General features: G+C 42.6%; 1 pseudogene across 1 annotated transcript; it reads right to left on the bottom strand.

Moving 5' to 3' along the window:
• Nucleotides 1-26,046: 26,046 nt before the first annotated feature.
• Nucleotides 26,047-43,164, bottom strand: LOC309665285 (V-type proton ATPase subunit B, brain isoform-like; annotated as a pseudogene). Its single transcript has 14 exons — nucleotides 43,155-43,164; nucleotides 42,342-42,397; nucleotides 37,946-38,044; nucleotides 36,752-36,845; nucleotides 36,543-36,620; nucleotides 35,933-36,072; nucleotides 35,499-35,598; nucleotides 35,017-35,129; nucleotides 34,244-34,367; nucleotides 32,496-32,646; nucleotides 30,622-30,704; nucleotides 29,241-29,345; nucleotides 28,267-28,396; nucleotides 26,047-26,327 (listed from the first exon to the last, which is right to left on the bottom strand). The product of its transcript is annotated as a V-type proton ATPase subunit B, brain isoform-like (transcript).
• Between the last annotated feature and the right edge of the window lie 28,925 nt (nucleotides 43,165-72,089).

The raw sequence follows: 72,089 nt of genomic DNA, 5'->3' as shown, positions 1-72,089 counted from the left end.
CTGCCTCTCACCCTCCTGTTGCTCAGTCATTCTGGGTTGAGTGATGTGTGGTCCGCATGGGCGGGTGGGGTCAGGCAGGTGGGGGCTGGGCTGGGCCGGGAGACTGACCCCGAGGGCTTACAGCCCAGTGCTTCGATCCGTGGCCCGCCTGAATCCCACCGTGCTGCTGGAGGAGGGACTGCGGAGGGCCGTGCAGGAATGGCGGCGCTTGAGCAACCTTGACCGGATGATCTACTACGACAGGGCGGAAAAGTGAGTCAGCGTCCTGGGCCCAGGGGCTGCGTGGAGGGTGAGGCGAGTGGGTGAGGGCAGGGTCTGGCCGTGGCGGTGCTCATCAGAGAGGACAGAGGAGAAGGGCTGTCACCCAGCACAGGGGCCCCGCAGCCCAGGGGCCCTACTGTCCTCCAGAAACCCCTCCCTCACCTTGAGAGTTTGAGACTTCTGTCCTTCCTCCACCAGGAGCTCTGCCCTCCCCTGATTTTGACCTACCCTTGCCTTGACATGAAGGTCTCAGGACGGGGCAGGGTGAAGCTGTGAGTCCAGTAGGGGTCCAACTCCGGCCATATGAACAGGGCCGGGGAAAGAGCTCCACCCGCCAGCCTGCTGCTTCCTTAGTGGTGGGTGGCTGGCGGCCACTAACATAGATTTGGGACCACCTCTCCTCATGAAAAGTGCCCTGAGTGGGTACCCTGGCATCCCTGAAGAGGCTGGGGAAGCCAGCTGTCGTCGGCCCAAGGGTCTCCGGCCCTTCCAGTGTTTGCTCCATGGTAATCCCCTTGGTTTAAGAAACAAAAGCAAACAAACGAGCGCCTCTCAGAGGAAGGGAAGGCCTCTCCTCTAAGCTCAGCATCCACATCGTCCAGCCTCTCCTGGGCCCTGTCTCCAGGTCTATGTTGCAGGACTCTCAGTCCTAGCTCAGTGTCCTGGATTCGGGCAAGGACCCCTGTGGGGAACACATGCCTGTTCCAGCCTCTGGCTGTCAGCCCTTCATGTGGTTCTGGATGGGGACGGGGGCATGAGGAGGGTGTCCCCTTGGTCAGCCATGTATCCCGTTGACCTGGTTCAATTCAGCGACCTGGGTCTATGCTGTTGAATGCCTTCCAGTGCTGGTGAGGCAGGAAGGGTCCCAGATCTTGTTATCACTTCCAGGAGCAGCTCTCTGCTGTGGACAGCACCTCACAGGGCCTTGACGGCCCCAAGGCACATCCTGTCCCAGTGCCTCATTCTTGGCTGCCTTTGTTGGGCTCCAGAACCGAGGCCTTTTTCTCAGGGTGGCCTGTGCCTCCGTCACCCCCCAGGTTCATGGAATTTGCGGCCGAGGAGGAGATGCACATTCAGCATTTGCAGTGCATGCAGTGCGCGCAGGACCTGCCTCCTCCGGCCCCACCGAAGCTGGATCCTCGGGAGCCCCCAATCCCGAAAGTGCACCTTCAGCCAGGCACCCAGGTTCCCACTGGAGCTGAAGGCACAGGTAACAGGGGCCTAGGGTTGGCCACCGTCCCCATGTGGATCCTTTTCTTTCAAGACAGGGGCATTGGTCTTTCAACCAAAACAGCCACCGAGGCGGGGTGTGGGGAGGTGGGGTCTCAGCTGCCCTTTGTCACTACGGGGTATTGACTTGGTCAGTTTTGTAACTCCTCTCACACCTCCCTGTCAAAGGACCCCACACGAAGTCTGCCTAAGAAGTGGGCTTGATGGGAGACCCCTAGAAAATTGGAGGTTCCCCACTTCCTTACTTGTGACTCTCTTAGATGACCCCCTAACCTCCCCTCTCCAACTGTGCATGAGGCTTCAGATGGTCCTGACCCCTCCCACACCCACATCAACGTCCCCCAAACAATGCCCTCACCAACGTGCGCTCGGTGGTCAGGAGGTGGACCGGGAGTCCCTCACCTTCCTTCCCTTCCTCCTGCTCTGCCTCAGCCTGTGCTCCCAGGATGTCCGGCCCCAGGGTCCAGGCCTCGCACCCGAAGCCACACAGATCCCAGCGGACCCCGGAGCCCAAGGCGCCCAAGGAGATTCCCCCTGAGACTGTGAGGGAGTATGTGGACAGGATGGAGGCGCTGGTGGTGACCGTCCACTCAGCCAGAGGCAAGTCACATGCAGAATGTGGAAAGGACGGAAATGAGCTGAAGCAGGAAGAGGACGACACCTACTTGGACCCGTGTCTCTTGAGCTACATTGACGAGCTGCGTTCCCGGGAAGACTCTGTCACCAAGGTAGGCTGGGCCTGGAGCCTGGGGTCTACAAGATGCCAGGGCATGGAACTCTCAGCACCCAAGATCTGGGTTCTGCTCAGGCCGATGGGACTTAAGCTCAGCTCCTTGTTCCTGAGCCCGGTGTTAGGGGAGGTTTACGCAGATGTATGTGTGTATATGTTTGTGTCTGTGTGTATGCCTTTGTGTGCCTGTGTATGTGCATCTGTATATGTGCTCTTTTGTGTGTGACTGTGTATGTGCATGTGTGAGTGTGTGTGTGTGTGCTGACCATCCCCGCCTTGTGGAGGAGAGTGGGGGTGGGTCTCTGCTTTTCACTTTCCCTCCTGGTCTTCTTGTGTCACAGGCCACTCCTGGCCAAGGATGCTCACAGCCTCTTCTTTCTGTCCGAGGTGGAGGCAGTCATTCACCCTCGATTCCTGGCAGAATTGTTTTCCCCAGACCCACAGCTGGATCTCTTGGCCCTTGCTGAGGAGCTGAAGCAGGAGGAAGGACTCAGCCCTGAAGAAGTGAGCCAGGGGAGGGAGAGGGACACTTAGGGAGCCAGGGGACTCCAGGGGAGGGGGGACCCCAGCTGATCCAGGGGACAGGGGAAACCAGGTGGCCCAGGGGAGCCAGAGGAGGGAGGGATCGCAGGTAGAACAGGGGAGACAAGGGACACCCAGGAAGACCAGGGCACGGAGGGACCCCAGTGAGCAGGGGAGAGGTAGGGCCCCAGAACAGGAGGCCCACATGGCTCTGTCCATCCCTTCCCTGCCTCGGAGGCCTGGCATGGGGAAGGGCCCTCTCTGGGGTGGGTGCAGCGCAGGGTGATAGGAAGGAGAGGATGGGGAGCCGGGAGCGGAGGGAAGGACACACAGCTGGGAATAAGGTGCAGGAGGATGGCAGGAATGCCACCGTGTCTGTATTTGGAGTCTAGTCCTGGGGTCACCCGTCCCCTCCTCCCCCCCAGGGCCATTGTCCCACTGCCCAGTGCTCCTCCTCTCACACGTGCGCGTGGAGCCGTCACGGTCCTCCTCCCTCCTACCAGCTGGTGCAGAAACAACTCCTGGACTTGAAAGAGGACGAAGGTGGGCCGGCAGCCCCGAGCCACAGTGCACCCGGAATGGGCTCAAGTCCATCTGAGTCCCACGCCGGCCAAGATGCCCAGAGGCACGACCAAGACCGCCATCGAGGGGTCAGTGATGAAGCCTGCCCACCAGAGATTGATGTTGAGGCTCTTCATAGGCCCATCCGAACAGACACTGGCCCGTTCGTGCTCAGAGTCTTTGTTCCCTGTCGAGGACGTCAGGCTGGCAAGGGAGGCTGGACCCCAGGCTTTCCTCCTCAAGCTCCACCACCAGCTGCCCAGCTGGCCCCTATCATTCGCCCAGTGAACTCTGGGCCATGGCCACATGGCACTTCCAGGGAGGGCCGCCTGGCCACCAACCAGTCCAACGCCTCGCAGGATGGCTCCTCTAACCCCCAGAGAGAGTACAGTAACTTCCGCCATTGGCAGCGCTTCAAGCCCCTGGCCCGGAGACACTTTCGCCTGAGTCCTGATGCAGAAGCTTTTTCCTGCTTTCTCATGTGAGTGAACGCTCAGGGGGTCCTGAGCTTATGGGAGCTTTTAGATAAAGAGGAACTGGGGATGGACTCGCACGTTAGGTTTCTAGGGATACTGGAAGGAAGGTGTGAGGGCGATGTCCATGCTATGAGAGGGCACATTGTCGGTCACATGGGTGGGCCTGCCAGTCCGTGATATCAGGACTGAAATGTTCCCTATCTCAACGGGCCCCACCACCCTGTGAGTCTGGCCAGCTTGCTCTTCCATGATTCTCATGGTAATATGGACTGAAGACTTGCAGTCAGAGAGGGTCGTGGTGTAAGGTGAGGAGCCAAGGAGTGGATGCCGCACTCTCCTGTGGTGCCGTGTCCTTCATACAGGACTTGAGTGTACATGGCCAGGGGAGGTCACTTCAGAGGAGGGGGAGGAGCACGGGGCCCAGGAGAGCGCTTTATGCATGCCTCCACTTCGTTGTGGAGAAGTCCACTAGGAACAGGGTGATGGTAGAGCTCTCCTAAGGGCGTGGGCTCTCTCCCACTAGAGTTGTGAGCCTGGCAGGCATTTCCATCCTAAACCTCCGGTCCCTGGTAAAAAGGGGACAATTACACTTCACTCAGAGGACTGTGCCGAAGAGTCCTTGGGCTAATCTATGAAGTGTTAGCAGATTGCATGGCACATGCCATGCCTCATTGATGATGGTGATTTTTATGATGAAAATGCAGCCTTGAGGAGGAAAAGAGCTCCCCAAGGCACAATGTCCCAGCTCTAGTCTGGGAGTGGATGGTCGTCCTTGAGTGAGTGTGAGGCGGTGACAGCAGTGGCCGGGAAGGCTTGTCTTTGCCCTCCCAGACGCCTGCCTCTCACCCTCCTGTTGCTCAGTCATTCTGGGTTGAGTGATGTGTGGTCCGCATGGGCGGGTGGGGTCAGGCAGGTGGGGGCTGGGCTGGGCCGGGAGACTGACCCCGAGGGCTTACAGCCCAGTGCTTCGATCCGTGGCCCGCCTGAATCCCACCGTGCTGCTGGAGGAGGGACTGCGGAGGGCCGTGCAGGAATGGCGGCGCTTGAGCAACCTTGACCGGATGATCTACTACGACAGGGCGGAAAAGTGAGTCAGCGTCCTGGGCCCAGGGGCTGCGTGGAGGGTGAGGCGAGTGGGTGAGGGCAGGGTCTGGCCGTGGCGGTGCTCATCAGAGAGGACAGAGGAGAAGGGCTGTCACCCAGCACAGGGGCCCCGCAGCCCAGGGGCCCTACTGTCCTCCAGAAACCCCTCCCTCACCTTGAGAGTTTGAGACTTCTGTCCTTCCTCCACCAGGAGCTCTGCCCTCCCCTGATTTTGACCTACCCTTGCCTTGACATGAAGGTCTCAGGACAGGGCAGGGTGAAGCTGTGAGTCCAGTAGGGGTCCAACTCCGGCCATATGAACAGGGCCGGGGAAAGAGCTCCACCCGCCAGCCTGCTGCTTCCTTAGTGGTGGGTGGCTGGCGGCCACTAACATAGATTTGGGACCACCTCTCCTCATGAAAAGTGCCCTGAGTGGGTACCCTGGCATCCCTGAAGAGGCTGGGGAAGCCAGCTGTCGTCGGCCCAAGGGTCTCCGGCCCTTCCAGTGTTTGCTCCATGGTAATCCCCTTGGTTTAAGAAACAAAAGCAAACAAACGAGCGCCTCTCAGAGGAAGGGAAGGCCTCTCCTCTAAGCTCAGCATCCACATCGTCCAGCCTCTCCTGGGCCCTGTCTCCAGGTCTATGTTGCAGGACTCTCAGTCCTAGCTCAGTGTCCTGGATTCGGGCAAGGACCCCTGTGGGGAACACATGCCTGTTCCAGCCTCTGGCTGTCAGCCCTTCATGTGGTTCTGGATGGGGACGGGGGCATGAGGAGGGTGTCCCCTTGGTCAGCCATGTATCCCGTTGACCTGGTTCAATTCAGCGACCTGGGTCTATGCTGTTGAATGCCTTCCAGTGCTGGTGAGGCAGGAAGGGTCCCAGATCTTGTTATCACTTCCAGGAGCAGCTCTCTGCTGTGGACAGCACCTCACAGGGCCTTGACGGCCCCAAGGCACATCCTGTCCCAGTGCCTCATTCTTGGCTGCCTTTGTTGGGCTCCAGAACCGAGGCCTTTTTCTCAGGGTGGCCTGTGCCTCCGTCACCCCCCAGGTTCATGGAATTTGCGGCCGAGGAGGAGATGCACATTCAGCATTTGCAGTGCATGCAGTGCGCGCAGGACCTGCCTCCTCCGGCCCCACCGAAGCTGGATCCTCGGGAGCCCCCAATCCCGAAAGTGCACCTTCAGCCAGGCACCCAGGTTCCCACTGGAGCTGAAGGCACAGGTAACAGGGGCCTAGGGTTGGCCACCGTCCCCATGTGGATCCTTTTCTTTCAAGACAGGGGCATTGGTCTTTCAACCAAAACAGCCACCGAGGCGGGGTGTGGGGAGGTGGGGTCTCAGCTGCCCTTTGTCACTACGGGGTATTGACTTGGTCAGTTTTGTAACTCCTCTCACACCTCCCTGTCAAAGGACCCCACACGAAGTCTGCCTAAGAAGTGGGCTTGATGGGAGACCCCTAGAAAATTGGAGGTTCCCCACTTCCTTACTTGTGACTCTCTTAGATGACCCCCTAACCTCCCCTCTCCAACTGTGCATGAGGCTTCAGATGGTCCTGACCCCTCCCACACCCACATCAACGTCCCCCAAACAATGCCCTCACCAACGTGCGCTCGGTGGTCAGGAGGTGGACCGGGAGTCCCTCACCTTCCTTCCCTTCCTCCTGCTCTGCCTCAGCCTGTGCTCCCAGGATGTCCGGCCCCAGGGTCCAGGCCTCGCACCCGAAGCCACACAGATCCCAGCGGACCCCGGAGCCCAAGGCGCCCAAGGAGATTCCCCCTGAGACTGTGAGGGAGTATGTGGACAGGATGGAGGCGCTGGTGGTGACCGTCCACTCAGCCAGAGGCAAGTCACATGCAGAATGTGGAAAGGACGGAAATGAGCTGAAGCAGGAAGAGGACGACACCTACTTGGACCCGTGTCTCTTGAGCTACATTGACGAGCTGCGTTCCCGGGAAGACTCTGTCACCAAGGTAGGCTGGGCCTGGAGCCTGGGGTCTACAAGATGCCAGGGCATGGAACTCTCAGCACCCAAGATCTGGGTTCTGCTCAGGCCGATGGGACTTAAGCTCAGCTCCTTGTTCCTGAGCCCGGTGTTAGGGGAGGTTTACGCAGATGTATGTGTGTATATGTTTGTGTCTGTGTGTATGCCTTTGTGTGCCTGTGTATGTGCATCTGTATATGTGCTCTTTTGTGTGTGACTGTGTATGTGCATGTGTGAGTGTGTGTGTGTGTGCTGACCATCCCCGCCTTGTGGAGGAGAGTGGGGGTGGGTCTCTGCTTTTCACTTTCCCTCCTGGTCTTCTTGTGTCACAGGCCACTCCTGGCCAAGGATGCTCACAGCCTCTTCTTTCTGTCCGAGGTGGAGGCAGTCATTCACCCTCGATTCCTGGCAGAATTGTTTTCCCCAGACCCACAGCTGGATCTCTTGGCCCTTGCTGAGGAGCTGAAGCAGGAGGAAGGACTCAGCCCTGAAGAAGTGAGCCAGGGGAGGGAGAGGGACACTTAGGGAGCCAGGGGACTCCAGGGGAGGGGGGACCCCAGCTGATCCAGGGGACAGGGGAAACCAGGTGGCCCAGGGGAGCCAGAGGAGGGAGGGATCGCAGGTAGAACAGGGGAGACAAGGGACACCCAGGAAGACCAGGGCACGGAGGGACCCCAGTGAGCAGGGGAGAGGTAGGGCCCCAGAACAGGAGGCCCACATGGCTCTGTCCATCCCTTCCCTGCCTCGGAGGCCTGGCATGGGGAAGGGCCCTCTCTGGGGTGGGTGCAGCGCAGGGTGATAGGAAGGAGAGGATGGGGAGCCGGGAGCGGAGGGAAGGACACACAGCTGGGAATAAGGTGCAGGAGGATGGCAGGAATGCCACCGTGTCTGTATTTGGAGTCTAGTCCTGGGGTCACCCGTCCCCTCCTCCCCCCCAGGGCCATTGTCCCACTGCCCAGTGCTCCTCCTCTCACACGTGCGCGTGGAGCCGTCACGGTCCTCCTCCCTCCTACCAGCTGGTGCAGAAACAACTCCTGGACTTGAAAGAGGACGAAGGTGGGCCGGCAGCCCCGAGCCACAGTGCACCCGGAATGGGCTCAAGTCCATCTGAGTCCCACGCCGGCCAAGATGCCCAGAGGCACGACCAAGACCGCCATCGAGGGGTCAGTGATGAAGCCTGCCCACCAGAGATTGATGTTGAGGCTCTTCATAGGCCCATCCGAACAGACACTGGCCCGTTCGTGCTCAGAGTCTTTGTTCCCTGTCGAGGACGTCAGGCTGGCAAGGGAGGCTGGACCCCAGGCTTTCCTCCTCAAGCTCCACCACCAGCTGCCCAGCTGGCCCCTATCATTCGCCCAGTGAACTCTGGGCCATGGCCACATGGCACTTCCAGGGAGGGCCGCCTGGCCACCAACCAGTCCAACGCCTCGCAGGATGGCTCCTCTAACCCCCAGAGAGAGTACAGTAACTTCCGCCATTGGCAGCGCTTCAAGCCCCTGGCCCGGAGACACTTTCGCCTGAGTCCTGATGCAGAAGCTTTTTCCTGCTTTCTCATGTGAGTGAACGCTCAGGGGGTCCTGAGCTTATGGGAGCTTTTAGATAAAGAGGAACTGGGGATGGACTCGCACGTTAGGTTTCTAGGGATACTGGAAGGAAGGTGTGAGGGCGATGTCCATGCTATGAGAGGGCACATTGTCGGTCACATGGGTGGGCCTGCCAGTCCGTGACATCAGGACTGAAATGTGCCACATCTCAACGGGCCCCACCACCCTGTGAGTCTGGCCAGCTTGCTCTTCCATGATTCTCATGGTAATATGGACTGAAGACTTGCAGTCAGAGAGGGTCGTGGTGTAAGGTGAGGAGCCAAGGAGTGGATGCCGCACTCTCCTGTGGTGCCGTGTCCTTCATACAGGACTTGAGTGTACATGGCCAGGGGAGGTCACTTCAGAGGAGGGGGAGGAGCGCGGGGCCCAGGAGAGCGCTTTATGCATGCCTCCACTTCGTTGTGGAGAAGTCCACTAGGAACAGGGTGATGGTAGAGCTCTCCTAAGGGCGTGGGCTCTCTCCCACTAGAGTTGTGAGCCTGGCAGGCATTTCCATCCTAAACCTCCGGTCCCTGGTAAAAAGGGGACAATTACACTTCACTCAGAGGACTGTGCCGAAGAGTCCTTGGGCTAATCTATGAAGTGTTAGCAGATTGCATGGCACATGCCATGCCTCATTGATGATGGTGATTTTTATGATGAAAATGCAGCCTTGAGGAGGAAAAGAGCTCCCCAAGGCACAATGTCCCAGCTCTAGTCTGGGAGTGGATGGTCGTCCTTGAGTGAGTGTGAGGCGGTGACAGCAGTGGCCGGGAAGGCTTGTCTTTGCCCTCCCAGACGCCTGCCTCTCACCCTCCTGTTGCTCAGTCATTCTGGGTTGAGTGATGTGTGGTCCGCATGGGCGGGTGGGGTCAGGCAGGTGGGGGCTGGGCTGGGCCGGGAGACTGACCCCGAGGGCTTACAGCCCAGTGCTTCGATCCGTGGCCCGCCTGAATCCCACCGTGCTGCTGGAGGAGGGACTGCGGAGGGCCGTGCAGGAATGGCGGCGCTTGAGCAACCTTGACCGGATGATCTACTACGACAGGGCGGAAAAGTGAGTCAGCGTCCTGGGCCCAGGGGCTGCGTGGAGGGTGAGGCGAGTGGGTGAGGGCAGGGTCTGGCCGTGGGGGTGCGCATCAGAGAGGACAGAGGAGAAGGGCTGTCACCCAGCACAGGGGCCCCGCAGCCCAGGGGCCCTACTGTCCTCCAGAAACCCCTCCCTCACCTTGAGAGTTTGAGACTTCTGTCCTTCCTCCACCAGGAGCTCTGCCCTCCCCTGATTTTGACCTACCCTTGCCTTGACATGAAGGTCTCAGGACGGGGCAGGGTGAAGCTGTGAGTCCAGTAGGGGTCCAACTCCGGCCATATGGGCTGGGCCGGGGAAAGAGCTCCACCCGCCAGCCTGCTGCTTCCTTAGTGGTGGGTGGCTGGCGGCCACTAACATAGATTTGGGACCACCTCTCCTCATGAAAAGTGCCCTGAGTGGGTACCCTGGCATCCCTGAAGAGGCTGGGGAAACCAGCTGTCGTCGGCCCAAGGGTCTCCGGCCCTTCCAGTGTTTGCTCCATGGTAATCCCCTTGGTTTAAGAAACAAAAGCAAACAAACGAGCGCCTCTCAGAGGAAGGGAAGGCCTCTCCTCTAAGCTCAGCATCCACATCGTCCAGCCTCTCCTGGGCCCTGTCTCCAGGTCTATGTTGCAGGACTCTCAGTCCTAGCTCAGTGTCCTGGATTCGGGCAAGGACCCCTGTGGGGAACACATGCCTGTTCCAGCCTCTGGCTGTCAGCCCTTCATGTGGTTCTGGATGGGGACGGGGGCATGAGGAGGGTGTCCCCTTGGTCAGCCATGTATCCCGTTGACCTGGTTCAATTCAGCGACCTGGGTCTATGCTGTTGAATGCCTTCCAGTGCTGGTGAGGCAGGAAGGGTCCCAGATCTTGTTATCACTTCCAGGAGCAGCTCTCTGCTGTGGACAGCACCTCACAGGGCCTTGACGGCCCCAAGGCACATCCTGTCCCAGTGCCTCATTCTTGGCTGCCTTTGTTGGGCTCCAGAACCGAGGCCTTTTTCTCAGGGTGGCCTGTGCCTCCGTCACCCCCCAGGTTCATGGAATTTGCGGCCGAGGAGGAGATGCACATTCAGCATTTGCAGTGCATGCAGTGCGCGAAGGACCTGCCTCCTCCGGCCCCACCGAAACTGGATCCTCGGGAGCCCCCAATCCCGAAAGTGCACCTTCAGCCAGGCACCCAGGTTCCCACTGGAGCTGAAGGCACAGGTAACAGGGGCCTAGGGTTGGCCACCGTCCCCATGTGGATCCTTTTCTTTCAAGACAGGGGCATTGGTCTTTCAACCAAAACAGCCACCGAGGCGGGGTGTGGGGAGGTGGGGTCTCAGCTGCCCTTTGTCACTACGGGGTATTGACTTGGTCAGTTTTGTAACTCCTCTCACACCTCCCTGTCCAAGGACCCCACACGAAGTCTGCCTAAGAAGTGGGCTTGATGGGAGACCCCTAGAAAATTGGAGGTTCCCCACTTCCTTACTTGTGACTCTCTTAGATGACCCCCTAACCTCCCCTCTCCAACTGTGCATGAGGCTTCAGATGGTCCTGACCCCTCCCACACCCACATCAACGTCCCCCAAACAATGCCCTCACCAACGTGCGCTCGGTGGTCAGGAGGTGGACCGGGAGTCCCTCACCTTCCTTCCCTTCCTCCTGCTCTGCCTCAGCCTGTGCTCCCAGGATGTCCGGCCCCAGGGTCCAGGCCTCGCACCCGAAGCCACACAGATCCCAGCGGACCCCGGAGCCCAAGGCGCCCAAGGAGATTCCCCCTGAGACTGTGAGGGAGTATGTGGACAGGATGGAGGCGCTGGTGGTGACCGTCCACTCAGCCAGAGGCAAGTCACATGCAGAATGTGGAAAGGACGGAAATGAGCTGAAGCAGGAAGAGGACGACACCTACTTGGACCCGTGTCTCTTGAGCTACATTGACGAGCTGCGTTCCCGGGAAGACTCTGTCACCAAGGTAGGCTGGGCCTGGAGCCTGGGGTCTACAAGATGCCAGGGCATGGAACTCTCAGCACCCAAGATCTGGGTTCTGCTCAGGCCGATGGGACTTAAGCTCAGCTCCTTGTTCCTGAGCCCGGTGTTAGGGGAGGTTTACGCAGATGTATGTGTGTATATGTTTGTGTCTGTGTGTATGCCTTTGTGTGCCTGTGTATGTGCATCTGTATATGTGCTCTTTTGTGTGTGACTGTGTATGTGCATGTGTGAGTGTGTGTGTGTGTGCTGACCATCCCCGCCTTGTGGAGGAGAGTGGGGGTGGGTCTCTGCTTTTCACTTTCCCTCCTGGTCTTCTTGTGTCACAGGCCACTCCTGGCCAAGGATGCTCACAGCCTCTTCTTTCTGTCCGAGGTGGAGGCAGTCATTCACCCTCGATTCCTGGCAGAATTGTTTTCCCCAGACCCACAGCTGGATCTCTTGGCCCTTGCTGAGGAGCTGAAGCAGGAGGAAGGACTCAGCCCTGAAGAAGTGAGCCAGGGGAGGGAGAGGGACACTTAGGGAGCCAGGGGACTCCAGGGGAGGGGGGACCCCAGCTGATCCAGGGGACAGGGGAAACCAGGTGGCCCAGGGGAGCCAGAGGAGGGAGGGATCGCAGGTAGAACAGGGGAGACAAGGGACACCCAGGAAGACCAGGGCACGGAGGGACCCCAGTGAGCAGGGGAGAGGTAGGGCCCCAGAACAGGAGGCCCACATGGCTCTGTCCATCCCTTCCCTGCCTCGGAGGCCTGGCATGGGGAAGGGCCCTCTCTGGGGTGGGTGCAGCGCAGGGTGATAGGAAGGAGAGGATGGGGAGCCGGGAGCGGAGGGAAGGACACACAGCTGGGAATAAGGTGCAGGAGGATGGCAGGAATGCCACCGTGTCTGTATTTGGAGTCTAGTCCTGGGGTCACCCGTCCCCTCCTCCCCCCCAGGGCCATTGTCCCACTGCCCAGTGCTCCTCCTCTCACACGTGCGCGTGGAGCCGTCACGGTCCTCCTCCCTCCTACCAGCTGGTGCAGAAACAACTCCTGGACTTGAAAGAGGACGAAGGTGGGCCGGCAGCCCCGAGCCACAGTGCACCCGGAATGGGCTCAAGTCCATCTGAGTCCCACGCCGGCCAAGATGCCCAGAGGCACGACCAAGACCGCCATCGAGGGGTCAGTGATGAAGCCTGCCCACCAGAGATTGATGTTGAGGCTCTTCATAGGCCCATCCGAACAGACACTGGCCCGTTCGGGCCCAAAGTCTTTGTTCCCTCTCGAGGACGTCAGGAGGTCTCTCCATTCCGGGCCGGACGGCCCTCCCCTCCCCAGGGTCAAAGGCGCACTGGCCCTCTACTGGGACCCAAGGATGCGTCTGTTCTCAGAGAGGCGTCTCCTGTTCGGGAGGCCCGAGGGCCCAGGGACGTGTCCAGTGAGGACGAGGAGGCGCTCCCCAGCCTGGCCTTCCTCATTGCCTCTCCGCAGAGCCTGCCGCCTTGCGGGCTGTCCCAGACACCTGCCCCTGCCTCAGGCCTGGCCTCCCCTGGAGGTTGGGGGGCCCAGAGTGCTCCCCAGGCCCCCTCCCCTCAGAGAAGAGGCCCCAGCCCAGCTCCACCAGCCCCTCCCAAGTCGAGGAAGCGGGCTCTGTGTGGGCGCCCAGCCGCTGCTGAGAAGCTGCCCATCCCCGGGGCTGGCCACAGGGTCTCTGCGAGGCCAGCCTTGGCTCTGGGGCTGGCTCGCCCCTCACAGCCGAGAAAGAGAAAGCGTGACCCGTTTGTCACAGGGAAGAGGAGGAAGAAGAAGAGGAAGCACTGCAGCCAGTAGGGAACAGCCGGGCCGGCCCTCCAGGGCGAGCCCCCCAGGGCGGCCCCCAGGGGAGCCTAGGGGCTCCTCCTCACCCCAGTGCTGATCCTGGAGGATGTGGGGGGTTAGGGAGGTGGGGGAGGTGGGTGTGGGCAGGACCTTCGGAGTGATGTATGAAAATTGTGAATAAAGATAGTTTTGGTGGGAAATGCTCTCAGGCCACTGTCATCTTCTTCGTGTGGAGCTGCTCCACAGAGAGCGATCCTGAGAGGAAGGAAGGGTGAGGGAGGTCACAGGAGCTATGGATCTACAGGTGGCCAAACCTTTCCTCCACATAGACAAGGACTCCTCAGGCTGCCCCTGGGAACGCACAGCTCTCACTTTCCCCAGGGACCCCCTCATCATCCCCTTCTCTAAAGCCTGCTTGGCTAGGGGCCTTCTGGGGCATCTGTAGCATCTTCTGCATCCCTGAACCGTCTGGGGAGGGAGGGCTGCTTTTGTGCCTCTCAGCCCTCTGGACACTAACCAGTTTCTAGGACGGAGCCTGGAGACGGCCCTTGTCTTTATGGAGCTGCTCTCTGCTTCCCTGAAGTGGCCAGGCGATGGCGCTTGGGTGACCCTCCGCTCCTCCAGGGTTTCCTGTGTGGGTGGCCTGACCAGACAGGAAAAGTCTTGGCCATGGGGACAGGACTGTCTGCCTCGTCATAGCGGGAGCGTTCTCTAGTCCCACTGGGATTATTGCAATGTGGAGAGTGGTTGAGGCAGCTACCTCTTAATCCCAGTGAGGATGCAACGAGGGGAATGGGCGTGGGGAAATTCATGGGGCACCTGTTACAGGTGTGTCTAAGGGAAACGACAGTTGGGCCCCTTTGTGGAACTTGTGGGATTTCCGTGCAGCAGCATCTCGTTCAGCTGAGGGAGGAGGACCCATCTGGCTGTGGCTGTGGGGACTGGCCTTAGGGGCCTAGGGGTGTGCAAAGACACCCCAGAACTACTGTCCCTTCCCTTTCCACCCATGGCTGGACATGTGTGTGTATTGGTATCAACACTGATTTGTATTCCCATAGAAAACAGTTCCTCCTGACAAACTATGACCGTGTTTCACAAGAACAGCTTGCTCACAGGGGCAGCAGGGGTGGGGGAGAGGTGTCTGTGGCCCCAGATCTGGGTGGGAGCTGGGATCCATGCTGAGGAGTGTGGAGGCCTCAGTCACCGTCCTGCGGTTGCCGGCAGAGACTTTGAATCATCAGAGCAGGGGAAATGACCCGCTCATAAGGGTGAGACGAGCAAACAATGAGGGGCAGGGAGCAGACCCCTGCTGTCTCCCTGAACTGCCCCCCCTCGCAGCCTGCTTAGCCCCCGTCATGGCCTGTGCTGGCCCACCTCTGAAGCCCCTTCCTCCTAATGCACTCAGATGCTCTGGTCCTTAGTGGACCCGCCCTGGGCCTCACCCCGCCCCCCCCCCCCGCCCTTCCCTGCTGGCCAAAGCCTCTTCTCCCGGTTCTGAGTTCTGATTCCTTCCCCAGGACCCAAGCGGGGGTTGGGACAGCAGAGACTCCCTAATTCTCCCTCCTCCTCCCTGAGATCTTGACAATCACCTTTGTATGTTTCTATGATTTTAACTACTGTAGATACTTCATGTGAGTGGCTATGATATGTCCTTTGATGAGTGGCTTATTTCACTTAGCATAATGTCTTAGAGGTTTATCCATGTTGTAGCATGAGATATGGTTTCCTTTTATTTCAAGGAAGGAAATATTTCCTTGTGTTTATAGACCCCATTATCCCTTCATCTGTTGATGGACATTTGGGTTTCTTCACGTCTTGGGTATTTTGGATAATGCTATGACGAATGCGGGTGTGCAAATATGTCTTTGAGATCCTGCTTTGAATTCTTTTGGATACATACCCAGAAGTGGGACTGCTGGATCACATGGTAGTTATATTTTTAATTTTTTGAGGAAACTTCATATTGTTTTCCGTAAGGGTTGTCCCATTTTACACCTCTCATCAACAATGAGAAAGATAGCCACCATCAAGAACTTGGTATATATCCATCTTATAAAAATGTTTATGCTTTTAGCAGAGCTGTAGATAATCAAAATTATGTATAATAACAATATTTTTGGTTATATATGGTGTCATGTAAATCATATTGCCTTTGGCTTCTTCTTTCAACATTCTTACTTTAAGAAAAATGGATATATTAGATGTTCTTTAATTTTTTAATTATTTATAATTTTGCATTGTATGCATACATTAAAAATAATTTATCAGTTCCCTTGTTGGTGAACTTTTATAAATTATAATGTGACAGGGTAATCAGTTCCAGAGGAAAAGTTTTTCCTTTCAGAACTTTGAGTATTTATTCCATCGAATATGGCTTTTGTTACTGTTTTTTTCAAATTATGCCATCAATACACCCTTTCATGGTGGGTGATCAGTTTCCTTGCTAATTGTTTTTTGGAAGACTGTCTGTTGTCTTTTGTGTTCTCCAGTTTCTTGACGTGTGATTAGTTTCAGGTTAAAAAAATGTATCCTCCATGTGATCTATTTTGCTTCATTCACTGATAATACACATTCTTCATCTCATCTAGAACATAATATTATCTTTTTCATATGTTACTTCTACTCATTCTCTCCTGTCTCTACTTCTAGAACCCTGGATACATGTATATTAGACCATCTTATAGATTCTCTGTGTCTTCATCAGCTTGGACGGCTATAACAAAATGCCATAGACCTGGTGGCTTGAAAAACAGACGGTAATTTCTTAACAGTTCTGAAGGTTGGAAGTCCAAGATCAAGGTGCCATATTCAGTTCCTGGCGAGAGCTCTCTTCCTACTTTTCAGATGGTTGTCTTCTTACTGCGTCCTCACGTGGCAGAGAGAAAGAGGGATCTCTCTTGTGTCTTTTCTTTTAAGGGCACTAAACCCATTATGAAAGCTCCATTCCCATGCCCTAATTACCTCCCAAAGGCCCTATCCCCAAATACATTGAAGGGTAGGGCTTCAACATAAGAATTGGTGGGGGGGATATACGTCCATAGCATTCTGCCCCTGGTACCCAAAATTCGTGTCCTTATTGTATGCAAAATACATTCATTCTATCCCAACAGCCTCAAAAGCCTTAACTCATTCCAACATCAACTGTAAAATTTAAAGTCCAAAGTCTGATCTGAACACCATCTAAATCACATATGGGTGAGACTGGAGGTACTATTCAGGCTGAGGCAAAATTCCTCTGTAGCTGTAAATCTGTGACCCAAACAAGTTAAGTGTTTCCAAATACCATGTTGGGACTGGCATATGATAGACATCCCTACTCCAAAAGGAAGAAATAGGAAAGAAGGAAGGGGTGACAGTTTCCAAGCTAGTCCAAAGCATAGCAAGGCCAATCCCATTAGATCTTAAGGTACGAGAATAACCCTCTTTAGTTTGATGCTTTGCCCTCCAGGCCTGCTGGGGTGGCAACATCATCCCCACAGCTCGGTGGGGCAGCCCCACTCCTTCAGCTTGGTGGGGTGCCACCCACACTGCAGCTCTCTGTAGGGCCTCCACCTACACCATGACTCTCTGTGAGGGCGACAATCTCACACTTTGAAACTGAGGCCCCCTGGGCCTGTGGTGGGATTGACAGACCCGATGACCTCGGAATCACCTTTGGGGTCCTTCTTCCCTTTTCGTCAAGAGGAGTACACATTCACAGCCAAATTGCTCTAGTCTCCCATTCTGTAGAATCCAAGAATTCTGACAGCCTTCCTCATTCTGCCTGGCTTTCTCTGTCCCCTTTAGTTCAAACTGGAAGTGTCCCTTCTCTACTCCTGGCCTCTGCTGAGATGACTAATTAAATTAATATCACACCTATGATCTCTTCTTCAAAGGGTTGCTCAGCTGCACCCTTAGAGTTTCTTCAGAACAAGCTTTCTCACTTTCAAATATGGATGGGCTGAGAAGTTTCCAAATCTCTAAGTTCTGATTTCTTTTTGCTTAACAATTCGGTCTTCAATTTATCTTTCTCCTGATGTGTTTTACTAGGAGCGGTGATGAGGAACCAAGCTACTTCTTCCAAACTTTGTTCAGAGATCTCCTCAGATGAATATTCAATTTCATCACTTACAAGGTCTACCTTCCCCAAAACGCTAGAACACAGTTCAGTCAAGTTCTTTGCCACTTTATAATAAGAATTGCCTCTCCTCCAATTTCTAATAATGTGTTCCTCATTTCTGTTGGAGACCTCACCAGAATAGCACCTAACGTCCATATTTCTATCTGTTCATGATTATTTCTGTATTCTCTACAAAGATGGAGACTTTCTCTCCAGTGTGCCTCTTTGCTTTCTGAGCCATCACCAGAATCACTTTTAATAGGTATAGGCTGAAAGGACTTTATGGCGATTTCAGCGCTTTTTTAGCATGCACTTCAAAACTCTTTCAGCCTTTACCTACTATCCAATTCCAAGGCCACTTCCACATATTTAGGTATTTGCTACTTCTTGGTACTAAAATATGTCTTAGCTCAAAGGGCTATAACAAACTACCACAGACTGGGTGGCTTAAACAAAAGACGTATATTTCTCACAGTTCTGGAGGCTGCAAAGTCCAAAATCAAGCCACCAGCAGACTCTAGGTCCATACATTTCTCATTCATAATTTCTGACCGTTTCCTTTCTGTGCTACATTTTAGCTAATTTTTCACATCTATCATCCATGTCATCCACTTCCTCTTTATCAGTATCTGATCTAACTTTTTCCCACTCCCTTTGATATACAGATGTGTGATGTTTGTATGTTGAATTTCAACATCCACTATAAAATATTCAATTTCAATGGTCAAGATTTACTAACATCAATCATTTTTACTGTTGAAGACAGAACATTCTTAACTGGAACTGGCACTGTTAATACAAGTGTATGATAGTGAATACAAGCCCAACTAGTACAGTTTGGTGCTACTCCTTGATTTGGGTTAAGGTGCCAGCACTTCTGCCACCTTTGCTTTTGCACCATCAGTACCTATGTCAACACAATTGTTCCAGAGTAAATCATGAGATTAAAAAAGTTTCACCAACAGTTTGAATATTACAGCATCATGTTGTTTGTGATCAAGCGTGAAGATCGTCAATATTATCTAGTGCTAGTACTAGACAAATTCAAGGAAAACGGCAAACCCAGTCACTTTTTGTTTTCTTTTCCATGTGAAAAGCTGTAAGCAACATGTTTTTGCCCTTTAAAAGGCTCATATGTCTCTGTTTAAAATATTCCATTCCTCTCTCTCTTTTTTCAAATTCATTAATTGATTTATTTGTTTTTAGCTGCGTTGGGTCTTCGTTGCTGTGCGCAGGCTTTCTCTAGTCGCGGTGAGCAGGCTTCTCATTGCGGTGGCTTCTCTTGTTGCGGAGCACGGGCTCTAGGCGCGCGGGCGTCAGTAGTCGTGGCACACGGGCTCAGTAGTCGTAGTTCGTGGGCTCTAGAGCACAGGCTCAGTAATTGTGGAGCACGGGCTTAGTTGCTCGGCGGCATGTGGGATCTTCCCAGACCAGGGATCAAACCCATGTCCCCTGCATTGGCAGGCGGATTCCCAACCACTGCGCCACCAGGGAAGTCCCAATTCCTCTCTCTTTAAACATAAAGTGATTGGACTTAAAGCAGTGCTTAAAGTTTACTGGTACTCTAATCCTTGTTCAAAATTGCTCTGTGGCATAAGCCACAATGCAGTGAATTGTTGACACCTCCAAATCCCAGGGAGGCCCCTGAGTGCTCTCTCAGGAGGAAATTGAGGTCAGGTGTATCTGATGGCCTGTGTGCTCTCTGTGCTCCTGGTGATATGTGGGGGCTTTCAGGTGAGTGCAGTGGGTAGACTCATGGACTCTTAGTCTTGGCTGGGGGAGACAGCACTGTCGGGTTTATGTTTCCACATTTGCCTCCTTTTGTGTTGCCTTTCTCCCAGTTGCATTTAGCCTGATGAGAGGGAAGGAGGAGATGTCGGTAGCTGGGCAGGTGGTTCTCCAGGAGCAAATGTCAGGGACGGTTGTGTGGGCAAGATCCCTAGGCCCCGTCCTGGCAATCCTGCTGTGCACTGAGCAGTCCAGATGAATCGGGTCCTTGACCAGAAGTCCATGAAACTTTTGGCAATCTGGGCAAAATTTGGGATCTGAGGATGGGCTCAGAAATTTCAGCAAGGATTTGGCGGTATCTTACCCTCGGGCTGTTTAAGAGCCCCTGGTTTTGAATGGCATGAAGCACCAGAGAGCCTTTGATCACATTCTATACAGCTGTCCTGTGTGTGGCCCTCCAGCAGCAAACCTTCTCTGCTGTGACCTCAGGGCAGGCCCCATCCCCCCCGCCCCGAGGCTCCTGCCCTGTGAAACATGAGGGTGTAACACAGGCTGCTTGTCAGTGCTTGGCTCCTGGCTTGCCTGACGCAAAGGATGGAGCATCTGTTCACCTTGTGCTGGTGCCCTTCCCAGAATCAATGGGCTCACAGCCCAGACATTTATGCTGAGTCTGGGGGCAGCTGTGCCCTGAGAAGACATGTCTTGTCACTTGGCCCAGGGAGCACCTCCTCAACGGACCACACTTATCATATGGGCCTCCTGCTCTTGTGTCCTCTTGTGTTGTTCTGAGGCAGGTGGTTGTGATGGCCAGTACTGTGGGGTCTTGTGATCTCAGAGCAGACACTGGAGGCTGACTGACCCCACAGAGGTGGACAAGGATGTGGGCTCAGGCGATGGGTCCGTTCTTGGGTTTCTGCCTCTCCTCCCTGACTCCTGACCCTTGCTCTCAAAAGCTCACCTTTCTGTTGTAGTTGCCTCACCAGGGGGCAGTGACGGGCTTTGCCCCGCTGAACTATACCCTCGGGGTAGGTGGCCACAGCCTGGCTTGTCACACACTGGGGAAATCCTACACTGGGGAAGTCAGGATTGTGCCTTGCTGGGCTTGGAACGCAGGTAGAAAGGTAGATGGTGTGGGTCTGAGGGACTGATGCCCCAGTCCCAGGGCAGGTGACTTCTCCTGGGAGAGGTTGCCCATGGCCCCCTTTGGCCCCTCAACCCTGCAGAGGTGCTGATACACGCCCCCTGCAGGCCACAGCCTCTGTGCATAGGATCTGCCCCAGTATCACATGAGAAGCCGGGCCCAGGAGCCTCGCTCTCTCTGAGAGCAGCTGGTCATCCCACACTGAGGGGCGTCTTCTCGGACACAGGGCACATAGCTGACCTGTAACTGACATATGGACTCTTCCCTGGGCTTTAGCCCTTAATTTACCTCCATTCTTGTCTCCTGTCTCACGGCCCCTGACTTTTCCCCCAGACACTGGAGATCTCCAGGCTTGGGTGGAGTATGGCATGTTGTCAAGCTCAGTGGTGTCCACCTCACCAGCCCACTGGAATCAAGCCCCAGGGAGCCTTTGAGAGAGCAAGACCAAGGACTTTAAGAAGACTACGGTTAATGTTAAGGAGCATAGATTGTAAGATGAGGAATTTCACTAGTGTTTTTCAATCCGTAAGAAGAATGAAATAGAAATTGCAGAATTGAAACTTGCACAGACATCAAGAAATAATAGTTTACAGGCCTCAAGAAATAATAGTTTAACAAATGACCCATTTACAGAATCAAGGAAATGAGCACCATCCACAGGGTGTGCAAAGGAGGTGCCTAATCCCAGGAGCAGCATGGCCACGGCTCGTCTGAGAGCGAGGCATGTGCTGGGCAAGCTTTTGTATGTAGTGTTCACCAAAGGGAACCTTGGCCAGTGATACCAGGGAAAGGCTATCATGGTGAAGGCCCACTCATCTCCACCACCCTCAACTTGAATCAAAGTATTGGCTGAAGAAACAGACTTGACAGACACTTTGGCCACCTGGCCTGGGTTCTCCCTACAAAATGTCATGTTCCTCCAAGAACAGGGCAAGGAGTCACAGTTGTCCGAATCACAGACGGCATATCTTAACGGTACAGCTATTACAAATTTGCACCTTTGTTTGAAGGGAATTGTTAAGTGGTGGGTAGGGAGTGATGTGTTCCAGGGAGGATTTGGGCCCTCTGGCTTGCAGGTGACCCTCTTATCAGACAGGGCAATTCTGCCAATAACTCATCACTGCCTTCATTCCTCAGGTGGTAGGGATACAAAGGGATTAAAAGGGGTGCGGGCAGAGGACAGCCCTCACTGACAGCACAGAGCCATCACCTACTGTCTCCTCAACTCCTCTGCCCATATAGCCACCGAGGGTGCCAGCTGCTTGCGTTCACAGCAGCTGTTGATAGCACACCATCATCCAAGGAGTTCTTGAGCACCAACTTTGCACTACTCAGCAGCATAATGGAGAAATCAAGGATGGTCCATGGAAATAGCTAAGGGTCTTGTTTTAGGGCAAATGAGCTTATTCTGCAATATGTGCTTCTTAGTTAATTGGGGTTCGAATGTCCTTTCTTGTATGAAATGATGTTGATAATGTTTGAAAAATAAAAGGTTGGCCACCCCATGAGAAACTATGCTTTTATCTGAGTGGGGTTGGGGAGCAAGAGGGAGTAATGAAAATTTTGGTTGTTGAAGTAGTGACAGGGCAGGGCTAACTTGTTCAAAACTGCCTCCCTGCAGGAGGAAGGCCGGCCTTCCTCAAGACTTCATGGACACTACCCATAGCCAGGGCTTAAGGCTGTCATAGCTGGTGACTCAGCCATGGGCCTACTGAGCAATACAGCTGCAACCGCAGCTTGGCTCAGCCCTGACCAGCAGGAGAGAGGCTGGGCCTCCCTCAGCCTGAGTGCTCGTTCCATGGAGAGGGACTGGACCTGGGTCCTGTGTGTCCCAGTGCTGGTCCTAGTTCCTGCCCACACGGGACCTGGGCTTCCCTGATTCTGCAATATAAACACCAGAGCCCAAAGTTTGGGTCCCTCTCCTGGACCCTGGATCCCTACTGGATCCCTGTGTGCTGGCCCAGAACAAAGTGTGCAGTGGGGACCCACAAACTCCCCACTATTCCTGTGACTGTGAACTGCCCCTGATAAACATGGCTCCAGCAGCCAGGGTTACATATTTTTAGGGAACTCTCTTATGGTTACAAGTGCAAAAGACTGAGAACTACTATGTAAAACTAATACTTGAAAACTTCACTCCAGTGATATTTGAAGAACCTCTATAAAATAACTAAACAAACACAATCGCATTTTATTCCACTGTGTCCACAGTCTAAGCTTTAAATTGTATAAAAATGAGAACAAGAAGTAGAATGCCTCCAAACATTTGGAAATTAAGATGCACACTTCTAAATAATCCATGGTTAAAGAGGAATTTCAAGGAAAAATTTTAACATAAATAGAACTGAGTGAAAATGAAAATACAACACATAAAATGTGGAAGGATCCAGATAAAACACTATTAAGAGGGAAACGAATGGCACTAAATGCTTATAATAGAAAAGAGGGAAGGTCTCAGATCAATAATCTAAGCTTTCACACACGGAAACGGGAAAAAAATTGCACAATAAAATCAACACATGAAGAAGGAAGCAAATAACAATACACTCTGATCAAATGGAGTCTATTCTCGGAACACAAGCTTGGTTTACTATTCAAAAATCATCAGCGTAATTTGCCATATTAATAGATTGAAGAAGAAAATCTACATGGCCACATCAATTAATGAAGAAAAAGCATTTGATGAACTTCAACACACATTCATGTCAGAAACTCTCAGAAATCAAGGAATAGAAGGGCTCTACTTCAACCCAGTAAAGAATATCTACAAAAAACCGACAGTGAACATCATACTTAATGGTGAGAGAATGAATGTTTTCCTCCTAAATTCAAAAGAAGGTCAGAATGTCCTCTTTCATCTCTCCTTTTCAACTTAGTACTGTAGGTACTAGCCAGTGCAACATGGCAAGAAAAAGAAAGAAAGACACACAGATTAGAAAGGAAGAAATATTACGGTCCATACTCATGGATAGCATGACTGTCTGCATAGAAAATCCCAAGAAATCTCTAAGAAGCAATTAATAAGTGGCAATTATTTTAACAAAGTCTCAGGATACAAGATCAACACAAAAACATTAGTCATATTTCCAAATATTAACAATGAACAACTGGAAACCAAAACTAAAAACACAATGCCGGGGCTTCCCTGGTGGCGCAGTGGTTGAGAATCTGCCTGCCAATGCAGGGGACACGGGTTTGAGCCCTGGTCTGGGAAGATCCCACATGCCGTGGAGCGACTAGGCCCGTGAGCCACAACTACTGAGCCTGTGCGTCTGGAGCCTGTGCTCTGCAACAAGAGAGGCCACGACAGTGAGAGGCCCGCGCACCGCGATGAAGAGTGGCCCCCAGTCGCCACAACTAGAGAAAGCCCTCGCACAGAAACGAAGACCCAACACAGACAAAAATAAAAAAAGAAAAATAAAAAAAAAAATACAACACAATGCCATACACAATGCTTCCAAAACATGAAATATTTGATTATAAATATTTTAATAGAGGATCTGTATGATACAACCAAACAAGACCTAAATCAATGGAGAGACATATCGCATTCATGGATTGGAAGACTCAACATAATAAAAGGTCAACTTCCAACAGAATTTTTTTGTCAACATGGACAAGCTTATTCTAAAATGTATGAACAAAAGGTAAAGGCAAAGGAACCAGAATAAGTAAAACAATTTTGAGAAAGCAGAATATAGTTAGAGGATATTAAGACCTACTGTAAAGCTATAAGTAAGACAGTGTGGTATTGGTGGAAGGATAGATACATAGTTCAATGAATAGGATAGAGAATACAGAAATAGACACATGCCAATACAACAAACTGTTTTTTTTTTTAACATAAGTTAAAAAGCGATATAAAAAGCAAAATCTCTAGTCCTTATAATAACCTAAAAGGAATACAAATCTGTTAAATGACTAAGCAAGACCATACAGTTAGTGGCAGCACCAGAATCAGAACACAGGTCTAACTACTCTTGCTATGACTGAGCCTCTTCCTCTACATCTCCTAAATGTCACTCTGAGTTGAAGAGGGGAAAGAAATGGGAGACCACCGTGATGCCACATCCCTGTGCTTTAACAAGTATGTTTCCTTTATATACTGGACCATCTATTTCAGATTTTATTTGAAGCAAGTTTTGGCTTGCTTCAGTATGTATTTCATTTTCCATTTATTACCCTCTTTCATTCATGGCAGACAGGCTCTAGAGGTCCTGAGAATGTCTGAAACAAAGAATGCTATAAAACACCTTAGTAACTCTCGAAAATGCTAAGTGGACCCTGAATCAAAACTTCAAGTTTCAGAGAACTTACAGCCACTAACGATCTGCAAAACAAACAAATAAACAAACAAACAACCCCACACCCTAGCAACTCTCAACCTTGGATCAAACTATAATATGTTGGAAGAGGTATTACTGAAAAGAGCTTGAAAGGGCAGCCTAAAAGGCAGAGAGTACAGAACATGGGCCATGTCCCTGTAAAGGGGACATGGTTCATAATATTGTGAATCAAGGGGCTGGTTCACAATACTGGTTATGATGTTCAAAACTGTCAATCAAAGAGAGGTGCATTATTATATATTTGCTTGTTGCTATTGCTTTTCTGATTAGAAGATACAGAGTCACTTTAGGTATCTTCCATTTAATTTAATATTTATCTTCATTTTATATCCAGGTCACATTTTCTACATCAAAATATAATCATGCTGACTCCCCCCACCCCCTACACCCTCAGAGAAAAAAAGTGAAGAACTTTACACAACTTGAAAGAAAGATGGAATGCACAGAGAAGTTGCTACTGCACCCAAGTAACAAAGAACACAGAGAGACCAAACAGTAGACATGTCAGAAGTGCACAGAAGACAGCTCAGGGCTCGCAGCAGGAAGGAGGAGGAATTAAAAGACTAAAGCTTTTAAATGCTATCACTTGTGCCACAAGATTACCCTGAAAAGGCAGATAGGTCAGAAAGCAGGACCAAATAGGGGATTTTCCAAAGGCTGCTATCTAACAGAGTTTAAAATATCCATAGATTTTATATATATATATATATAAAAGATTCCATACACAGAAGAGCTTTCTCTTCCCCACCTTGCCTTTAGCATCCGGTCAACACTTTAGAAACTTAAAACCACTGTTAGCATGTCCGAATGTAGAACCGATATAGGTTTTTTCTTTCTTAAAAAATTGTATCCCAACTCTTTCCAACCAAGAATTCTATTAATTATTTTCATTATGATTCCTCTGCATGGAAACCCAGTAAGGGATCATCAAGACAGGGCATCTCACTACTATCAGATCAATGCCAGTTGGGCAAAAGCTGCATGATTCTGTGTTACTCAGAGGGAGGGAGAAAAGTAAGACACAGGAGTTGAAACTTATCCCCACCAAAGAGGAAAAGGAAACTCCTTTTCTAACCTATTCATTAAATAGGAAACAGCAGGTGGACAGGAAAAGCCATCTGCTTAGAGCAGACCCAGAGGCACACCAAAGTCTAAAAACAAGCGCTCAGGAAAGCGTCTTGGCTCGGAGAGGAAGCGTCTTTCAGACCCTATCTTGTCCCTAGTTTGGAGATCAAAGCATTGTAACTTCAGATAGTGATACTCTGGAGGGGGTGGACAGGGAAGGTCTGAGAGACCCAAATAATGAGGACACTAGGCAGCTAACTACACCACTACGTACAAATACACACATCAGTAAGAAAACCTCACCTCCAACCCTCAGCTACTTTAAACAAAGCACTGCAGTTCCAGGTTTTCGGAACAGGGGATATTTTAAAGTCTGCTAGCAGTTTAAAACATTGCAACACTGGCACAATATGTTACCTATTCTTTGTTTTTAATTACAGGGTAACACAGTAAACTCCAACACAAAGGTGGGGATGGGGGAGTGCAAAAGGAATAAAGAAAACAGAACCAGTATTTCACAAGAGCATCAAGCCAGTGATGAAGTAGCAGCTAATGCTTTGCAGAGTCTCGAGGGTAGAATTCGCTCAAGGTGCTCTGAGGGATTCTCTTCAGCATTTCTTTGGGGAAGATTCGGACCAGTTGCCAGCCAATGTCCAAAGTCTCATAGACAGTGCGGTTTTCGTAAGGACCTTACAAAAAATTGAGATTAGATGAATAAAGGCCAAGTACTTCCAACTTATCAGCGTTATTCAAAATTTATTGTTATGGGTCTAGCACTGTGAGCATGAAGTATAAAAAAGAGATACAAAGCAGTCAGGTCTCCCAGGACTGGATGTGACCAAATGTGGAAATGAGGGTCTAGACAGTAAGTACCCCTGGGAATCAGAGAAAAGGGAGAAAGCCCGCAGGCGAGACGTTGGGCGCGTGCGTGCGTGCGTGTGTGTGTTTAACAACGGGTGGGATCTAAAAACACTCCACGGAATAATGGAAACTAGACCCAGAGTTTTGTCCAGAGAGTAGTGAGAAAAGCAGTTTCCCAGCAACACAGGCTGACCTGAAGGAGGCTAGTACAGATACTTAGAAGGCCTTAAATGCCAATGAAGCACCTGAATAGGTCCACGTGAAAGTTTTCAAACTTGCTATTGCTATTATTATTTTTAATAGCAGAATCATTCTTATCCTGCAAATAAATCTCATTTTTTAACTAAGGAGTTAGAGTGGCTAGAGTTCTGCATTCTTTTCTCGACCAGAATAATTTTTATCTTTTTAAGATATTAAGGTTCTGCATAAATTTTTTTTTTTTTTTTTTTTTTTTTAGAAAACCCAACAATCATATGTTCTGGGGATTTTAATGGTACTTAAAAAATGTATCACACAAATAGAAAAGTGCACAAATCCTAAGTGTGCAGCTGATGCATTATTCCAAAATAAACACATCGTTTGTAAGTATCACTGAGGTCAAAAATAGAATTTACCAGCATTAGCAGGGGTGGTAGGGAAGAGACCAAACAAAACAGCTTGAAAGCCCTACACATGCTATGTAATAAAAACCATTATAGACTTTTTAACAGAAGGACAATCAATAAAATTAATACTAAATTTACCCCGGCAATGGCACATAGAGAGTCAGGGAGACTGGTGAAGATTCTCGCACTAACGGCCAAGGATGATGGGACAAAGGTCTGGACTAGGTCTTGGGACACAAAGAGTGGTCAGAGATCAGCAGCTTCAACATCGCCCAGGAACTTGTCAAAATACAGGCTCTCTGGCCCCACCCACACCTACCGAATCACAATCTGCACTTCAACAAGATCCCTGGTAGATTCAAAAGCATATTCAACTTTGAGAAACACTGGCCTAAGTTTTTTTAATAGGAATGAAAAGAGAACAGGATAAGATGTTTCAAAGGAGAACAATGGAAATTAGCAAATATTTGATGACTGGAGAATAAATGAAGAGGGTTAAGAATGCCCAATTCCTGAGCTTGGGCTAACTAGGGTAATGGTCATGCCAGAGGTAGACAGAAATTGAAAAGGGAATTGCTAGGCAGGTGGTCAGTTGGGAAAAGACTTTGGTTCTCACCACGCTGAGCCAGAGAGGATGGTGGCATAAACACAGGCTTCCTAGCTGGAGATGAGGGATTAGAGCTTCAGAAAGAGGGTCAAGGCTCATACATAGCAAGTTAGTCATCAGCATAGGGGGAAAAAGCACAGAAAGAACAGGTAATTAAGCCTTTGGGAACATTAACAATTAAGAAGCAGGAAGATAAGAAATCAGGAGGATGAAAACAGAGGGACTGGGAAAGTCCAAAACCCCCAAAGCCAGAGGAGAGCATTGCAGAGAGGTTAAGAGCGAGGAGAAGTGGCAATGGAGGTAGGAGAGCAGAAGGCCGGTTGTAAGGAAGATAAAAAATAAGACAGGAGCTAAATAAATGGATAAAGAAATTGAAGGTAGAGGGGAAGGAACCAGAGGGCTAAGAACGAAGACATGGCAGGCGGCTGGAAGAACCTCTTCTCTAATCAGAAGGAAAATTGTATGGAGACCAATGTAAATTCTCTCAGACTAGGAAAGAAGTCCTCAAAACTACATATGATGCTGTTTCTATTCATAGGAAAATAGTAATCTTACCCTGAGCAATGAAGTTCCTCCCAAACTTCTGCAGAAATTCCAAGTAAAGCACATCATCTGAGGTAAGGGCTTCTTCTCCAACTACGGCTTTCATGGCCTGCACATCCTTACCAATAGCATAGCATGCATACTAAAGAGAAAAAAGGTTTACATGAACCTTTATAAATGGTAACGGTACTCTGGGCATTGTAAGTGTATTGCTGTAGCTATCTTCACAGTATTTCACATTATTTCCAAACATAATTCACATATGCAAGTATTGGAAAGACTTTATTATACAGCAGTCTCACTAAGGAAGGAGTCTTCAGGCATGCAATACATAGACATTACTAACACTCTACAAAAAATACACTCCCTCAATATATCAATGAGCTTCCATTTTGTAGAGCATTTAAAAATCACAACTTACACAATAGGAGAAATCCATCTCTAAATTCTATTCAAAAAAAAAATATCTGTGTTATCAGTAGGTTTATTTATCATTTCTACTTTAAGGTCAAATGTATTTTTCTTTAATTATGCTTGGTATACAATCTCAGGACTATAGAAACCAAGGATTTCATAGAATATACACAGCTGTATCCCTTAGCGTTCTGGTGATTGCCTAATATGTTAAACAAAAAATTAGTTAGAATAGTCTTTCAGAAATACTCTATAATAAAGGTTACTAATAAAAACAAAATCGTCTTATGCCTTTTTTATTTAAAAACTACCTCATACAGCATTAGAGGTGGGTTTCAAGCATGTGATCTTTAATCTTTGTCATGAGCAGTTATCCTTATGAAAAAGACTGTTTGGCTCTAATGAATGTTTCTGTATTCCAGTATTCTATATTATATATTCTATATTAAAATTCTACTTTGATGGGGGGAGAAGAAAAGTGATATGGAAGAAAGACAAGAGGTATAAGACAGCAGCATGAACTGAGAAAGTATTCATTTCTTTAAACACAATCCTGGAGAAAACATACGTACCAGCTGGTTAGATACATCGGCGTGATCCTTTCTGGTCATACCTTCTCCAGTAGCAGACTTCATTCACTGAGACAACGAGGGCAGCACATTAATAGGCGGGTAAATCTTGGGTAAAAGGGGAAGGGGGAAAATATTATATTTAAGTACAAAATTCAAGCTTTACTGGTAGTAAAGGAGGATTTTGAAACTCATTTTTATTGCTTAAATTGCATAAAACTGCTACATTTGTTTCCTAGGTGATTCCTAATATCTCTTCCTGGTAAGAAAAGGAAGTAAGAAACATTTTACAGGTTAAGATTTCTTTTTGAGAATCAAATCCAAAAAGTAAAATCTACAAAACAGTACAAGAGTCTATTAAAAAACTGAATTTTCAACATCTGCCTACAATAGCAAATCCAAATGGTCTTCTGAACTCTGACTCATAAAATCACACATAAAAAGATTAACAATAATTTCACCTAAAAGCTGGTATCAGAAGCTGGCATCTACTAAAGAACCGATAAAAAATCTGTTTTTGATTATTCAGTCATAAAAAAGAATGAAATCTTGCTGTTTGCAACATCATGGATGGACCTTTAGGGCACTATGCTAAGTGAAATAAGCCAGACAGAAAAAGATAAATACCATATAATCTCACATATATGGGACCTTAAAAAACAAACAAAAAATGTCAAGCTCACGGATAGAGAACAGACTGGTGGCTGCCTGAGGCAGGGGATGAGTGAGCCAAATGGGTGAGGGAGGTTAAAAGGTACAAACTTCCAGTTATCAAATGAGTAAGTCATGGGGATGGAACTTTCACAGCATGGTGACTATGTACGTTAATAATACTGTATTGCATACTTAAAGGTAGCTAGAAGAGTGGCTCTTCAAAATTCTCATCACAAGAAAAAAAGTGTTGTAACTATGTGAGGTGGTGGATGTTAAGTGGACTTATTGTGGTGATCACTCTGCAACATATACAAACATCAAATCATGACATTGTACACCTGCGACCAATGTAATGTTACGTCAATTATACCTCAATTAAAAAAATTTTAACAATAAAAGACAAAGAAGAAACTCTGAAAAATCTGTTCTTGTATTAATAACAAAAGTGGTAGATTATACCGTTATGGAACAGAAGACCCAAAAAAGTTCTTTGAACAACTCACTCCATTTTAAGGCATAATAAAGAAAGTGGAAATTTAATTCTTAATTCTGGCACTCTTTTCCACACCAGGATTTTAGTATTACAGAAATGACAATTTTATAGCCATATTAAAAACAATTCAATTTGATATTTTCTAAATAAATAATTCCTAAGAGCAACGTCAGAGTCACTAAAGAATAACTGAAGAATAGATCTGTAGGCTTAGAGCATCATTCAACTCTCAAATACCTGTCTGTTGTGTAGCTGTCTGTCCACATAGATCTGCCCCTCTGTAATATATCCAGTCAAGTCAGGGATGGGGTGAGTGATATCTACCAGAGAAAGACACCTGATGTTAGTTAAAGTGTCCATCTCATATAAACAAAACCACAGGAAGTCAATCTGCACTACTTAAAACAGTGCTATAGAAAATAGTTTCCTGTGATGATGGAAAAGTGCTTTATCTGTGCTGTCCAATATGGCAGCCACTGGTCAAATGTGGCTACTGAACATGTGAAATGCGGCTAATGTGACTGAAAAACTTTATTTCAAGCTTTATCTGATTTTAATGAACTTTAGAACTTAAACAGCCAAATGTGGCTAGAGGTTACCGTATTGGCCAGTCTCACTTATTTGGTTGCAGCACAGTTAGACATGTGTTGGCACAAGTTAAATTAGCTATCTTCATAAAAAGTACTATTTCTCCTAGTTATGCTCTCTCTCCCCCAAATATAAAGTTCCATTTTAAACACAAAGTTCATTTGGAGAGATTTGCCAATTTGATGTACACTGAGAGAACATTCTCAGTCCATAAGCTATCCCAGAGGGATACACAACATTTCAACATGGAAAATACGGAGAGGCTCAACAAGTTAAGCAACACTACACAGGCAGCACCACGCAGGTCCTACAGAGCAAGACATCTCTAAGTCTGTTAAATTACAGAGAGTAATTTTGTAGCTACTTCCTTGGAACAAATCATTTTCACATCAGAGGTAGTATTCAGACTGCCTGGGTTTTTTTGTTTTGTTTTTTTTTTTTTAATTTATTAATTTATTTACTTTTGGCTGTGTTGGGTCTTCGTTGCTGCGCAACGGCTTTCACTTGTTGCGGTGAGCGGGGGTGGGGGGGCTACTCTTCATTGCGGTGCGCGGGCTTCTCGTGGTGGCTTCTCTTGTTGTGGAGCACAGGCTCTAGGCGTGCGGGCTTCAGTAGTTGTGGCGCACGGGCTCAGTAGTTGTGGCGCACAGGCTTAGTTGCTCTGCAGCATGTGGGATCTTCCCGGACCAGGGCTGGAACCCGTGTCCCCTGCATTGGCAGGCGGATTCTTAACCACTGTGCCACCAGGGAAGCCCCTGCCTGGGTTCTAAAGCCGCCACTTCCTAACTGTGACACTGTACCTCCCTGTGCCTCACACGAGAGCATCTAAAAAGTCGCTATGAAAATCAAATGAGTCAAAACTTACAAAACACTTAGAACAGTGCTCAGTTATAATGAGTTATTACTGTTTCTGAAAATAGTTTGAAAAAGTGTTTTTAAAAGACTGAGATAAAGACAAAAAGACACTAACATAAGGGGAATGCTGCAAGTCTCACCCGGGAGCTGCTGGGCATACCTCCAGGCAGGCACTGCACTGTGCACTTACACACACATGATAAAACCAAGTAATTTTTAGCAAGTCTTTGATGATCGTTCTATCTCTAGAGTCTCGTGGCATTTACCATTTGTGCTCCGTATCTGGCACTTTGGCTACCTTAAATTACTGATGCACAGACATTTAAAAAATATCCAACTAGAATGAGAGGCTTACATTAAGTAGAGCCCATACATTTTTTAAAAATTCATTTCTTTCATCTAGACCAGTGTCCTGCAAATAGTAGACACTAAATACTAGCTAATAAATAAAAATTAAAATTACAAGAAAATTTTTCTACAAAAGAATAATAATTATGGGTAGTTTTGAAATGAAAAATTTTATTAGAAACAAATCACTAAGTAAGGTAAACTTCTGGAGGATAAACTCTCAAAAGAATTTCAACTCAAAAAGATAGATGGTCTTCTCTCTTCAAATCAAAGTCCTTACAACGATTAGGGATGCTATAATCCAAAGACCCAAAACTTACCATCGTTAGGCATGGTGATAATAGGAATTTGAGTAATAGAGCCATTTCTACCTTCCACTCTACCAGCGCGTTCATATAGTGTGGCTAAATCTGTATACATGTAACCTGGGAAACCTCGTCGACCAGGAACCTCTTCCCTGGCTGCTGAAACCTGACAGTGAGTCAAGGAGAACAGTATCACATACCAGAAAATGAAAATTAAAGCTTGGTTAGAAAACATTTGTTTGAACATGCCAAATTACAAAGTTGGAAATATCATCTTATTCGTTTTAAATATCACCTCTAGAAATGATTTAGAAAAATCTAGCGACATAAATTCAGATTATTCTGCAACAAAAATGTTGACAATTGGGGACCAGAAGTTTTTTTGCTAAAATCATACTGCCATAACACAAATCTTCAAATAGCTGGCTAGAAGAAAATCTGCTTGCAATTTTATAAATCAAAGGTAGTACATTTTAAAACTAAGAGAACAGTCTCAGTTCACAAGGTTTCCTTCATGTTATGGATCTTGCCAGATTTACATAAGCTAATCCTGAAAAGATCAAAAGGGAAGGAAATACATATATCAGAAATCATCTGATGCACTTTACATACATTATTTAATTTAATCCTCACAACAACCCTATGAGGAAGTTAATGTTATTAACCCCAACTTACAACCGCAATCAAGGGCCAGATGGTTTCCCTGGATCACCGCACAAGACAAGAATAGTAATAAATGGTCTTTCTCTTAGAGACATGCACACTAGAATATATGCATACATTTTAATCTACAGCCAACAAGAACTGTGAGTCATTAAGCCCAACTTCTAACCGCTACTTTGGTTCCTCCAAGAGTATGCTCCAGCAGTGCTACTCAAAGCGTGGCCTGCCTGCAGACCAGCTTTTATCAATGTGAAAGGAGATAATACAGAAAGCAAGATAAACATATAGAAAACTTTAGTGGCAATTTGATAGAATAATTGTCTGTCGAATCTAATAATACTAATAAAAGGGTTTGTAAATTTTTTTTTTTTTTAATTTTCACTTTTCTAATACTTATTTTTACTGCCTTTTAGAAAAGTATCTGTGATGGATGGGAGAAAAGAAGTCCTTCGATGAAAAAGCACTGTAGCCGAGTGAGATATGATGATGGATCTTAGGGAATCTTAAGCTAGATATTTATAAAGCCTGTCTCTTCAAAAGTCTTCTTCCCTTTTTTGCACACTTAAAAGAGCAAGTCACTCAAAATTTCAGTAACTTGCATTAGAACAAACACCCCACACTTCTGGATGGTAACTGCTAGAATCTTATATTGTTTCTAAATAATCACTGAGTTTTCTAAAGGAAAAAAAAGTTCTGAAGAGGGTTCTGCCACAGTATAGTCTTTACTTATGTAAATAAATAAAAACTTACACCATTAAAAATGGAATTCTTGAAAAGGGCTAAAAACTACAGTCTGGACAGAGACAGAACTACCTGGGAGAGTAACTGATTAAATAGCTTGCATCATTTACTCTAAGAATCCAGTCTTAACCAATGGAGACAGTGAGAGTATGATAAATAGGCTAATAATTTAAATCTCGTCCTCTAATCATTTCAACTAGGTTGACAAAAGTAATATTTTCTTTTCTGATTAATTAAGGTATTCTACTAATATATGAGCAATGCATTTTAAAAAACATGATTTTAAAAAAAATGAAAACTTGCAGAGGGACAAGATAACCCTGACAAGATAATCCATTTTAATTAAGAAAAAAAATTACCTCTCGAAGTGCTTCAGCATGAGAACTCATGTCTGTTAGGATAACCAACACATGTTTCTCACACTGATAGGCCAGGAAGTGGGCCGTGGTTAGAGCCAAGCGAGGAGTGATAATTCGCTCAATACTGAAATGAAACATTAAGTCCTACGTCACTCAAACAAAAACGCCAAAAAAAACACAAAATGATTCCAGAAATAATAGTACAGTCTCCCTTTTAAAGTTTCACATAAATTGAGGAAGGTTAAGCAATTATTACTTTAAAAGTTCTTAAGTAAGGCAGAGTTCTTTTATGCATTTACATAATAAGAATTACTTAGTGCTACACAGCTAAATTGATTTATTTTATAAATGCCCCATAATTTCTCAGAACTATATAGTTCTCAAAACTGAGCAAGAAAGGAAGAGAGAGAGAAGGAGAAAGGGATGAAAGAAGTAGGGGCCAGATTTTGCAGGTAAGAGGAAAAGGTCATTTATTGAGTATGGACTGTGTGCTAGGTAACTTACATTATTATCTCATTTCATATGCACAACAACTCTGTGAGACAAGTATTATTTATCACATTTTATGAAAGAAGACACTGAGCTTCACAGCCTAAGTGACTTACCCAAAACCAAATAACTTGCAAGAAGCAGAGCTGGAATTTAAATACGGTTATCTCATACCTAGGCCTGTGCAGCTTTCACTCTAATGTTCTACCTCCTTAGTGTAAGGTGACATTTTTGACCAGAAGGCTGCATGAATAGGGGGAAAACAGCTCTATTTGTTTACTTACGTTGGGTCGTTAGCCAAGTTCAAAAACAGGCAGACGTTGTCCATTGAGCCATTTATCTTCAAAGTCAGGTTTGAAGAACCGGGCAGTTTCCATGTTTACCAAAATGGCAATGACTTCATCAGTGCTGGGAGAAGAAAAATTCTCAATATTTCTTTCTTTCTTTTTCCCTCCCCCCCCCAATATTTATTTCTGATGAAGGCCAAGCTATAGATCTGCACTGCTCCTTCTTTTAAAGGTTCAAGTACCCCCAAAACGTTCACAAAAGCCAACAGAGTAAACAGCTTGCTTTGGGCACAAAGGGAATTATTTTTACATTCCACAGTCAAATGCTAAATACTAATCCATGGTTTGCCCAAAATGCCAACTTGCAACTTCTCTGCCTAGAGATAAATCGAATAATATATGTGTAGTTTTCTACATTGTTCTAAGAACACAAGCACTTTTACATTTCATACTAAAACAGAAAAAGATAATACTTACACCCATAGCAGCAAATACAATCGCAAAATTTTCCTCACTGTAGTCCACTACATCTTTGGATTTTTTTACCAAACCAGCCTGGCGACAGATTTGAGCTGCAATCTGATGAGGAGTACAAAAGAACCAAGTTAAAATCTAAAATAATATTTCTACAACAAAATAATTTTACCCTAAACTTTGGGGAACTGTAATCATAAATGAAACTGGGTTGTCTTAAAGGGCTTTACCCAATGAAACTATTTTGTAATTTTTGCAGATTCCTAAGAGTAAGCAAGAAGTCAGATATGTGTAGATAAAGAGTCAATGTAATTGGATTATATAAACAGTAACATTGGGCATTTACCTTGAAAATCCTATATTTGGTTTCTCACTAAGAGTGAAGCACTCGGAAATTCTTTCTCCTTAAATTTCATACCAAACAGATTCTAGGTCTCACCGCATTGTGCGGTAAGCCAGCAGCAGAGAAGATAGGAATTTTCTGCCCCCTAGCAATACTGTTCATGCCATCTATGGCCGAAATGCCGATCTGAATCATCTCCTCTGGATAGATCCGACACTGAGGATTGATTGGCTGGCCTAATGCATTTCCAAAAGGGAAAATTTTAATATGTCTCTACATTAAGACTACAACCATATAAAGCATATAAAGCATTTCTTTCTACTCTTAAAAAATCAGTTATTTTTGAAATCTGAAACTGTTTAAATATTCTTTTCCATTAATCTTTTGTAGATTCACAAATTATATGGTAGTAAAGTGAAATGTAATGTATAGCAAATAAGAGAGAAATCCTAATTTCAAAGCCAGTATGGCTTTTACATCTCAGATATATCCTGGTGATATTTTACAATAAATAAAATATAAAAATTTAAGATAACCTCAAGGAAAAATAAATTTATTAAATAATAAACAAAACATAATTAATCAAACATGGAGTATGTTGGTTATCTACTTAAAGTATCATAAAAATCACCCTTTCTCTGACAAAGGTATAAGATAGGTAGATGCTATTTTCCCCAAAACACAGAAACCCATTTTCTGTCCCTACCCATGATATCAAGGAAGTCTTCAGCCAGTACAACAGGACCTCTGTCGATGGGTTTTCCTGAGCCACTGAATACCCGACCTGGTAAACAGTAACGAGACAGTACAGAGTGGACAATGACTCAAATCTTCACAATCTTTAAAAAGACTTCCTGCAAAGACGTTAAAAAGGAAGCAGATCTCTGCTCAGCATGAATAATAATATCCGTTTACCAAGCATATCCTCAGACACTGGCGTTCGGAGAATATCCCCAGTAAACTCACAGGATGTCTTCTTGGCATCTATACCTGAAGTCCCTTCAAATACCTATCAAGAGAGAAAAGTAAACAGAAGGGTAAAGGAAATTTAGATCATAAGCGCTTAAGATTTATTTGTCAGCCCTTATAAAGTAAAATACATCAACGTATATACTACTTGTAGCCTCATGATTGAAGACGTGTTCATGGTGGACGACGAACCAAACTGTCAACCTCTGACCCAGAGTCATGCCTGCAGCCAAATCCATCAAGCAACCTAAGAATGGTTTTTACATTTTTAAAGGGTTGTTTTTAAAAAAAAAAGGAAAAGAAAGCATAAGAACATGCATCAGAGACCTTAGGCACAACCCTCACAAAGTCTAAAAAATTTACTATCTGGCCCCTTACAGAAATTCTGCTGACCTCTGCTCTAGATTACTTTTTAGGGCAATATGTTATTTGAGAAAACTGGCACTTCCTATAATCAGTAACATTAAAAACTAGGAATTATCAGAGACAATTTAAAGGAGTAGACTCAGATCTCATTTTGGTTTCAGCCCATAAGCTCTGAATTCTACTTTTCATCTCTCCCCTTCTATGTGACTGTTTCATTTTATCCATTAAAAAAATTTTTTTAAAAAGCCATTTTACCAGTGGAGCTATTGGGCTAGAATGGATATTGGTGGCTGGCATTTAGCAAGAAAACATGAAAAAATACTTTTCTTCCCTCACAGCCAGTAAACAGTCGGGTCCCTGGCTTAAGATTTTTCACCTTCATGATGGTGCAAAAGCAATACACATCTGGTAGAAACCGTACTTCAGAAAAATCACATGAGAAAAAAAAAATCACATGAGATATTTAACATTTTATTATAAAATAGGCTTTGTGTTATATGGTTTTGTGCAATCGTATGCTAATATAAGTGTTCTGGGCACCTTTAATGTAAGCTAAGCTAAGCTATGATGTTCGGTAGGTTCTGTGTACTAAATGCATTTTCAACTTACGATATTTTCAGCTTATGATGGGTTTATCAAGATGTCACCCCACCTATAAGTTGATGAAGATCTGTATACTTATGTGATAATTACTAAAAAGAACTATTGGTGTTTCTTATGTTTGTTGTGATCAGAAAAACGTTCAACTGGCCAGGTTTTGAAAGCGATGCTTACCTGAACCACTGCTTTGGAACCACTAACTTCTAGAACTTGCCCACTCCTCTTCGTGCCATCAGGTAGTGTTAAGTGCACAATCTCAGCATATCTGGGAAACTAAATAGGAAAAAAATAAAGGCTCAATAACCAACATTTTAAAAGCTCCTCAAAATACTCTATATGCTCTGTCTTTCACAGCACGTATGCACATGCAGACCCCACACCTCCCCGAAGCACACAGGTATACATCCAGAGTTTAGAATATCCTCAGGTAGTGTAAGTCCTTAGAACACTGATCACTGGCACATATACTGGCAAACACAGCATAAGGTACAGAGAGAAGGATCTTAAATCTATGAAACCACGGCAATTAATTCTTTCCTTCTGTGTGTATGTTTTTAAGCTTTGAGACTACAGAAAGTTAAAAAACTATGTTCCCACTACTCAGAAATGATGTTTGCTTCTGGGCTGTGTAATCACCTTGTGCCTTGGGAGGACAGGAATAAAATGCAACTGAACAATAAAATAATTACTATTATAATAAATAATGCTAATATTCCCTCCTCAATCTAATTCTCCTAACCAGAAATGTATTCCTCTAATCCATTTTTAATATTTTAAATTGCATGTTTCCAAAAATATACTGTAGTGTTTCACTTACCTAAATGGCAACATACTAAATGTATCATCCTGCAACTCGTTTTTTTCCCACTTCACCGTATGTTTTGGATCTGTCATAGTCATATTTACCTTATTTGATTAACAGAATCTTTTGAAAAATGCATCACTACGTTGTGTGATGTGAAGGAAAACATCTGCCAATGCATCTGTGAATCAACACTGACTGTAGGACACTTATTCTGGCGATGCTAATATGAATAAATGGGCATCTAGAATCAATGTTAGAACAGATATAGCTAAAATAAAATCAAGTGACACTACATTTTATTCAGCTGTTCTTCTACCACTGGTGTTCAAGGCTGTTCCAAATTTAAACTACTACAAACATGCTGCAATGAACATTCTCACATGTGGGCCCAAGTTTCCCTAAGGTAGCTGGTTCCGTAGTGGTGGGCTATAGGCTGTGTCCATTGTTATGTGAAATTACTCTGCAAAGGAACCTTTTACTTTACAAACTCCCTAGTAGGATAGAAAAGTATCTTTTCCCTACATCTTTGTCAATCTTACATTATTAAACTTTAATTTTTACCATTTTGATAAAATAAAAAATAGTATCTTTCAATTTGCATTTTCCTGATTCTACTAATATTGAGCATCTTTTCATGTTTACTGACAATTCAGACTTCATTTCCTATAATGGCCTTATTAATAATATCTTTTCCTCACTTTTCAACTACATCTGCTTCTTCTTATTTACTTTTAGGTAAGTTTCATAGATTCTGGATATCAATCCTTTTGCGAATATCTGCTCCCAGTCTTCCTTGTCTTTTAATTTTGTTTATGGTATCCTATCATACAGAAGTTTTTGCAATAAAATGACTTGTTTTCCTTTATGATTTGTGTCTTTTGTGTAGGAAAACCTTCCAATCTGAAGTCATAAAAATGGCCTTCTATACTGTCTTCTAATAGGTTTTTCATGTTTTGGTCTTTAATCCATCTGGATTTATTTTTGGTATGTAATTTTATTTTTCTCAGTTTTATCTTTATTTTTCATACAGGAAGCCAAATACCCCAACAATATTTACTGAGTAGCACAAATGTAATTTGTGCTACAAGTAGCACGACTTGTAATGTAGCCTTTATCATTTACCAAGTCAAATTCTCAGGTGTGAGGAGAGTTGGTTTTAAGAATTTTAACTTTGCTCCACTGAACTATCTGCTTACTCCCTCACCAAATCTTTATTCTTACTGTATTTCTAACTGATTTTGTTACCTGGAGAGAATCAACATCTTTTCTATTCTGAGTCTTTCCATTCATGAATGTGGAATCTCCAGTTATTTGAAGTCTTCTTTTATGTCTTTCAACAAAGTTTCACAGTTTTTTGTAAAAAGTTCCTAATTATTCTAGTAGTTACTTCTGGCATACAAAACACTACTGATTTCTATAGACATCCTCTGTATCCGGCAACACTGTTTTACACCATTGTTTCTAATAGTTTGTCCACTGAATGACTTGTGTTTTCTGTTTAGTTAATCATACCGCCGAGAAATGCTGACAGCTGTGCCTCTTCCTTGTGATCCCTTCTCCGCACAGCACTGATCAGGGGCCAAGCGCAGAGACAGAACACAGACGGACAGTGGTGCTGACAACAGCGGTCCTCACCTTGGTCCTGATTTAAATGGGAAGGTTGCTAGAGGCTCTCCTTAAGTACGCTGTTTGCTGTAGGTTATGGTGGATATCCTTAAAGAGGTTTGAAAAGTTTGTTCTAGCCCTTATTTCTAAGACCACCTTCTTCTTTTGTTTTGTTTTGTTTTTTAGAAACAAGTAATTTTATCAGGTACATACTCCGTATTTACTGAGAAGAGCATAAGCTTTTCTAGCTTAATCTATGAATGACCTGAATTATACTGACATTTGCTAATATCAAATCATCTTTGTATTACTGGAATAAATTCTACTTTGTCATAATCCTGTTGAGTTTTAAAGTGTATTTTTGCTAATATCCAATACATGAGAACATTTTTATTAAGAATTTTGGAATCTGTGCTTGTAAATGAGACTAGCTACATTGTTTCTTTTCTGATACTAGCCTTTGTCTGGTTTGGGAATCAAAGATGTGCTACCTTCAGAAAATGAGTTGGACAGCAGTCTCCATCATCATCTATTCTGATACAATTTGTATAAAATTATCTATTCCTTGATCCTATGTGTATGTTTTAAGTTAAAAACAGGAGCCAAAAACTAAAAACAAACAAAAAACACTCTAAATCTGGTGGTATAAAGCCATTCTTACAACTACATAAACTTTATTTACCAGTTTTTCCTCAGCTGGAGTTATACCCCAAACAAACATTCAATAAAACTTTTTCAGCTTTCTTAAAATTACTTCCCCCAAGATGTTTTCTAAGTCCTTCCCATTATTGACTCTCATAGCATCCTGCACTCACCCTTCATAGCACTTACCAATTAGACACTTAACGTATTTGTATTGTGTATTTTTGGTGCTGAGTTCAGCGCTTAACATAGTTGAAGCATGAATATTTTTAACTGTTTTTGAAAATATATTTACTAATATAAAAGCTCCATATTTTTAAAATATGAGTCAACAATTTTATCCAATAAAAAGTATATAAAAAAGAAGAAATAAAGGACAAAAAAGCAAATAATGCTTTCAATACTTCCCCCAAAAATAAAAGTGTATGCTTCATCCTTTCACAAAATATTAACGGGCTCCTGCCTAAACCCTGTACAACTTGTATACTGAGGCTTTGAATCAAACTGCAGACTAGTATGAAACTGTGGCCAGGAGTAAGCTATATGCTTAATCTTGCAATTAATTTGTATAGGTTACCTTGTCATGCACAAAAATATCTTAGAGATAAAGCTGAAGAGACAGTGCACTTTGCCCTTTCCTTTAAGAAATGGTTTTCATTTCATTTTCTGCTTCCAGAGGGGCCACATGCCAAACATACTTCTGCCATTACTTCTCTCCACAAACTCATAACTGTGTACCTTTCCCCTTCATCCACTCCCAACAACAACCAATGCAGAATTACTGTTCTACAGAGCATATTATACAAATTATCTCCTCTGAAGATATTTTAATCACTGAACTCAGGCAGGCGGCTTCACCCAGGGTGAAGTCTATTCAATTATAGACTATATTCTATGCCTCTTTTTCTAAGATAATTCTTATGTATAGGTGTGGCTAAAAAAAACCCCATGTAACTAAAGAGTCTTTCAACAAACTGAATAAGTAAAAACTATTCTCTGCTTTATGGTTTTAGTCACTGTTGAGATAATCTGTTGTTTATTCATTACTTGAATACCAGTGTCAGGCCCTCAAAGACAAAAGTAACATTGTTTACTCACTCAAAGACCTTAAACTTTAGTAGAGAAGACAAAAATGTAACAAGTAGTTAGAACACACAGTAGTCTATGACAAGAGCCACAAGATACAGTATATCTAAATAATATCCTACAAGTCATAAAACACACAAATATTACTGTTGTTTTCCTAATAAACCTGTGAGGTATGATTAACAAACAAATAAAATTTTAAATTTTACAGACAAGGGACTCAAAGCCACAAACAGAATCCACAACAGATCCAGTACTAGAATCCCATCTTCTGACTTCGGACCTAAAATTCTTGTCTCCATATAGCACTGACATTCCGACCAAGGAATGGCTTAAAAGAATCATAACAAAAAACTTAAAGTGTACTAAACAGTACTTAATACTATGCTTTTAACTTCTTAAATGGTTAGACGATAATGATAGTGGTATTACCTTAACATGATCTAAGATCACTAGTAGACCATTAACTCCCTATACTGTCTTGTATGCTGGAAAGAAACACAAAAAAGTCAGTTCTTGTCAAACAGGACAACAGTCTAAATGACCTCTCTGGTACTACCAAAAAGAACCTCTCTCTACTTTATCGTATCTATTATTATATGGAACACTCAAAAAGTATGAAATTTTTCATTGAATTGATAAAATATGCCTGCATCTGTACAACTTCTCATAATCCCCTTCATCAAACCAAAAACATGTTTAATTCTTACTATAAGTCACATTGTTTCAAGGACCCAGAATACAAAAACAAAGGTAAAGAGGGAGAGTTCCCACAAGAGTTCACAATTTTATATGGAGAAGGGGGAGGTAAGGGCTCTACCAGAGGTGTGCTGAGGGTCTGTGGGAGCACAGGAAAGACCCTGCAATGGTTCTCACTTAGAAGAGAAAAGAAAAAGCTTTACAGAAAAGGTAGCACTTAGCAAAGTAGATAGAGAAGGAGAAGGGAATCCTTAACTTTAAGCAGAAGTGACAAAACTCACAAAAGAAATCTGACAAAATGTAGTCTGTTAAGATAAAATGCCATGATTAAATAGTATCATAAAAACTATGAAAAAAAAAGGAGTTTATGAAGGGGGATGGAATGAAAGGTCAGAGATCATATAAGTATCCTTTAAAAAAAAAAAAAGTCAAACGTTACTGTCATTGTAGAAGCTTTTATTTTCTACTGCAAATTATGCCCTAGCAACAAACTACCCAAATCTCTCATTTTAGAAAGGAGGTAGCTGTCATTGAATTGTATCACACCTACATACATGCCGAATATAATGAATGGTAATCAGGTATAAATCAGAACAGTCAGGAAAGCAATTCTAACAATGTCAGAATTAACTAAATTTCATGATCAGAAAAGCTGAAAAAACAAATGAAGTGTTTACAAGACCTAAAATAATGTATAAGAAGCTGTCAACCAACTGGGAATTTTTCACTTGCTTGATTTCTTATGATGTCTTAGACAGAAATTTCTGGCATGAATGTAGACTCCCAAGAATGAGGAAACCATTTAATAACCAGTCTTCAGAATAAACCGGGCTTCAGAATTTAAAAACATAACTTCTTTAGCCAGGAAGCAAGTGCCCTGGTAGAAACACTGAGACAGGGCAGGCGAGCACTGTCACGAACCCTAGTCTTTCATACTGAGGACCTTTAAATCCTCACACTAAATATTTGCTTGAAGACATTTGTAATTGTAATGATCAACAGAGGCTCCTAATTACTTCTTTTTTTTTCAACCTTAGATAAAAAGCAAGTCACAAATTTTAAATGTTAAGTTACTTAAATGGATGGCAATGTAAACAAGTTAATCATGCCTCCAAGATTATTAGAAATATCCCAGTTGTTGGGGCTTCCCTGGTGGCGCAGTGGTTGAGAATCTGCCTGCTAATGCAGGGGACACAGGTTCGAGCCCTGGTCTGGGAAGATCCCACATGCCGCGGAGCAACTAGGCCCGTGAGCCACAACTACTGAGGCTGCACGTCTGGAGCCTGTGCTCCGCAACAAGAGAGGCCACGACAGTGAGAAGCCCACGCACCGCGATGAAGAGGGGCCCCGGCTCGCCGCAACTAGAATAAGCCCTCGCACAGAAACGAAGACCCAACACAGCCCAAAAAATAAATAATTAATTAATTACAAATAAATATCCCAGTTGTCATATATTCTGCTACTTTTATGTTAATCCTCCCCATTGTTTTAAAATAATCTAATACTCTTAAAAATAAGTCCTACCCCTAAAACAATTTCTTCATTGTTCTCTTTTATTTTATTTTTATTTTTGGCCTCGCCACACGGTTTGCAGGATCTCAGCTTCCCGACTGGGGATTAAACCCACGCCATGGCAGTGAAAGGGCCAGGCGAGGCCTAACCACTGGACCTCCAGGGAATTCCCTCATTGTTCTCATTTTTAAATAATCCAAATATTTTTTCAATTACTTTCTAAAATTGCTATGTGGATATGCAAAGTGAACTACATTAGAAACATGTTTTCTTTAATTTTTGCCACTTTGATTACTATGTGTCTCGGCATGTTTCTCCTTGGGTTTATCCTGTATGGGACTCTCTGCGCTTCCTGGACTTGGGTGGCTATTTCCTTTCCCATGTTAGGGAAGTTTTCAACTATAATCTCTTCAAATATCTTCTCTGGTCCTTCCTCTCTCTCTTCTCCTTCTGGGACCCCTATAATGTGAATGTTGTTGCGTTTAATGTTGTCCCAGAGGTCTCTTAGGCTGTCTTCATTTCTTTCCATTCTTTTTTCTTTAGTCTGTTCCGCAGCAGTGAATTCCACCATTCTGTCTTCCAGGTCACTTATCCGTTCTTCTGCCTCAGTTATTCTGCTACTGATTCCTTCTAGTGTAGTTTTCATTTCAGTTATTGTATCGGTCATCTCTGTTTGTTTGTTCTTTAATTCTTCTCGGTCTTTGTTAATCATTTCTTGCATCTTCTCAATCTTTGCCTCCATTCTTATTCCGAGGTCCTGGATCATCTTCACTATCATTATTCTGAATTCTTTTTCTGGAAGGTTGCCTATCTCCACTTCATTTAGTTGTTTCTCTGGGGTCTTTTCTTGTTCCTTCATCTGGTATATAGCCCTCTGCCTTTTCATCTTGTCTGTCTTTCTGTAAATGTGGTTTTTGTTCCACTGGCTGTAGGACTGTAGTTTTTCTTGCTTCTGCTGTCTGCCCTCTGGTGGTTGAGGCTATCTAAAGAGGCTTGATGGGAGGCTCTGGTGGTGGGTAGAGCTGACTGTTGCTGTGGCGGACAGAGCTCCGTAAAACTTTCATCCACTTGACTGTTGATGAGTGGGGCTGGGTTCCCTCCCTGTTGGTTGTTTTGCCTGAGGCAACCCAACACTGGAGCCTACCTGGGCTCTTTGGTGGGGCTAATGGCAGACTCTGGGAGGGCTCACGCCAAGGAGTACTTCCCAGAACCTCCTCTGCCAGTGTCCTTGTCCCCACGGTGAAACAGAGCCAGCCCCCACCCCTGCAGGAGACCCTCCAACACTAGCAGGTAGGTCTGGTTCAGTCTCCCCCAGGGTCACTGCTCCTTCCCCTGGGTCCCAATGCGCACACTATTCTGTGTGCGCCCTCCAAGAGTGGGGTCTCTGTTTCCCCCAGTCCTGTCAAAGTCCTGCAATCAATTCCCACTAGGCTTCAAAGTCTGATTCTCTATGAATACCTCCTCCCGTTGCCGGACCCCCAGTTTGGGAAGCCCGACGTGGGGCTCAGAACCTTCACTCCAGTGGGTGGACTTCTGTGGTATAAGTGTTCACCAGTCTGTGAGTCACCCACCCAGCAGTTATGGGATTTGATTGTACTCTGATTGCACCCCTCCTACCGTCTCACTGTGGCTTCTCCTCTGTCCTTGGACGTGGGGTATCCTCCTTGGTGAAGTCCAGTGTCTTCCTGTCGATGATTCTCCAGCAGCCAGTTGTGATTCTGGTGTTCTCGCAAGAGGGAGTGAGAGCACGTCCTTCTACTCCGCCATCTTGGTTAATCAATATATATACATATACATACATACCACATATTTATCCATTCATCTGTCGATGGGCATTTAGGTTGCTCCCATGTCTCGGCTATTGTAAATAGTACTGGTATGAACATTGAGGTGCATGCATCTTTTCGAATTAGAGTTTTCTCTGTATATATGCCCAAGAATGGGATTGCTGGATCATATGGTAACTCTATTTTTAGTATTTTAAGGAACCTCCATATTGTTTTACATAGTGGCTGTACCAATTTACATTCCCACCAGCAGTGTAGGAGGTTTCCCTTTTCTTCAAAACCTTTCCAGCATTTATATTGGTAGACTTTTTAATGATGGCTATTCTGACTGGTGTGAGGTGATTGTAGTTTTGATTTGCATTTCTCTAATAATTAATGATGTTGAGCATCTTTTCATGTGCCTGTTGGCCATCTGTATGTCTTCTTTGGAGAAATATCTAGTTAGATCTGCTGCCCAGTTTTTGATTGGGTTGCTTGTTTTTTTGTTATTGAGTTGTAGGAGCCATTTGTGGATTTTGGAAATTAAGCCCTTGTCAGTCTCATCATTTGCAAATATTTTCTCCCAGTCCATAGCTTGTCTTTTTTGTTCTGTTTATGTTTTCCTTTGCTGTGCAAAAACTTTTAAGTTTGTTTTGTTGTGTTTTAACTTGCACAAGTTCCATCCTCCACTCTCCAGATCCATGGTAGCTTTGAAAACTAACAGCCCCCAATCACAGTGAAAAGCAGCAGCCTGCCAGCCACTGGAAGGATCAGAACAAGTTTGGAGATTTTTCAAAGCTCCACTACCAGAGAATTATCATGACATGATCTGACCAGTGGTTCCCTGGGAACCCTGCTTTGAGGACTAACTTTATTTGACCTTAGAGCTCAGTGTGAAAAGCCTTCTTTGGGGGTGTTTGTCAAGAACAATTACAGGCAATTGTTTACATTTGCAGTGACCTGAGGCAGTGAATAATAGTGGGGGCAAACAATAGACCAGCCAAATAGTGTAAAAGGAAAAACTGGGTAATGAGATGTTCATAAGGGTTTGAAAAGTTGCTAGGAAGCTAAAATTCCCCTAATGCCTAAGAATAAAAAGAGGAAAATAAAAACTTCTCCCAGTTTTCTCAGATTGATTCCGTGTTTAGGCACTCCTTTATTGCATAGCCAGGCCAATTACAACTCTGCCTTCACCTTCACTTCCTGTTTGTGCTGAGCCTAGAGATCAGCCAGAGATGAAAGCTCAGAATCTTCTCAGGTCTTTTCTGAGCATGTGCCACGCCTAGGTTATATGCATGTCTTTCCAAATTACCCACTATACACAGGCACTTTTGAAAGCCCTAATGTCCCAAAGGAAGTCTTTCCCTAGCTTTTCTTCCCAGGCTTTTGCGTATTTATTATTTTCCTCAACTGTAATCCTTTGCCCTGGGCTGAAGAAGTTTGTTCATTTGCCTTACAATGTTTCTGAGGAATGCCATCTGTGTAGTCAATTTTTTGGCCTGAGAGAATTCCAAATTAGATGAAACAGACAGGCACCTTCTACCAGTCTTTCAGGTAGTATCCAAGACAGGTCAAAGCAGACAAACACAATTCTTTGCAAATAAGGGCTTCTCTGCTCCCTCTAGAACCAGGGACCAGGGTCCCATGCTGGGAATGAAAGCTTCTTTTCTCAAGACCGCTGCCAAGCTGATGAAGGGTGTAGGTCAAGTACAAGTAAAAATGTTGCAATGCTTTCCTACCATTTTAAAGTTGACTTTCTCTTGAGTCAGCCTTCTCTTGGTTGCTATAAATCTGTTTTCAACAATTCTGACTAAGTTGATTCTTATCACTTTTACTCGGTTTTTCAGTGTTTCTATTGAGGGGTAGGTCCCTGGAACTATCTACTCTGACATTTTTGCTAATGTCACCCCTTTAGTGAGGTAGGTCTGTTACCAATGAATTCTTTGTTTTTGTATAGCTCAAAATATGTTAATTTTTCTTCATCTTTGAAGGATAGTTTTGTTGGATATAGAATACTTCATTTGACAAGCTTTCTTTCCTCTCAGCACTTGAATATATCCTCATACTGAGACAAGATGGAAGGAGGCAGGGCACAACCATTAAAAGAATGACATAGCCATTGAGAAGAATGGGATACGACAAAACATGGTTAGAACTGATTAGGTCCAAGATGGCAAAAGGTTCAACTTCCAGTAGACCTTGAGCCTCGTTATATGCTCATTGTAATACATTAGCATGCTAAGTGACACACCCACAGGTGCCATGACAGTTCCAAGACTGACCATAAAAAGCCAAAAAGTGGGCAGTGGCCCATGTCATGGAAATCCCTGCCTCTTCCTCAAAACAGTTGGAATAATCCTCCCACTTGTTAGTCTATGAAATTACCCAGCCCATAAAACTAACAATCCCATACCTCGGGGCCACTCTCACTTTCTTAGATGGCCTGCGTTCTGTCTGTTGAAGGTGTATCACTTTAGATAAACTCACTTTCACTTTACGATGGCTTGCTCTTGAATTCTTTCCTGCGTGAAGCCAGGGACCCTTTCTTGGCAGCCCATCCCAGGAACTCACCTGAGACCCGACCATCCTCTTATGCCCCATTTTCCTGCAATACTACTGCATCTGGCCTCCATGGTTTCCGATGAGAAATCAGCTGTTAATATTATTGAGGATGAAAAAATTGAACTTCATCAAAATTAAAAACTTTTGTGCACCAAATGAGATTATCAAAAGGTGAAAAGAGCACCGTGATGAAGAGTGGCCCCCACTTGCCGCAACTAGTGAAAGCCCTCACACAGAAACGAAGACCCAACACAGCCTAAATAAATAAATTAATTAATATTAAAAAAAATGGAGTATCATTAATAATAACTAAGTATTAAATGCTTATTCTTGAAAAAAAAAGGTGAAAAGATAACCTTATAGAATAGAAGAAAATATTTGCAAATCACATACCTGATAAGTATTTGGTATCCAGAATATATAAATAACTTTCATAACTCAACAACAAAAAGCAACTCTATTAAAAAGTGGGCAAAAGACTTGAATAGACATTTCTCCAACATGAAAACTGTTCAACATCATTAGTCATTAGGAAAATGGAAATGAAAACCACAGTGAGATACCACTTCACACGCGCTAGGATGGCTAAAATTTTTAAAAAAAGAAAGAAAAAAATAACAAGTGTTGGTAAGGATGTGCAGAAATTGGAACCTTTGTACATTGCTGTAGGGAGTAGAAAATGGTTCAGTCATTGTGTAAAAACAGTTTGACAGTTCCTTGAAAAGTTAAAAACAGAACTCCATACAACCCAGCAATTCCATTCCTAACTATAGACCCCAACTAATTGTAGACAGGGGTTCAAACAAAAACCTGAGCACAGATCTTTACAGCAGTATTATTTATAATAGCCAAAAGATGGAAACAACCCAAATGTCCATCAACAGATAAGTGGATAAACAAATTGTAATATATACATACAATGAAATGTTATTCAGCCATAAAAAGGAATGAAGTACTCATAAATGCTACAATGTGGGTGAATAGTTAAAAGCTAGCTAGGGCCTTCCCTGGTGGTGCAGCGGTTAAGAATCCACCTGCCGATGCAGGGACACGGGTTCGAGCCCTGGTGCAGGAAGATCCCACATGCCATGGATGCAACTAAGCCTGTGCACCACAACTACTGAAGCCTGCATGCCTAGAGCCCATGCTCCACAACAAGAGAAGCCACCACAATGAGAAGCCCCTGCATTGCAACAAAGAGTAGCCCCCACTCGCCACAACTGGAGAAAAGCCCATGCACAACAACAAAGACCCAATGCAGCCAAAAATAAAAATAAACAAAATAAATCAAAAAATAAAAATAAAAGCTATGCTAAATGAAAGAAGTCATACACAAAAGATGATGTAGTTTACAATTCCATTTATATGAAATATCCATAGGTAAACATATAGACACAGAAGACGGATGGTTATGAGGAGTTAGAATAGGGGAGAATGGAAGTGACTGTGCAGTGGGTATGTGGTGTTTTTTGAGGTGATGAAAATGTTTTGGAACGTATAGGTACTGGTTGCACAATATTGTGAATGTACTAAAGGAAACTGACACATGAGACCACACAGACTTAACTGATATTTATAGAGCATTCCATCCAAAAGCAGCAGGATACACATTCTTTTCAAGTGCACATGAAACATTCTCCAGGATAGATCACATGCTGGGCCACCAAGCAAGCCTTGGTAAATTTAAGAAAACTGAAATCATATCAAGCATCTTTACTGACCACAACACTATGAGGCTAGAAATCAACTATAAGCAAAGAAACTGCAAAAAACACAAACATGTGAAGGCTAAATGACATGCTAATAAACAACCAATGGATCACTGAAGAAATCAAAGAGGAAGTCAAAAAATACCTAGAGACAAATGAAAATGAAAACATGATGATCCAAAACCTATGGGACACAGCAAAAGCAGTTCTAAGAGGGAAGCTTATACTGATACAAACTTACCTCAGCAAACAAGAAAAATGTCAAATAAACAACCTTATGTTACAACTAAAGCAACTAGAGAAAGAACAAACAAAATCCAAAGTTAGTACAAAGAAAGAAATCATAAAGGTCAGAGCAGATATAAATGAGACTAAAAAAACAATAGAAAAGATTAATAAAACTAAAAGCTGGTTCTTTGAAAAGTTAAACACACTGACAAATCTTTAGCCAGACCTATCAGGAAAAAAAAGGGAGAGGGCCCAAATCAATAAAATTAGAAATGAAAAATACACAGAAGTACAAAGGACCATAAGACACTACTACAGGCAACTATTCAATATATGCCAATAAAATGGACAACCTAGAAGAAATGGACACATTCTTAGAAAGGTACAATCTCCCAAGACTGAACCAGGAAGAAATAGAAAATATGAACAGAGCAATCACCAGTAATAAAATTAAATCAGTAATTTAAAAACTCCCACCAAGCAATAGTTCAGGACTAGGTGGCTTCACAGGTGAAGTTTACCAAACATTTAGAGAAGACTTCACAGATATCCTTCTGAAACTATTCCCAAAAATTGCAGAGGAAGAAACCCTTCCCAACTCATTCTATGAGGCTACCATCGCCCTGATAGCAAAAACCAGACAACGATGTCACAAAAAAAGAAAATTACAAGCCCATATCACTGATGAACATAGATGCAAAAATCCTCAATGGAATACTAGCAAACCAACTCCAACAATACATTAAAATGATCATACATCATGATCAAGTGGGATTTATCCCAGAGATTCAAAGATTTTTCAATATCCACAAATCAATCAATGTGACACACCACATTAACAAATTCAAGAATAAAACCCATATGATCATCTCAAAAGATGCAGAAAAAAATTGACAAAATTCAACAACCACTTATGATAAAAAACTCTTCAGAAAGTGGGCATAGAGGGAATATACCTCAACATAATAAAGGTCGTATATGACAAACCCACAGCTAACATCATACTCAACAGTGAAAAACTGAAAGCATTCCCTCTAACTTCAGGAACAAGACAAGGATGCCCACTCTTGCCAATTTTATTCAATATAGTATTGGAAGTCCTAGTCACAGCAATCAGAGAAGAAAAAGAAATAAAAGGAATCCAAATTGGAAAAAGAAGAAGTCAAACTGTCGCTGTCTGCAGATGACATGATGCTATACATAAAAAATCCTAAAGACACAGCCAGAAAACTAGACCTCAGCGGTAAAGTGCTGGATACAAAATTAATATACAAAAATCTGTTGCATTCCTATACACTAACAATAAAATACCAGAAAGAGAAATTAAGGAAACAATCCCATTTACTATTGCATCAAAAAGAATAAAATACCTAGGAATAAACCTACCTAAGGAGGCAAAAGACCTGTACTCCAAAAACTATAAGATGCTGATGAAAGAAATTGAAGATGACACAAACAAATGGAAAGATCTACTGTTCTTGGATTGGAAGAATCAATATTATTAAAATGACCATACTACCCAAGGAAAGCTACAGATTCAATGCAATCCCTATCACATTACCAATGGCATTTTTTACACAACTAGAACAAAAAAAATTTTAACATCTCTGGAAACACAAAAGATCCTGAATAGCCAAAGCAATCTTGAGAAAGAACAGAGCTGGAGGAATGACACTACCTGACTTCAGAAAAGCTACAGCAATCAAAACAGTATGGTACTGGCACAAAAAACAGACATATAGATCAATGGAACAGGATAGAAAGCCCGGAAATAAACCCATGCACTTATGATCAATTAATCTATGACATGGGAGGCAAGAATATACAGTGGAGAAAAGGCAGTCTGCTCAACAAGAGGTGCTGGGAAAACTGGACAGCTACATGTAAAAGAATGAAATTAGAACATTCTCTAACACCATATACAAAAATAAGCTCAAAACAGATCAAAAACCTAAACATAAGACTGGATACTATAAAAATCCTAGAGGAAAACATAGGCAGAACACTCTTTGACATAAATCACAGCTATATTTTTTTAGATCCCTCTCCTAGAGGAATGGAAATAAAAGCACAAAGAAATAAATGGGACCTAATTAAACTTAAAAGTTTTGCACAGCAAAGGAAACCATTAAATAAGTTCAGTGAAGTTGCAGGATAAAAAATCAACACAAAAATCAGATTTCTCTACACTAACAATGAACAATTTGAAAGATAATTGAGAAACAATTCCACTTACAATAAATAGCACCAAAAATAGTAAAATATTTAGAAATACACCTAATTAAGGAGGTGAAGGACTAGTACACTGAAACTATAAAATATTGATGAAAGAAATTAAAGAAGACACAAATAAATGGAAAGACACGCTATGTTCATGAATTGAAAATTTTAATGTTGTTAATAGGTAAATGCTTGCCAAAGAGATCTATAGATTTTATGCAATCCCTGTCAAAAACCCAACAGAGGTTTTTGCAGAAATAAAATTCATATGAAATCTCAAGGGACCCTAAATAGCCAAAAAAATCTTGAAAAAGAAGACCAAAACTAGAGAAATCACCATCCCTGATTTCAAAATATACTAAAAAGTTACAATAATCAAAACAGTGTGGTACTGGCATAAAGATATATATATATATATATATATATATATATATACATATATATATATATATATATGTATATATATATATATGGAACAGAATAGACAACCCAGAAATAAGCCCTCACATATAGGATCAATTGATTTTTGACAAGAGTGCTGAGACCATTCAGAGAGGAAGGGCCAGTCTCAAGGACCCAAAAAGTTGGAGGACTCCACATTACCACATTTCAAAATATACCATAAAGCTACAGTAATGAAGATTCTGTGGTATTGGCATAAGAATAGACATAGAGATAAATGAAATAGAATTAAGTGTCCAGAAAAAATTCATACATTTATGGTCAATTGGTTTTCAACAAGGGTGCCAAGAAAATTCAATGGGCAAATAGTGCTAAGAACAATTGAATAGCCACATGCAAAAGAATGAAGTTGGACCCTTATCTCATGGCATACACACAAATTAATAGATCATAGGCATAAATGTAAGAAGTAAAACTATAAAGCTTTGAGAAAACAGATGTAAATCTTCAGATTGGGCACTGTTTTCTTAAATAGGACAACTAAAGCACAAGCAACCAAAGAAAAAAATTGATAAATTGTACTTCATCAAACAAAAGTAAAAGCTTTGGGTTTCAAAAGACACTATCAAGAAAGATAAAAGAAAATGCACACAATAGGAATTTTTTTCAAATCCTGTATCTTAGGGATGTGTATCTGGAATATATAAAGAACTCTCTTACAAATCAATAACAAATAAATAATCCAATTTAAAATGGGCTAAGGATCTGAGTCGACATTTCTCCAAAGAAGGTATACAAATGGCCAATAAGCACATGAAAAGATTCTCAACCACAGCAGACATTACGGAAATACAAATTTTATTCACATATTATTTAATTTTGGCTGCATTGGGTCTTCGTTGCTGTGTGCAGGCTTTCTCTAGTTGCAGCGAGCGGGGGCTACACTTCGCTGAGGTGCACAGGCTTCTCATTGTGGTGGCTTATCGTTGCAGAGCACAGGCTCTAGGCACGCAGGCTTCAGTAGTTGTGGCACGCAGGCTCAGTAGTTGTGGCTCACAGGCTCCAGAGTGCAGGTTCAGTAGTTGTGATGCACAGGCTTAGTTGCTCTGCGGCATGTGGGATCTTCCCAGACCAGGGCTCGAACCCACGTCCCCTGCATTGGCAGGCAGATTCTTAACCACTGTGTCACCAGGGAAGTCCCAAGGAAATAAATAATTTAAAAACCAATATGACACTGATGAACATAGATGCAAAAATCCTCAACAGAATACTAGCAAACAGGGCTTCCATGGTGGCACAGTGGTTGAGAATCTGCCTGCCAGTGCAGGAGACGTGGGTTCAAGCCCTGGTCCGGGAAGATCCCACATGATGGAGAGCAACTAAGCCCATGTGCCACAACCAGTGAGCCTGCACTCTAGAGCCCGCGAGCCACAACTACTGAAGCCCGCACACCTAGAGCCTGCGCTCCACAACAAGAGAAGCCACCACACTGAGAAGCCCGCGCATCGCAGCGAAAAGTAGACCCCCTCGCCACAACTAGAGAAAAGCCTGAGCACAGCAACAAAGACCCAACGCATCCAACAATAAATAAATAAATTTATTTTTTAAAAAAATACTAGCAAACAGAATCCAACAGCACATTAAAAGGATCATACACCATGATCAAGTGGGGTTTATCCCAGGAATGCAAGGATTCTTCAATATATGCAAGTCAATCAATGTAATAAACCATATAAACAAATTGAAAGAGAAAAACCATATGATCACCTCAATAGATGCAGAAAAAGCTTTGGACAAAATTCAACACCCATTTATGATAAAAACCCTCCAGAAAGTAGGCATACAGGGAACTGACCTCAACTTAATAAAGGCCATATATGACAAACGCACAGCCAACATCATTCTCAGTGGTGAAAAACTGAAAGCATTTCCTCTAAGATCAGGAACAAGACAAGGTTGTCCACTCTCACGACTATTATTCAACATAGTTTTGGAAGATTTAGCCACAGCAATCAGAGAAGAAAAAGAAATAAAAGGACTCCAAATCAGAAAAGAAGAAGTAAAACTGTCTCTGTTTGCAGATGACAGGATACTACACATAGAGAATCCTAAAGATGCTACCAGAAAACTACTAGAGCTAATCAATGAATTTGGTAAAGTAGCAGGATACAAAATGAATGCACAGAAATCTCTTGCATTCCTATACACTAATGATGAAAAATCTGAAAGACAAATTAAGGAAACACTCCCATTTACCACTGCAACAAAAAGAATAAAATACCTAGTAATAAACCTACCTAAGGAGACAAAAGACCTGTATGCAGAAAACTATAAGACACTGATTAAAGATGATACAAACAGATGGAGAGATATAGCATGTTCTTGAAATGGAAGAATCAACATTGTGAAAATGACTATAATGACCAAAGCAATCTACAGATGCAAAGCAATCCTTATCAAACTACCAATGGCATTTTTCACAGAACTAGAACAAAAAATTGCACAATTTGTATACAAACACAAAAGACCCCAAATAGCCAAAGCAATCTTGAGAAAGAAAAACGGAGCTGGAGGAATCAGGCTCCTGGACTTCAGACTATACTACAAAGCTACAGTAATCAAGACAGTATGGTACTGGAACAAAAGCAGAAATATAGATCAATGGAACAGGATAAAAAGCCCAGAGATAAACCCACACACCTATGGTCACCTTATTTTTGATAAAGGAGGCAAGAATATACAATGGAGAAAAGACAGCCTCTCCAATAAGTGGTGCTGGGAAAAATGGACAGCTACATGTAAAAGAATGAAATTAGAACACTCCCTAACACCATACACAAAAATAAACTCAAAATGGATTAAAGAGCTAAATGTAAGGTGAGACACTATCAAACTCTTAGAGGAAAACGTAGGCAGAACACTCTATGACATAAATCACAGCAAGATCCTTTTTGACCCAGCTCCTAGAGAAATGGAAATAAAAACCAAAATAAACAAATGGGACCTAATGAAACTTAAAAACTTTTGCACAGCAAAGGAGACCATAAACAAGACGAAAAGACAACCCTCAGAATGGGAGAAAATATTTTCAAATGAAGCAACTGACAAAGGATTAATCTCCAAAATACACAAGCAGCTCATGCAGCTCAATAACAAAAAAACAAACAACCCAATCCAAAAATGGGCAGAAGACCTAAATAGACATTTCTCCAAAGAAGATATACAGATTGCCAACAAACACATGAAATGATGCTCAACATCACTAATCATTAGAGAAATGCAAATCAAAACTACAATGAGGTATCACCTCACACTGGTCAGAATGGCCATCATCAAAATATGTACAAACAATGAATGCTGGAGAGGGTGTGGAGAAAAGGGAACCCTCTTGCACTGTTGGTGGGAATGTAAATTGATACAGCCACTATGGAGAACAATATGGAGGTTCCTTAAAAAACTAACAATAGGGGCTTCCCTGGTGGCGCAGTGATTGAGAATCTGCCTGCCAACGCAGGGGACGCGGGTTCGAGCCCTGGTCTGGGAAGATCCCACATGCCGCAGAGCAAGTAGGCCCGTGAGCCACAACTACTGAGCCTGCGCGTCCGGAGCCTGTGCTCCGCAACGGGAGAGGCTGCGATAGTGAGAGACCCGCGCACCGCGATGAAGAGTGGCCCCCGCTCGCCGCAACTAGAGAAAGCCCTCTCACAGACGAAGACCCAACACAGCCAAAAATAAATATAAATAAATAAATAAATAAAATTAAAAAAAAAAAAACTAACAATAGAACTACCATATGACTCAGCAATCCCACTACTGGGCATATACCCTGAGAAAACTATAATTCAAAAAGAGTCATGTACCACAATGTTCATTGCAGCTCTATTTACAATAGCCAGGACATGGAAGCAACCTAAGTGTCCATCGACAGATGAATGGATAAAGATGTGGCACATATATACAATGGAATATTACTCAGCCATAAAAAGAAACAAAACTGAGTTATTTGCAGTGAGGTGGATGTACCTAGAGTCTGTCATACAGAGTGAAGTAAGTCTGAAAGAGACAAACAAATACTGTATGCTAACATATATATGGAATCTAAAAAAAAAAAAAAAAAGTTCTGAAGAACCTAGAGGCAGGACAGGAATAAAGACTCAGACGTAGAGAATGGACTTCAGGACAAGGGGAGGGGGAAGGGTAAGCTGGGACGAAGTCAGAGAGTGGCATGGACTTATATATACTACCAAATGTAAAATAGATAGCTAGTGGGAAGCAGCCGCACAGCACAGGGAGATCAGCTCAGTGCTTTGTGACCACCTAGAGGGGTGGGAGAGGGAGTGTGGGAGGGAGACGCAAGAGGGAGGAGATATGGGGATATATGTTTATGTATAGCTGATTCACTTTGTTACAAAGCAGAAACTAACACACCATTGTGAAGCAATTATACTCCAATAAAGATGTTAAAAAAAAACCCAATGTGATAGCACTTTACACCTATATGGATGGATATATTAAAAAGGCAGACAGTATCGAGTGTTGGCAAAAATGTGGACAAATTGGAATCCTCATTCATTGGTAGTGGAAATGTGGAATAGTGCATCCAACTTGGAAAGCATGAAGTTACCGCATGACCCTGCAATTCCATTCTTATGTGTATACCCAAGATTACTTAAAACATCTGTTTACACAAAAACTTATTGAATGTTCATAGCAGCACTACTCACAATAATCAAAAAGTTAACCCAAATGTCCATCAACACATGAATGGATAAACAAATTGTGGTGTTTATCCATTGTAAGCATACAATGGAATATTATTCAGCCCTAACAATAAGGGGGGTGGGGAGTAACTCCTCAGTGAGTATGGGGTTTTCTTTTGGGGCGATGAATATGTGTTGAATGTTTTGATAGAGACAGTGTTTGCACAACATTGTGAAAATACTAAATGCCCCTGAATTGTTTGCTTTAAAATGGTTTGTTTTGTTTGAATTTTATGTAATGATGTATGAATTTTACCTCAACTTTAAAAGTAAGAAAATGAAATAAAATTGTAATGTGTCACCAAAACAATGAATAAATAGCCCTAAGCTTTAAAGAGAATATTGAAGTTTAGGAACTTAAAATGGAATACTTTGTTTATCATAAACCACCACAAAAAAAGTGATCAGCAGTTTACGCTGTAAGTATCAAACAGCTCATTGAAAGAATATATAAACAACTCTTGCAAATTAATGAAAAATAGGCAACATGGCAGAAAAATGGGAGAGTTGGACAAAAGTACAGATGAGTAACTCCTATCATGACATGGAGACTTACAATCTCAGATTCATAGCTCTAAAGGTATAGTAAAACACTCTCAAGGGCAGTATAATTGCTATCATAAGGAAGATAATGTTTAACCTGAAGTATTTTTAATACTGAGGTTCAGTAGCATGGAAATAACAAATAAAAATATAATCTTACCTCATTAACCTGTTCTTCACCTCTTTATTTTTTTTATTTTCTCAAGTTCAGCAAGAAAAGCAGTTGTCATCATCACTCTCCTTCAGTACACTAATCATCCCTCAAAATAAAAAGGTTATGGTTCAGGTAACTGTGGAAATAAAAAAAGAAAGATGTGTATTAACTTTTCTCTTTGAAAAAATCTCATGCAGTTTTACATATCTCTGTTGGGCTGGATAAATTTGTATATGGCAGGAAGAAAAGTGGCTTCCCATTTGCACAGCCCAACTGAAGAAAGAATGTAAATTCCTAAAGAATTTCATGAATAATAATGACAATAAGACATAGAGTACATTTCCAAAATCATGACAAAGGCAGTATACAAATGAAATGGTTTGATTCAGGAAAATTATTAACAACCCTAAATTAAGGAAATTAAATAACAAACCTCATACCACATACCTATCCTCTACTGTACTCTATACTTCAGCACTTTCCAAAGTAAAAATAATTATACTTTTTAGGAATTCCAAGCAAGTATCATTAGAAACATAAAAGGCACGATACTCAGAAACAAGAGAATTCTTTCAAATGACCAATACTTAAAGCTTGTATAAACTGTTCACTTACTTTAGGTCAGCAAAATTCAAATTGTTCTACTAGAGCAGCCAACGAAGGGTCACATGGCGAGTTTTTCTATTTGGGAGAATGAAAACTAGTGATCTATATCAGAGTCCTGTGAATTGTTGACATTACTCCACCTGCAATTTCCTGAAACCCTAAGCCTGGGAAATATCCTTTCAGCTTAGTTCCTTAATGTCAGGGCTTCAGAAATGTGGCATCCACCAACTCTTGTGATTATTTCAAGTATGAAAAAAGAATTTGATAAATTATATGCTGGAATCCAAAGCTCTGCATTTGTGGGGAAATCTAATTTCTAAAAGGATGACTTGAAGAAATACTTTGATAGTGAGCAATTTTTAAACCTGTTAATGTGAAAAGAATGTTTGGTAAAACAGCACCATCCTGATCGCAGGTGGCGATAATAAGAGACAGAACAGCCCATTATAAGGATTATACATCATGACCAAATGGGATTTATTCTTGCAAGGCAAGGTTGGTTCAACATATGAAAATCAGTCAATGTAGTATAGCACATAAACAGATTGAAGGGACTAAACTCCATGTGATCATCTTAATTGATGCAGAAAAAACATTTGACAAAATTCAATGCCATTTTATGATTAAAAAAAAAAAAAACTCAACAAACCAAGAATACAAGTTGATGACTTCAACATAACAAAGGTCACAGATAGAAAACCAACAGCTATTATATTCAGTGGTGAAATCTTTCTCCCTAAGATCAGGAACAAAGGAAGGATGCCTGTTGTCACCACTTCCATTCAGCAAATTACTGGAATTCCTAGCCAAATAAATAAGGCAAGAAAAAAGAATAAAAGGCATCTAAATCGGAAAGGAAGAAATAAAATTATATTTGTTCAGAGACAACACACATGCACCAAAAAAAACCTGTTAGAATTAATAAATGAATTTAGAAAATTTGCCACATACAAAATCAACACTCAAAAATCAGTTGTTTCTCTATACACTAAGAATGAAAAGTTTGAAAAGGAAAGTTAAAAAAAATTACCATTTAAAATATCATGAAATATAGTAAAAGATGAGGAAAAACTTAACCAGCGGGACAAAAGACATGTACATTGAAAACTAGAAAACGTTGCTGAAGGAAATTAATGAAGACACCAATAAATGTAAAGGCATCTTGTGTTCACAGATTGGAGGACTTAATGTTGTTAATATGTCAACACGACTTAAAGGGATGTACGGATTAAAAGCAATCTCTTTAAACATCACAGTGAGGTTTTCTCAGAAGTAGTAAAATTCATCCTAAAGTTCAAATGGAATTTAAAGGGCCTGAATAGTCAAAATAATGTGTAAAAAGAACAAAATTGGAAGTTTCAAATTTCTTGGTTTCGAAACCTACTACACAACCACAGTAATCAAAATAGTACTGGCATAAACACACATACAGGACGGAGAATAGGCCAGTGGAACAAAATAGAAACCCAGAAGTAAACCCGTATATACATCACCAAATGATTTTCAACAGGAGTGCCAAGACCACCCAATGGGGAAAGGATAGCGATTTCAACAAATGGTACTGGAAAAACAATATCCACATTCAAAAGAATGACGGTAGACCCTTACCTTACACCACATACAGAAAGTAACTCAGTGAATCAAAGACCTAAATGTGAGACCTAAAACTATAAAACTCTTAGAAGAAAGTTCTGGGAAGAAAACCATGACATGAAATTTGGCAAAGAGTTCTTGAATATGATACCAAAAGTGGAGGTAATAAAAGAAATAGATAAACTAGGTATTCAAAATTTAAAAATACTTCTTTCATCCAAAAATAAAACGAACCTGCTGAATGGGAGAAAATATTTGCAAATCCTATAGCTGATAAGGTTACTATCCAGTAGTATGTATACACTTGTACACTGTTGGTGGGTATGGAAAATGGTGCACGCAGAAAGGAAAACAGTATGGTCGTTCCTCAAAACATTAAAAATAGAATTACCATATGATCCCATAATTCGAGTTCCTATTAAATACTCAAAAAGAATTGAAATTATGAACTCAAAGAGTTATGTGTTCACCATGTTCATAGCAGAATTATTCACTATAGGCAAAAGGTGAAAAAACTCAAGGGTCCATTGAGGGATGAAGGGATATACAAAATGTGGCCTATACAAACAACAAATCAATATTCAGTCTTAAAAAGGAAGGGAATTCTGACACATGCTACAACATGGATCAACCTTCAGGCATTACGCTAAGTAAAATAAGCCAGTCACAAGAGAACAAATACTGTATGATCCCACTTATATGAAATACATAGAGTAATCAAATTCACAGAGACAGAAAGTACAATGGTGGTTTCCAGGGGTGAGGGGGCAAGGGAAATGGAGAGTTGTTGTTTCATGAATACAGACTATTATAGTTTTGCAAGATGAAAAGTTCTGTGGATGGATGATGGTAATAATAGCACAGCAGTGTAAATATATTTCATGCCTCTGGCCTGCACTCTTAAATTGTTAAGATGATAAATTTTACGTTATGTATATTTTACCAGATTTTTTTTAAATAAAGGAAAATTAAGACATTCATATAAAGAAACACTGATGAAGTTCATTACTAGTAGATCTGCTCAATAAGAACTGTTAAAGGAATCCTTCAGGCTGAAATGAAACGCAACTTGAAACTATATGAAGAATTAAAGAACAATGGTAAAGGTAACTACACTAAGTTTAAAAGGCCAACACATTTGCAGTTAGGGTTTGTAACGCCTCTTTTCAAAATGTGATTTAAAAGACAAATATATAAAATAGTTATTATAAGGCTATTAACGGGCACACAATACATAAGGATGCCATTTGTGACAAGTGCAGTGTAAACGAGGATGCGGGATGTAAATAAGCAGAGTTTGTGTTATTATTAAATGAAAATGTTATTACTTCAAATTCGTTTTTTCATAAAACTAAGATGTTTACTTTAACCCCTAGGATAAGCACTAAGAAAACTACCTCACAAATATACAGAAAAGAAATAAGAAGAGAATCAAAATGGTAAACTGGGAAACACATCAACCACAAAAGAATGTAATAATGAAGGAACTGAAGAACAAAAAGGATATAAGATATCTAGAAAATAAATAGTGTAGCAGTAGAAGTAAGATCAAAGGGCTCAATATAGGATCAACACAAAGAAGACTACACACAATCACGTTATCATCAACTTGTTAAATGTGAAGTACAAAGAGAGAATATTGAAAGGAACAAGAGAAAAGTGACTGGGCACATATGAAGGAACTCCCAGAAAACAATTTGTGAATTTCTCAGCAGAAACCTTACAGGCCAGGAGAGAGTTGGATGATATCGTCAAAGTACTGAAAAAAAAAAAAAAAAACCTGTGAGCAAAAATGACCATACCTAGCAAAATTATGCTTTAAAAATAAAGGAGAGATAAAGTCAACAAAATCAAAGTGAGTTCATCACTACTAGACCTGCCTTATAAGAAATGCTTAAGGGAGATCACTTTGAAATGAAAACATGTGAACAGAAATGCAAAAGCAAACAAAAGCATAAATTTCAATGGTAAACTCATACACACACACACAAATATAGCATAATAACACTGTAATGGTGCTGTATAAAGTACTTTCACCCTGAGATAAAAGTTAAAATTTGTTAACAATATAAAAAGAAGGAAATTGACTATAAGGACACAAAGTTTGGGTGGGAGTAAAAGAATAGATGTTTAGAACTACAAGGTTTCTATGTAGCCTTCAGCTAACCACAAAGAAAAGGCCTATTATAAATAAACAAAAGATAAAGAGAAAAGGATCAAAGTAAATCACTACAGAAAAACAATCAAACAACAATGAAATAAAGCTACAGAGAAAGAGGACAAAACAGCTGCAAAACACACATAAGGCAATTAACAAAACAGCAATAGTAAGTCCCTACTGATCGATAATTAGCTTAATATAAATGGATTAATCTTCCCAATCAAAAGGCGTAGAGTGGCTGAATGGATACAAAAACAATATCCAACCTTATGCTGTCTACAAGAGACTCATTTTAGATTAAAAGACACATATAGGCTCAAAGTGAAGGGATGGAAAAAGATACTCCATGCAAATGGCAACCAAAACAAAGTGAGAGTTCCTATATGCATAACAGACAAAATAGGCATTAAGTCAAAAATTGTATAGACAAAGAAGGTTTCTATATGATAATAAAAGAGTCAACTCAACAGGAGGATATAACAATTATATATGCATCCAGCATCAGAGCACAGAAAGCTCTAAAGGAAATATCGAAGTTAAATGGAGAAATTGATTGCAGTACACGAATAGTAAGGGACTTCAATAACCCAGTTACAATAATGGATAGAACACCCAGCCGGAAAATCAATCAACAAACATGACTTGAACAGCACTATGGACCATATGGTCCTTACAGACATATACAAAACATTTCATCCAACAGCAGCACATACACATTCATTTCAAGTACACACACACCATTCTCCAGAATAGATAATATGTTAGGCCACAATCAAGTCTTAACATATTTAAAAAGTCTGAAATAGTTTCAAGTATCTTTTCTGATCACAATGGTATGAAACTGGAAATCCCATAAGAGTAACAAAACAGGAATATCTGGACGTCCCTGGTGGCACAGTGTTTAAGAATCTGCCTGCCAATGCAGGGGACATGGGTTCAATCCCTGGTAAGCAAAGATCTCACATGATGCAGAGCAACGAAGCCCATGCACCACAACTACTGAGCCTGCGCTCTAGGGCCCACGTACCGCAACTACTGAAGCCTGCGCGCCTTAAAGCCTGTTCTCCGCAACAAGAAAAGCCACCGCAATCAGAAGCCCATGCACCACAACAAAGAGTAGCCCCTGCTCACTGCAACTAGAGAAAGCCTGCATGCAGTGACGAAGACCCAACACAGCAAAGAATTAAATTAAAAGCAAAATTTTAATAAAGAAAAGAAAACAAGAAAATTTACCAATATGTGGAAACTAAACAATATACTCTTTTCCCCTGTTCCACTTTTATTGAGATATAACTGCCATAGAGCCCTGCATAAGTTTTAGGTGTACAGCCTAAAGATATGACTTATGTACATCAAGAAATGATTACCGGGCTTCCCTGGTGGTGCAGTGGTTGAGAATCTGCCTGCCAATGCAGGGGACACGGGTTCGAGCCCTGGTCTGGGAAGATTCCATATGCCATGGAGCAACTAGGCCCGTGAGCCACAATTACTGAGCCTGCGCGTCTGGAGCCTGTGCTCCACAACAAGAGAGGCTGTGATAATGAGAGGCCCACGCACCGCGATGAAGAGTGGCACCCACTTGCCACAACTAGAGAAAGCCCTCGCACAGAAACGAAGACCCAACACAGCCATAAATCAATCAATCAATCAATCAATCAATCAATCAATAAATAAAATTAAAACTGTAGAGGAAAAAAAAAAAAAAAGAAATGATTACCACAGTAAGTTTAGTGAACATCATCTCATATGGCCACAAAATAAAAGAAAAAGAAAAAAATGTTTTCCTTGTGATGAGAACTCTTAGGATTTACTCTCTTAACCTTCATACATAACACACAGCAATGATAATTATATTTATCATGTTGAATAATACAGTCTTGAGCAACCATTGGGTCAAAGAGAAAATCAAAAGGGAATTTTAAGAGAATCTTGACACAAACTAAAGTGAAACACAACACACCAAGATTTATGGGATGCAGCAAAAGCAGTACTACAGGAGAAGTTTGTAGTGATGAATGCATACATTAAAGGAGAAGTAAAACCTCAAGTAAACAATCTCACTTTATGCCTCAAGGAACTAGAAAAAGAAGAAAAAAGTAATCTCAAATTTGGCAGAAGGAAGGAAATAGTAAAGATTAGAGCAGAAATAAATCAAACAGAGAACAGAAAAACAATAGAAAATAGAAACAAAACTAAGTGGTGTTTTTCGGAAAGATAAATTTGAAAGACTCTTGACTACACGAATTAAGAAAAAAATTCAAAAGACAACTCAATAAAATCAGAAATGAAAGAGGAGACAATATAAGTGATGCCTCAGAAATAAAGGAATCATAAGGGTCCATTATCAATTATGCCAACAAATGTGATAATCTAGAAGAAATGGATAAATTCCTACAAACATACAACCTACCAACACTGAATCAAGATAACACAGAAAGTCTGAACAGTCCAATAACAAATAAGGAGACTGAATCAATCATTTAAAAAAAAGCAAAATAGAAAATCCAGGAACAGATGGCTTCCCAGGTGAATTTTGCCAAATATTTGAAGAATTACTACCAATCCTTTTCAAACTCATCCAAAAAATTGGATAGGAGGGAACACTTCCAGACTAATTTTACAAGGCTAGCATTACCCCGATACCAAAGCCAGACACAGACACTACAAGAAAAGAAAATTACAGCCCATATCTTTGATAGACATAGATGCAAAAATCCTCAACAAAGTATTAGCAAACCAATTTTAACAATAAATTTAAATTATCATACCCCATGCTCAAGTCAGATTTATTCCTGGGATGCAAGGATGGGTCAACATACACAAATCAACCAATGTGATACAGCACACTAACAAAATGAAGGAAAAATCATATGATCATCTCAATAGAGGCAGAAAAGGATTTGACAAAATTCAACATCCTCTCATGATAAAAACTCTAAACAAATTAGTTGTAGAAGGAATGTACCTCAACACAATAAAGGCATATGAAAAAGAAAAGACCACAGCAAACATCTTACTCAACAGTGAAAAACTAAAAGCTGTCCCTCTAATATCAGGAAGAACGCAAGAATGTCCACACTTACCACTTCTCTTCAACATAGCACTGGAAGACGGAGGAATTAGGCAAGAAAAAGAAATAAAATGCATCCAAATCAGAAAGGGAGAAGTAAAATTACCTGTTTGCAGATGACATGATCATACATGTAGAAAATCCTAAAGATTCAACAACAACAGCAATAAAAACTGTTAGAGGGGCTTCCCTGGTGGCCCAGTGGCCAATGCAGGGGACACGGGTTCGAGCCCAGGTCTGGGAAGATCACACATGCCATGGAGCAAATGGGACCGTGAGCCACAGCTACTGAGCCTGCACGTCTGGAGCCTGTGCTCCGCAACAAGAGGCCGCGATAGTGAGAGACCGGCGCACCGTGATGAAGAGTGGCCCCTGCTCGCCGCAACTAGAGAAAGCCCTCGCACAGAAACGAAGACCCAACGCACCCAAAAGTAAGTAAGTAAGTAAATAAATAAATAAATAAAAACCAAAAAACTGTTAGAACTCATAAGTGAGTTTAGTAAATTTGCAGGATATAAAATCAGCATATAGAAGTCATTATACAAAAGGAATGACCTACCCAAAAAAGGAAATTAAGAAAACAACCCCTTTCTTAATTTCATTACAAAGAATAAAATACTTAGGAATAAATTTAGCCAAAGGGGTGAAAGATCTCTACATTGAAAAGTATAAAAAATGGATGAGGAAAATTAAAGATGACACTGATAATATGGAAAGACATCCCATGTTCATGAACTGGAGGATTTACTATCATTAAAATATCCATACTACCCAAAGTGATCCACAGATTCAATGCAATCCCTATTAAAATCCCAATGGGGGACTTCCCTGGTGGTGCAGTGGTTAAGAATCCGCCTGCCAATGCAGGGGACACGGGTTTGAGCCCTGGTCTGGGAAGATCCCACATGCCGTGGAGCAACTAAGTCCACACGCCACAACACCTGAAGCCCGCACACCTAGAGATCGTGCTCTGCAATGAGAGAAGCAACTGCAATGAGAAGCCCATGCACCACAACACAGTAGCCCCCACTCGCCTCAACCAGAGAAAGCCCACGCTCAGCAACAAAGACCCAACGCAGCCAAAAATAAATAAATTAATTAAATAAATTTATTTTTAAAAATGGGCAAAGGACTTGAATAGACATTTCTCCAAAGGAGGCATATAAATGGCCAACAGATGTATGAAAAGGTGCTCAACATCACTGTCAGAGAAATGCAAGTCAAACCACAATGAGATATCACCTCACACCTATTACAATGGCGATTATCAAAAAGACAAAAGATAACAAGTGTTGATGAGGATGTGGAGAAAAGGGAACCCTCGTGCATTTTTGTTGGGTATGTAAATTGATACAGCCACTAAGGAAAACAGTATTGAAGTTCCTCAAAACATTAAAAATACAACTACCTTATGACTCAGCAATCCCACTTCTGGGTATACAGCAAAAAGAAATGAAATCGGTATCGTGAAGAGACATATGCACTTCCATGTTTACTTTTCACAGTAGCCAAGATATTGGATCAACCGAAGTGTCTGTAGATTCATGAATGGATAAATAGAGTGTGGTATATAAACAGGCATACCTCGTTTTATTGTGCTTTGCAGATACTACGTTGTCTACAGATTGAAGGTTTGTGGCAATCCTGCATTGAGTAAGTCCATTGGTGCCATTTTCCCAATTAGCATTACTTTAAAATTAAGGTAAGTCCATTGGTTTTTTAGACACAATGCTATCGCACATTAACACACTATAATATAGTATACACATAAGTTTTATATGCACGGGTAAACCAAAAAATTCATGTGGCTTGTTTTGTTGCAATATTTGCTTTATTTTGGCGGTCTGGAACCAAACCTGCAGTATCTCCAAGGTATGCCTGTATACGATGGAATATTATTCAGCCTTTAAAATGAAGGAAATGCTGCTATTTGTGACAACATGGATGAACCTGAAAGAGATTATGCTACGTGAAATAAGCCAGATACAGAAAGACAGCTACAAACACTTCAGGATGCTACTTTTATGTGGCATCTGAAATAGTCATAGATGTGGGGTGCAGAACAGTGGTTGACAGTAGATGAGGGGATGGGAAAATTGGCAGGTATTGATCACGAGGTACAAAGTTTCAGTTATGCAAGGTGAATAATTTCTGGAAATCTAGTGTACAACAATGTGCATACAGTTAACAATGCTGTATTGTGTACTTGTAATTTGCTAAGAGGGTAGATCTGAAGTGTTCTCACCATAAAGAAAGAAAAAAGAAAGTGGTAATTATATGAGGTGATGGATATGTGAATTGGCTTGATTGTGGCAATTATTTCAAAAATGTATATGTATATCAAAACATCAAGTTGTATATCTTAAATATATATTTTTATTTCTCTATTATACCTCATTAAAGATGGGAAGAAGAAAGAAATGAGGTAATGATACATACTACAATATGGGTGAACCTTGAAAATTATGCTATGTGAAAGAAGCCAGACATAAATGGTCACATGCTGTATAATTTACACTTACATGAAATATCCAAATAGATGTCTCTATAGAGACAGAAAGCAGATTGGTGACTGCCCAGGGGTTAGGTAGAAGAAAGCATGGGTAGGTCTTCCCTTTAAAGCGATAAAAATATTTTTGAACCACATAGAAGTAAGGGTTGCACAACATGGTGACTGTACTAAATGCTATTGAATCGTGAGAGTTAAAACGGTTAATTTTATCTCCGTAAAAAGTAAAACTTCTCCCCAAGTTACGTTTAGTTAATTTACTGTGTCCTGACAAGTTTTAATACGAATCATATCGTTAAGAAGAAACAGCCTCAATTCACACCAAATAAACATTCAGTTTAGCGAGGTATCTGTTTTCTAATGGTTTTTTTAATGTCCTAACTTTAGCATACTACCCCATCCCTATTGTTGTGGTAGAGCAAATGGCATGAACCAGAGGTGGAAACCTAAATCAGACCTTAGAACTCTAACTGAATTTTTGAGACCATGCAACGGCGGGGTTTATGTGTTTTTGCTTCAACATGTTTGTACCTACAATTTCTTATCTTGTTCTACCTGACTTTTTAAAATCTTTAATTCATTTACCTTAAAATATGTAAATGGTTTATAACAAGCAAGTAAATATCTATGTATTGCTAGAAAAGAGATAATTTAATGATGAGCTTTCTTTATTCGTCATATTTTATACTGTTAGAAGAATGAGGCTATCAACTGAATTCTGTCCCCACTGATTCCTCATGTTTTGGTTAAGAGAGCACTTAGAAATATCTGTTTAAATATTGATCTTTGACATGATCACTGATTAGAAGTCTGCCTCTATCAACTATTGCACCAATGTATGCTCTCATTGTTTGGTTTGTACTATCAACATATTTATGGTTTATAATAATATTTTTATAGGTTTATTATAATATTAATTTTCTACAAACTCATCTTCCAGGATTTGTATTCAGTAATGATAATTAACTAAAAGTCTAATTTTATATGTTAGGTTCTGTTGGTTTTCCACTCATTTGTTACTGAATTTTAAATATCATATGTTGAAATAACTTTGGTAATTGCAGAACTACATTTTTCCCAAAGATACTTTGATATTAAACACTAATAATACATCTTCCCTTTTTTCTGATTCTGATGAAAAGTCCTATTGTTGAAAGGCTTAGTAAAGAAATTTCCAAATCAATGAAAAAACTTGTAACTGAAGTTTTAAAATTTAAGAAGTAATTTTCTGGTTTAATTGTCATTGTTCTTAACATAATATCTTCCTATCATTATTAAATTTATTATTTTAGGTGTTAATGTATAGTAGAAATTGACTTTCACATGGTTCTGAAAAGTCAAGTTGGCTTAAAATATCTATCATTACTATTATTATAATTTAAGTGCAAGTAGGTTAGGAGAACATGGATTCAATATCATATATATAATACAATTTAATTAGTGGGGAAATATTCGGCAAATACTTAACTAGTCACCTGTATTAACTCTTTTTTTAGCTCTGATATCCAAATGATATTTTTTGCTGGCTTTTCTGAAGAAAGAGAGAAAATCCTTAAAATGAAAAGCTTTTTTTTTTTTTTCACAATGGTGAAGTACGCCATTTAAGAATTATTTTGACATTGAGGACTGCTTGATTTTAGGCAACAATTATACATTTTATTTGATTTTAATGTTATGAAGTGATATTTAAATTACTCATCAAAATGAGTACTGCACTGTACTGCAAAATGAGTACTGCACTTTACTGCACTCAGATGAAAAATGCAGCCGTGATATTCATCTGCAATGCAGACCTCTCATTTTGCAGAAGGCACAGCTTGCCGATACCGACTGGGTCGTTTTTGGTTGTATCAAGACATAAACTTGACTGCAATCTTGATTCTGAGAAGAAAGGGAGAACACAGAGAAAACTGAGCTCAGTGAATCCTTTTTCCTCCCTAAAGGAAGAAAAACGTGTTGATTTCCAATCATTTGTAAAAGCAAATAAGCAAACACTTCTCATTTTACAAAGTGAAACTAGATGGACCTCAGATGCACATAGGAAAGGGTCTGATTTTGTGATAATTCCGGACCTTTAATCTAAAGACTTTCTTCTCTTTTCAAAGTAATCTCCTCAGTAGGCTACACATTATGCCAAATATTCTGCCACATCTCAGAACGCACTTTGTACACACAGGTAACAATTCAACTGTAAAATCTTGCATTGGTATATATTACTATTTCATATGATGTGAAAATGTTCCGAGTTCATGTACAGTTTTGAGGATTTGACCTGTCTCCTTTAAAAGTCTGTGAGGATTTTAAGAGGAACTCTGGGCCCTTCTTTACACACATTCTTCTGAGTGTGTTTTGGACACACAAGTACCACGCCGCCACAGGCCCACAGTTTCCTTCCCCTGACACGGTTTAGAGTCACCAGTTTATGCTGCATGTCTGGCCCCTGAAATAGTCTGAGTTTGAAATGAGATTGCCTTCAATCCTTGTATTTGACAGAGGAGAAAATTAAAACCAGATTGTTTAAGGGTTTTGCCTAAGTCCTGATAATAGGACTTTTATGACTTTCATAGGTTTATTAGTTTCCTTTGGCTACTGTAACTATTCTCATAAACTTAGTACCTTAAAACAACAGAAATTTATTATCTTACAGTTTGGGGGGTCAGATGTCTGAAGTGAGTCTTCTGAACTAAAATCAAGGTGTCAGCAGGAGGCTCTGGGGAATCTATTTTCTTGCTTTTTCCAGATTTTGCTGAATGCCCACATTCCTTGGCTCATGGCCGCATCCTCAACCTTTGAAGCACATTGCTTGCACCTCTGCTCCTGTCATCATATCTCCTCCCTCTCTCGTTGACATCTGCTCTGTGTCATAAGTACCATGGTGATCACACTGGGCCCCCCAGATAGTCCAGGATCCTCTTTCCATCCTTAGATCCTTAATGTACAAAGTCCGTTTTGCTGTGGAAGGTAAAAGAGCCACTGGTTCTGGGGATTAGGATGTGGGCATCTTTGGGGCCATTATTCTCTCTAACATAATGAGCACTTTTGCCTTTTGGACCACTTCCTTAATTAAAAATATTAAAAATTAAATTGTAAGACTACCTTAGTATAAAGACTAATATAATTCAAGTTAATTTTTTATTATATACTCATTATTATTATATTCATTTTTTCTCCTGAAAGAGAAAGAAATTTTAAAAGAAATTAAAATTAAACCAGGCTTCCCTGGTGGCACTGTGGTTAAGAATCTGCCTGCCAATTCAGGGGACACGGGTTCGAGCCCTAGTCTGGGAAGACCCTACATGCCGCGGAACAAGAAGGCCCATACACCACAGCTACTGAGACTGTGCTCTAGAGCCCATGAGCCACACTACTGAAGCCTGCGTGCCTAGAGCCTGTGCTCTACAACAGGAGAAGCCACCACAATGAGAAGCCTGAGCACCATAACAAAGAGTGGCCCACGCACAGCCGCAAAGACCCAATGCAGCCAAAAAACAAACAAACAAACAAACAAATACATAAATAAAATTAAACCACTTCATTGACCTACCTTACCTCATGGATAAGTAGGCCTTGGATGAAAAATTTAAAAATGCAACACAGGTTTTTGAATTTCCATTTCCTTCCTCTTTACACTAAACCTTTTAGGCCTAATTTGGAATTTCAGAATAAACTGTGTTGTTAATTGTCCA

The sequence above is a fragment of the Balaenoptera physalus genome (assembly GCF_965194825.1).
Source record: "Balaenoptera physalus genome assembly, contig: SUPER_7_unloc_3, whole genome shotgun sequence".
Lineage (NCBI taxonomy): Eukaryota > Metazoa > Chordata > Mammalia > Artiodactyla > Balaenopteridae > Balaenoptera > Balaenoptera physalus.
Note: the sequence above shows the minus strand (reverse complement) of the source record. Positions and strands in the feature narration are given on the sequence as shown.